Consider the following 70,903-nt stretch of genomic DNA (forward strand, 5'->3'; position numbering starts at 1 on the left):
AAAGTTATTCTTGGCAGCAGTTGGAGGAAAGGGAGAAGTTATTTCAAACACTTTGCAGCATTCACAGTTCTGTTACCATCAATGAGCCTCTTGAAAAGGACACTTATCTTATGCCATATACAAAAATCAACTCAAAATAGATTAAAGACTTAAATGTAATATCTGAAACTGTAAAAATTCTAGAAGAAAACATAGGTTAGAAAAACTCCATGACATCGGTCTTGACAGTGATTTCATGTATATGACACAAAAAGCACAGGCAAATATAAAACAAATATAAACAAGTTGCACTACAGCAAACTAGAAAGCTTCTGCACAGTAAAGGAAATAATCAATGGTGAAAAGGCAACATAAGGGATGGGAGAAAATATTTGCAAACAATATATATGATAAGGGTTAATATCCAAAATGTCTAAAGAACTCATACAACTCAATAACAACAAAACTAATAATCTGATAGAAATGTGGGCTAAGGATGTGAATAGACATTTCTCCAAAGAAGATATACAAATGGTCAACAAATCTGTGAAAAAATGCTGAATATCACTAACCATCAGGAAAATGCAAATAAAACCCACAGTGAGATATTATCTCACACCTGTCAGGACAACGCTTATAAAAAAATAAAAATAACTGTTGACAAAGATGTGGAGAAATTGGAACCCTGCACACCATTGATGAGAATGCAAAATAGTGCAGCTGCTATTAAAAACAGTATGGAGGTTCCTAAAAAAAACTAAAAATAGAACTACCATATTATTTAGCAATCTTTCTTCTGAGTACTTATCCAAAAGAATTGAAATTAGGATCTCAACGAGATATTATCACTCCCATGTTCTTTGTAACATTATCCACAATATCCGAGATGTGGAAACAACTTAAAGGTCCAGATGAACAGATAAAGAAAATGTGGCATATACATACAATGGAATGATATTCTGCCTTTAAAAAGAAAAGAATCCTGCAATGTGTGACAATATGGATGAACCTTGAGGAATTATGCTAAGTGAAATAAACCAGTCGCAGAAGGACAAATACTACATGATTCCATTTATATGAGGGATATAAAAGAGTCAAATTTAAAAAAATCAAAGACTGCTTTTTCTGTCTGACTTATTTCGCTCAGCATTACACTCTCAAGATCCATCCATGTTGTCACAAATGTTCCTGTATCATCTTTTCTTACCGCCGAATATTATTCCATTGTGTATATATACCACAACTTCTTCATCCATTCATCTATCGAAGGACATTTTGGTTGTTTCCATGTCTTGGCCACCGTAAACAAAGCTGCAATGAACATTGGAGCACACGTGTCTTTATCTCTAAATGTTTTCAGATTTTTTGGGTAGATACCCAGGAGAGGGATTGCTGGGTCATATGGCAATTCTATTCATAATTTTTTGAGGAACCTCCACACTGCCTTCCATAATGGCTGTACCAGTCTGCATTCCCACCAACGGTGTATGAGGGTTCCTTTTTCTCCACTGGGTGATGAACACACAATGGGATTTATAGATGATGTAATACAGAATTGTACACCTGAAATCTGTGTAATTTTACTAACAATTGTCACCCCAATAAATTTAATTAAAAAAAAATCAAAGACTGGAATGGTGGTTACCAGGAGCTGGGGGGAGATTGAAATTTTTAATCAACAGGCATAAAGTTTCAGTTAAGTAGGATGCATAAGCTCTAGAGAGATGCTGGATAATATTGTACCCAAGTCAACAATAATGTAGTATACTTAAAATTTAAGAGGATCAATCCCATATTAAGTGTTCTTACCATATTAAAAAAAAATTAATGAAAGGAAACAAAACAAAACTGCCTGACCTCTTAGAAAAATGCCAGAATGGAAAGAAAAAAAAAAATGAGAAGGAAGGAAGGTTTTCTTTGACCTCATGCTTAAGAGCTGGGCCTCCAGATTCAGAGGATCTGGGTTACTGTTCTAAGATTACCCTTAATGAGATGGATGACTTGAAGTAATTTACTTAACGTCTCCAAGCCTCAGTATTTCCACCTGCCAATTGGGAATAACCCTGCCTCACAGGGATATTATGAGGTTTAAATGAGATGGTCCATGAGATAGAGAATTTGATGTAGTCATTGTTCTCATGAGTGTTGTTCCCATAGCACATTCAGGGTTAGGAGGCTCTGGGGGCCTGAGAGAAGCCCACAGACAGAGTCACCTGCTGTCGTGTATGAAGTGTGTACTAGAATGGTGAGCACTGAAGGGACATGGGCGAGGCACTGGCAGTTGGCAGCATCTTCTATAGCTGCATGTCTATGCCCCTCTCAGGTGCTATGGATGATGGGGGCCAGTTTTCAGAGGTGTGTAATCCTGAGAAAAGACCAAACTTCAGCAAAGCTGGCAAGTGATGGTGTGGAACATTGTCACGTGGGGTTTTGGGCCCGCTGTGTCCTAATCATCCTCCCAGAAGGCTGGCTATCCTGCAAGACCAAGACTAAACTTGAGTGAGATTATACTGTGCCTTGACCTCTCTACTTTCTCAGTCAATGTAATGCAGCAAACATTTCCCCACACTGTTAAACACCCTGTACTTGACTTCTGCTTTCTCAGCATCCCAGGTGGTCCTCATTATTTCAAGGAGTGAAATTATGCACTTAAAATTTATTTGGAGAAATTTGTAACTCTGAGGTGTTGAAAAACCTGAATAGGGAATCCCAACAACTTTAACTCAAAGGCAATATAACTTTAGGTTTTAAAAAATACTCTACAATTTTAAAACTTTCCATTTTATTTGGCCTTATTCCCCTGCACAAGCACATCATAGACATATAGAAGCTGCCAGGGAGTACCATGGCATCTTCACATAATACTCTGGGAATTAGGGCACCTGAGTTATGGTTGTGGTGATTATTCACACCCTGGTGCCCTTAGGAAGATGTTAGACCTCTGAACCTAGCTAAAAGGAGGAGCTTGGGGCTAATATGGGAGAGCCCCCCCCACCCACTATAGAAAATTTAAGTCTCTTTTTTCCCAGTTTCTTAACTCCCTAGTCCTTGGTCTTAACTACTTTTTAAATCGGTTTCTTAATCCTAAACTAAAGATTGTTCCTAGCCTAAATCATAGAATGTCTTTCACCCACTGCTTCAAATAACTAGTTAGAAGCATGTGACTTAAGCTTATTGATAGAAATCATTGTAGCCCAGCATTCTCTCCAGGCCATTCCAGACCCAACTCCTGCGTAAACAATGCCATCTGCAATGAAGCTAAATGGACTTTTAGTCATGTTCCTTGAGCCAGCACTTTTAATCTATTAACCAAAATCTATCTCTCCTCATCTAGGGGCCATCGGGATACAAATGATGCCCCAAAAAGGCTTCCAGTACACCCCAACCAAGGAGGCCAACGTGGTCTTCCAGATGGTTCTCGAGACCCCTTCCTCTCATCTAAGATCAGATAGGGAGAGAGTTCTGTGAATCCCCAATAGGCAGGGACAATGACCACATTCAACAGGAAGCAGATACAAAAGAAGAGAAATCCTGTCCCTCAGCTTCCCATAGAGATTTATGGGGATCATGCTTCTCAGAGGAAAATGAGACAGGCAGTTAGAGATAGAAGTGGGGTCCCCAGACATTCCTGCACGTTCCACATACCTACAGAGGGTGACCGCCCAGAGACTTCTCCCAAACCTCCCCTCTATGCCCACATTTTCCCCTTATCTGCCATTACCATTAACCACTATGAAGACACTAGAAGACACTAACTACCTAACTAAATTAGACTGGTCACTCATACCTATACAGTAAAGGCCACAACCACCTTCGTTTTGCCTGGGCCTCATTATGCCATCATTGTAATATCATACATATGCCCAGAAGTTCATTAATATCATGATAAAAGACTGAATTCTGGGAAGGAACATGCACAGTCTAAAAAGATGAGGTAATAGCCTCTTGTCAATCACAGGTGTCAATCAAGGCATCCCACGCCCCGAGAGGAACAGCCCATTCTAGAGAAAAAAAGATAAAACCATCAAGCTCTCACTAGCCAAGGGCCCTTGAGCCATTTTCTTGTGCTTGGGCCCATTCCTATCTCTTTGGAGTATACTTTCACTTCTAATAAACTGCTCATTCACAACTGTATTTCTGTGTCTTGTTCAATTCTTTGCTTGAGACACCAAGAACCTGGACATCGTGCCAAGAAGGGCCCACTCTCTGGCAACAGGTCCACCTGTGATTCAATTACTATTTCTTTCTTAACTTTTGAAAAATTAAGTAAATGTAAAATAATTTTTGTAATAAGAGGAATTACAAATGCATGAGATACTATACTCACCACCCAGCTTAAGACTTAGGATATTAATAATTCCTTTGAAGGCCCTATGGGCCCTCCCTAATCCTATCCCCCTCTGAGGTAAACATTTTCTTGATTTTGTGTTTCCTGCTTTTAGTTGTGAGGACTGGGTCATTTAGGACAGGGAGGGAACAGCAAGGGAGGAACAAAGTGCTGGACAACTAGAGGCAACCACAGTGACAGAAGCAGGGTGGGGAGCAGGACATGAGAGCTGAACCCCCACCCCCCACCCCACTAGGCCTGACCCCTTATAGTCCATGGTAAACTATTTGGATGGGACACAACGGAAGAATTAAATATAACATCAGTCTCATTATTGGTGGGGCTGGATTAGAGAGGAGCAAGAGAGAAAAGGAGAGATGGTCAGTTGTGCTCTCACCAATGCTGCCTCATCTGGGTGGGTGAGTTCCAGTCCTTTTGTGGAAACACTAGGATGGGAAATAGGTTTCCTCACACAACTTAAATTCACTTTTTTTTTGCATTGCACCAGGGTCTAGCGCAGTGCTGAGGGGCTGACTAGGAGAAATGTGGTGTTAGTCCTGGATGACATCTTTACCATTACCTGGTCCTACTTCCACTCTGATAGGGTAATGATTTACCTATGTTCACAGTGGCAAAGCTGGGACTGGAAACCAAGTCTATTTTTGATTAATCGATTGGCAGTGGATGAGGACACACATTTTTGATTTCTTGGGGGAGCAATGCTTTATATTTCTAAATATTTAATAATATCCACATGGAAGGGATTTGAAGAAATCATCTTTTTCCTACCAATATCTGTTCATAGCATTATGAACTTCTTTGGCTGCATACAGGAAAATTTCCATTATGATGGTATTTCCATTGAGAAATTTTTGAGTCCTTGACTCCGTAATGCTCTTGAGGACAAAACTGTGTTACTGTTCTTGATCTCCCTTTGATAAACATTCCTCAGCAATTCTGGTAAGTCTTTTATCAGCACCAGAATCAGGTTTTAACAGGGATATGTAATTCACGGAGAAACTCCAGTTGACCTGGAAATGGTTGAAGAGAAATAACAGTGACTCTATTTTATAGGTGGAGAAATTGAGACAATGGGCAAAGTGTATACTACAGCCCAACAGAGTTGCAGGTGTCACATTATGGCTCATGCATAATTCATTCTCCCTATTTCTTTCTCCCACCATCTTACTTCCTAGGTTACTCCTTATCTAGACTTAAAGGAGTCAGCATCCTCCAGGCTTTAGCTATCAATCTGAGAGAACCAATGATGGTGCTGGTGGGCTCTTCCTTGGGCATTTAGTTTCTTTACATTCTATGGCTACTATTTAGGGATTCTGTTGTTGAAATGAAAGTCTCTCTTGGTTTTCACTCAGGTTCTTCTTCCTCAACTGTAAATACCTTTCCTTCTTTGGAAAGGAACCCAGTGAAGGGACTCACAAGGTTCCTCCCTCAGACCTGCCAATCTTATTCCATCATCACTGCTCATCTCCTTACTCATCACCATCATCCAAATCCCACACATCTTCTAAGGCCTGGATAATTCTTTCTTACTCCATGAATATTCCCCTGACTATTCCAACCCCCATTGACTCACCCTGTCCATACATTTCTATAGACTTTTCATCCAAGTCAAGAATATTTAATTTATAAAAAGTAGACTAATACTCAGATGAGTTCAAGATAAGAAAACCAAAATAAAAGGGGTATGGCTGAATAACTAGCCTTCAGGATGTGTGTGAACTGCTTCTGAGAATGGGGCTGGACTCTACTGCATCTCCAGTTCTCTCTCTCTCTCTCTCTCTCTCTCTCTCTCTCTCTCTCTCTCTCTCCTTCTCTCTCCCTTTCTTCCTTTTCTCTTATTTTTATCCAATCTTTCCTTTCCAATCTTCTTCTGAGCTTTACTATCTCATATCTTTGGTAAGCAAATGGCCCCAATAGCTCCCCTGTCCTCAATTCTATGCCCATTGACATACATAAATAAATAAAAACCTCCCTCACAATCTCTTTGTTCTAATTATTGAGACAAGAAAACTTTGGTTGCCCCAGATCATCCTTTTGAACTAGACACACAAACCATACATCTGGCCAGCCAATGGATCACTCCTCTTGGGTCAGGTGCCCACCCTGGCTCAATTGTAACCCAAAAGATCAAAGTGACATTGTGTGATGTCCATTGACCTGGGGTGCATGAGTGAAGGCCTCATTAAAGAGGTGTGTGAAGGGTGAGGGATAAATTGACATCTTTAACACAACTTATGTTCAGTTCCACAGAGTATAATATGTAATGGTCCTTGTAGTGGTCCTTGTAATCTTATCTTCTTTATGAGATGTGATCCTGTTGCCCCATCTGTCAAACAAGCCACAGTGACTCACATTCTCCACAGTGTTGTTGAGAGGATCAACAGAAGCATAGTCTGCTTTAAATATGAAATATCAGCCTGAATGTCCAATGAAGGGTGATTGATTAAATAAATTATGGCAGAATTGTACAATGGAAAACTATTCTACCATTGAAATGTAGAGTTCCAAAATGGCTTTGAACGGTGGACCCTGGTGTTGGTGCATAGCTTCCCTAGGGCAGTGCTTCGAATGTGACGATAGTGATATTCAGCAATGAGGTATGTAGCATTTTTACCAGGATGAGTTCGCTAACTTAATTGTCAGACCTTGTATTTATGTGGCAAGATGTTTAAGACATTGTTAAATGGAAAAAATGAAATCCAACTGGTATACATATCATGATTCTATTTGTGAGCATGTACACACACACACACACACACACACACACATTCATCTTCATATTTGGAAAGATGCTCACCAAAATATCAACAGTGGTACAACTTGGATGGTAAAATTATTGATAATGTGAATTTTATGCTATTTTCTGAACTATATTTCTAAATTTTCTGCAATAATCATCTATCATTTTTGCAATAAGAAAAAGAAATAGAAGTTACAAAGAGAAGCTAAAATGTAATACAAGGTTGTAATTTCCTTAAGGAGAACCAATTTTTTAAAATCTCATTGCAATAAACAATTTTGGGTTCCCTTTCCCTATGTGGGAAAGTTGTATATAAATAGATACATGTTTTATGCTTGAATGTGTGTGCATGTACAAATGGGATTACCTGTCAAATTACATTGAACGGCTTTCTTAGGTTGAGCTTCCCAGGAGGCAGTAGTTTATGAGACATGATACCAGGAAGCACTGATAGGAGAGTAAAGAAATGAAAGAGAGTGGAATGACGTGTGTGTTATTGAGCACACTGTTGGAGCACATGCGGTGACATCCCACTGAGGATCTCTGAGAGAGGAGAAATATGCCTCCGAGTTATCCTTCCCAAGGAATGAGGAAGGTGGGGTACTTGCCCACCACTCCCATCTGTTATTGATATAAGGTTGCTCACAGAGGGTGTTAACCCCCTGGCATGTCCATCTTCCATATGCCCAGGCAGAACAAGCTCCAGGTACCAGAGAAGGCCTTTGGTTTGGCAAAGATACACAAGTGGTTGCAGTTGGAAGGTACTCAGTTGACACATACAAACAAGATAAGTGTTGAAGGAAGGGTTGGTTACCAACAGCATCCACTGTAATTGCAGCATCAAAGTTATGACCAATAGACACTGCTTTTCTTGACAAGCACCACCCACAGGACTTGCTTGCATTTCTGTCCTGGTGGGCCTGGGACTGTTGCAGGAAGGGAGCAGAGCAGTTGATATGTTGAAAGTCCACAAGGGAAATCCTACACATATGACTGGGTTTGTTGTTCCTCTATCACCCACCAAACGCTTGAGTTTTCATTTAGAAAGCTGACTCTCTCTGGTGATGCTGGTTATATTCAAAACAAAAGTTGTGAAATACAGGTTTCAATATTAACCCACTATGGCCAGCAAAATTGAAGAGTGTACCATGAAAACATGATATTAGAACTTAGAGATGTTTGCTTGTGAGTTTAACAAGGCCCTTTATTTTTTATGATGTGTTTGAACTGTTCTGCGTATAAGGCAAGATTCCATCAACCCAAGTCTATAAAATTCTTCACAATTCATTTTATGATGTGTTTACGATGCTATAGCTGAATTATTTGTTGATGATTTATCCTTTCTTTTTGACACATCATCTGGGAGTTGTCCTCCCAAAAATGGAGTTGCTAATTTCTTAGAGACCTGTGACCACTGTTTCTTAAACTTCAGTGTACCAGGACAAATACATATTTATTTATTGGGGCCAAGTGGGTAGCAACAGAGTTCTAGACCCTAAAAGCTCTTGGAGGAACAGAGACTTTTAGAACTAAACTCACAAATTTTTCACTTTATGGTTTAGGAGACTGAGCCCAAATTCACCCAACTAATGTGAGATGAATTTGGAGTGAAATTTTACCATCTCCTTCTGTGAAGTGGCCCATGCATGAAGGCTGATTGGCAGCCTGTACTGGTTGTCTGGAAAATGATACTAATTCTATAATTCTGTCATTCATCCAAATTGTCCCATCAGGCCCCAGTAATAGACTTTGATGGAATTTCCCTCTCTTTGGCCACTGAGTCCTTTAACAGTAATGTCACCGACTGCCATTTTCCTAAGTTTCTTACTTTCTTCTTTCTTTTCTTCAGGAAAAACTGACTGATTACTTAAGGATTTGCCAATTAGCTATAACAAGTTGTTCTGAGTTCCTTATATACTAGTTTTTAGAGAGTTGGGGGTGGGGGGGGTGGAGAGAGAGAGAGAGATCAGATGGCTGAAAGCATGAACACTTATTTTCTGATTTTCTGGTTTTCTGGCCGGTCTTTTCCCCATCACAGTGGAGTCAATTTTGAGAATAAATTAAATAACTTGTGTGAGGAAACCATTCTATAGTGAGGTTGAGGTCATCAGAGATTAAATGTTCAGAGGGGGAAAAAAGCGTAGTCGGCCTCTTTGAGGATTCAAAGAGAACATCAGCTAAAGTTGAGGTATAATAGGCTAGGGCTTCCTGGTCTACTGGCTGGTCTAGGGAGGCAGTGTCTTAACACCAGGCTAGGACAAGGTGGGTGGATATTCTAGCCTGTGCTTTGGCAGTGCACGTGCAAACAGGGTTGAAAATTTGTATGTTATTATGCTAATAACTTTTCTCAGCTTCCACACATTCATTGGTAAAATTGAAATAATTTGCATTACTTTTTTATTTCTTGGATGGATTAATTAGGGTAAAACAGAAAAACCACATAGAACAGTACTAATAGTGTAGGAGGTATTCAATAGATGTTATCTATTTCTTATCTCTCTATCGTCTGTCTATTATCTATCTATCTATCTATCTATCTATCTATCTATCTATCTATCTATCTATCATCTATCTATCTATCATCTCTCATCTCCATCAACAATAGTGACAAAGTCATGACCAACAGATACAGCTTCCTGTTTCACCTCTTCCCCGAGGCTTTTTCATCTTCACATCTGACTCTATGCTCTTGCTTACCAGGGAATTTTGAATAAAGTTATAGCTCACTTTCCATATCTGCTTCCTTCATTTGCTCTGCACCCATATTGACATGGGGCTCAATCCCTCAATCTGGTTCCCACCACCCAACCACTCATGCAAGGTCTTTTACTTTTTTCAATTAAAGTTTATTGGGGTGACAATTATTAGTAAAGTTACATAGATTTCAGGAGTACGATTCTGTAATACATTATCAATATATATCACACGGTATGTGCACCATCCAGAGTAAGTTCTCTTTCCATCACCATATATTGGAACCCTTTACCCTCATCTACCACCCTCCTCCCCCCTTACCCTCTGGTAACCACTAAACTATTGTCTATGTCTATGAGTTTTTGTTTCTTAATTTGTTTGTCTTGTTCCTATATTGTTTTCAGTTTTATAAACCACATATCAGTGAAATCATGTGGTTCTTGACTTTTACTGTCTGACTTATTTCGCTCAGCATAATAATCTCAAGAGCCATTCATGTTGTCGCAAATGGTACTATTCATCTTTTCTTATGGCTGAATAGTTTTTCACTTTGTATATGTACAACAACTTCTTTATCCATTCATCTATCGAAGGACAGTTTGGTGGTTTCCATGTCTTGGCCACCATAAATAAAGTTACAATGAACATTGGAGCACATGTATCTTTACGGATAAGTGCTTTCAGATTTTTTGGGGTAGATACCCAGGAGACTGATTGCTAGGACATATGGTAACTGTATGCTTAATTTTTTGAGGAATCTCCACACTGCCTTCCATAGTGGCTGCACCAGTCTGCATTCCCACCAACAGTGTAGGAAGGTTCCTTTTTCTCCACAGCCTCTCCAACACTTGTTATTTTTTGTCTTGCTGATGATAGCCATTCTGACTGGGGTGAGGTGATATCTCATTGTGGTTTTTATTTGCATTTCTCTGATGATTAGTGATGTTGAGCATTCTCTCATATGCCTATTGGCCATTTGTATCTCTTCTTTGGAGAAATGTCTCCCAGGTCCTCTGCCCATTTTTTAATAAGATTATTTGTTTTTCATCGCTGTTGAGTTGTCTGAGTTCCTAATATGTTTTGGATATTAGCCCCTTATCAGAGGTATTGTTTGCAAAAATCTTCTCCCATTCAGTTGGTTGCCTCTTTATTTTGTTGATGGTTTCTTTTGCTGTGCAGAAGCTTTTTAGTTTGATATAGGCCCATTGATTTATTTTAGCTTTTATTTCCCTTGACTTTGAAGTCAAATTCATAAAATGCTCTTTGAACCCAAGATCCATAAGTTTAGTACCTATGTTTTCTCTTGTGCATTTTATTGTTTCAGATCTTATGTTTAGCTCTTTGATCCGTTCTGAGTTAATTTTGGTACATGGTGACAGACAGCAGTCTAGTTTCATTCTTTTGCACGTGGCTTTCCAATTCTCCCAGCACCATGTATTGAAGAGGCTGTCTTTTCTCCATTGTATGTTTATGGTTTCCTTGTCAAAAATTATCTATCCATATTTGTGTGGGTTTACTTCTGGTTTCTCAATTCTATTCCATAGGTCTGTGTGTCATTTATTATCTGTCCATATTTATGTGGGTTTATTTCTGGGTTCTCAGTTCTATTCCATTGGTCTATGTGTCTGTTTTTCTGCCAATACCATTCTGTTTTGATTATTGGTGCCCTGTAGTACAAGCTAAAGACAGGGAATGTGATACCTCCAGCACTGTTCCTTTTTCAAAGGATTGTTTTGGCTAAGGGTCTTTTGTGGTTCCATACAAATCCGATGACTTTTTTGTTCTATTTCTTTTAAACATGCCATTGGAATTTTGATGGGGATTGCATTGAATCTGTATATTGCTTTGGGTAGTATGGCCATTTTAACTATGTTAATTCTTCCAATCCATAAACACAAAATGTCTTTTCATTTCTTTGTGTCTTCTTCAATTTCTTTGAAAAATGTCTTATAGTTTTCAGTATCTAGGTCTTTCACATCCTTGGTTAAGTTTATGCCTAGGTATTTTATTCTTTTTGTTGCAAGTGCAAAAGCAATTTTTTTTATTTCTTTTTCTGAGATTTCATTGTTAGTATATAAGAATGCTTTGGGTAATATGGCCATTTTAACTATGTTGATTCTTCCAATCCATGAGCACGGAATGTCTTTCCATTTCTTTGTGTCTTCTTCAATTTCTTTCAAAAATGTCTTATAGTTTTCAGCATATAGGTCTTTCATATCCTAGGTTAAATTTATTCCTAGGTATTTTATTCTTTTTGCTGCAATTGCAAAAGGAATTGTTTTTTGTATTTCTTTTTCTGAGATTTCATTGTTAGCATGTAGGAAGGCAATGGACTTTTGTACATTGATTTTGTAGCCAGCAACTTTACTGTATTCATTGATTGTTTCTAATAGCTTTTTGGTGGAGTCTTTAGGGTTTTCTATATATAGCATCATGTCATCTGCAAAGAGTGATAATTTAACTTCTTCATTCCCAATTTGGATGCCTTTTATTTCTTTCTCTTGCCTGATTGCTCTGGCAAGGACTTCGAACACTATGTTGAAAAGCAGAGGTGATAGGGGACAGCCTGTCGTGTTCCTGAACATAGAGCAAAGGTCTTCAGTTTTTCACTGTTAATTATGATATTAGTTGAGGGTTTGTCATATAAGCCTTTATCATGTTGAGGTATTTTCCTTCTATACCCATTTATTAAGTATTCTAAACATAAATGGATGTTGTATCTTGTCAAACGCTTTTTCTGCATCTATTGATATAATCATATGATTTTTGTGCTTTATGTTGTTTATGTGATGTATCACATTGATTGGTTAGCATATGTTGAACCACCTTGTGCCCCTGGGATGAATCCCACTTGATCATGATGTGTAATATTTTTAATGAGTTGTTGCATGCGATTTGCTAGAATTTTGTTTAGGATGTTTGCATCTGTATTCCTCTGAGATATTGGTCTGTAATTTTCTTTTTCTGTGTTATCCTTACCAGGTTTTGGTATCAGGGCAATATTGGCCTCATAAAGTAAGTTATGGAGTACTGTCTCTTTTCAATTTTTTGGAAGAGTTTGAGTAGGACAGGTATTAAATCCTCTTTGAATGTTTGGTAGCATCCACTAGTGAAGCCATCTGGTCCTGGACTTTTGCTTTTGGGGAGGTTTAGGATAACAGATTCAATTTCCTTACTGTTGATTGATCTATTTAGATTTTCTAATTCTGGGGTGGCTGGTTAGCTCAGTTGGATAGAGAGCTGAGCTCTGAACAACCTGGTTGCCTGTTCGATCCTCTCATGGGCCACGGTGCGCTGTGCCCTGCACAACTGTATTGAAAAAACTACTTGACTTACAGCTGATAGGTCATGGAAAAACACACTTAAAAATCTAAATAAATAAATAAATAGATAGATAGATAAACAAACAAATAAAAGCTTTACAATTCTTCATGATTCAGCCTAGGAAAACTATGTGTTTCTAAGAACATGTCCATTTATTCTAGGTTATTGAATTTTAGTGGCATATAATCCTTCATGATATTCTTGGATGATCCTTTGTTTTTCTGTGGCATTTGTTATTTTGTTTATTAATGTCTTTTCTGTTTTCTTAGTGAGTCTAGCCAAGGTTTTGTCAATTTTATTAATCTTTTGGAAAAACCAGCTCTTTGTCACATTAATTTTTTTCTATTGTCTTTTTGCTCTCTATTTCATTTTGTTCTGCTCTGATTTTTATTGTTTCCTTTCTTCTGCTGACTTTGGGTTTCATTTATTCTTCTTTTTCTAGCTCTTTAAGGTGTAATGTGAGGTTATTTATTTGGGATATTTCTTGTTTCTTGAAATAGGCCTATAATGATATAAAATTCCCTCTTAAAACTGTTTTCACTCCAACCCCAAAATTATCGTAGGATGTATTTTCAATCTCAATTGTTTCTATGTATCTTTTGATCTCTCTTCTAATTTCTTCTTTGACCCGGTCCTTCTTGAAAAGTATGTTGTTTAATCTCCACATATTTATGTTTTTTCCTGCTTTCTTTTTTAGTTGATATCCAATTTTAAAGCCTTGTGATCAGGGAATATGCTTGGAATGATTAAAATCTTAAATTTGCTGAGGCTACTTTAATGTCCCAATATATGGTCTATTTGTGAGAATGTTCCATGTACACTAGAAAAAAATGTATAGTCTGATGTTTTAGGATGAAGTGCTCTATAAATGTCAATTGTGTCCATTTCATGTAATGTGTTATTTAAGGCTGCTAGTTCTTTCTTTATTTTTTGTTTGGCTGATCTATCCATAGTTGTCAATGATATATTAGGTCCCCTACTATAATTGTGTTTGGTCAATTTCATCCTTTAGTTCTGTTAGTAGCTGTTTGGTATGTTTCGGTGCTCCCTGATTGGGGGCATAAATATTGATGACTGTTATGTCTTCTTGTAGTATGGTCCCCTTTACCATTATGAAATGTCCATCTTTGTCTCTTGTTACTTTTTTCACCCTGAAGTCTATTTCATCTGATATCACTATGGCTATACCTGATTTTCTCGGGATACCATTTTCTTGGAGTGTCAATTTCCACCCTTTCACTTTGAGTCTATGCTTCTCCTTGTAGCTGAGATGTGTCTCTTGGAGACAGCATATGGTTGGGTTTAGTTTTTTTAATCCAATCTTCTGCTCTGTGCCTTTTTATTGGTGAGTTCAGTCCATTTACATTTAGGGTGATTAATGATATGTGAGGATTCCCTATCATTCTGTCTTTAGTTTTCTGGTAAGACTGTGTCTCCATTGTTTCTTTGCCTTTTTGTTGTTGTCTATTATTTCTGTGTGGTGGTATTATGTGATTTTTCTCTCTGTTTGTTCTTTTATTACAGTATATATTTCAGTTCTGGATTTTTTTGAGTGGTTACCATTAAGTTTATGTAAAAGAAAATTTGATATTTAGAGTATTCCATTTTCTTCAGCATGCTTACTTTCTCCATTCCTCTATTCCTGTTCATGCCTTTACTCTCCCTCTTTTTGTGTTTTGGTTACCACAAATTTTCCCTGTTGATGGTGGTTGAATAGCCTCCTTTAGTGTTTCTTGTAGTATAGGTTGAGTATTAGAAAATTCCCACAGCTTCTGTATTTCTGGAAAGGTCTTTATTCGTTCTTCACATCTAAAGGATATCTTTTCTGGGTATATTATTCTTGGCTCATAATTTCTCCCTTCAATAGTTTGAATATTTGGTTCTACTCCCTCCTTGCTTGTAGAATTTCTGCTGAAAATGTAATGATATTCTAATTGGCTTTCCTTTAGGTTAACATCTACTTTTCCCTGGCTGCCCTGAGGATTCTTTCTTTGTCATTGATTTTTGACATCTTCAATACAATGTGCCTTGGAGAAGACCTGTTGGGGTTGTTAGGTGTTCTATTTGCTTCCTCGATTGAAGATGACATTTTTTTCCCACAAGTTTGGGAAGTTATCATTGACTACTTGCTTGAATATACTCTCTGTTCCATTCTCTCTTTCTTCTCCTGCTGGTATGCCCATTATTTTGTATTGCTCTTTCTGATGGAGTCACAAGTTCTCGTAGAGTTCTTTCATTTCTTTTAAGTCAAGTCTCTTTCTTCTTCCATCTGTGTCACTTCCAGGTTTCTATCTTCGATGTCACTGATTCTTTCCTCCATCTGGTCAACTCTACTACCTAAGCTGGTTATTTAATTCTTAATTTCTTCTATTGAGTTCTTCATCTCCAGAAATTATATTTGGTTCTTTTTTAAAATTTCAATCTCTTTCATAAAATGCTCATGTTGTTCTTTGATTGTGTTTCTGAGACATTAAACTGCCTTTCTTTGTTTTCTTGCATCTCATTGAGTTCTTTCAGAACTGCAATCTTGAATTCTCTGTCATTTAAGTCACATATTTCCATATCTTTAAGTTCCTTTTCTGAAGAATTTTCACTTTCTTTCTGAGCTGTCTTGTTGCTTTGATTACTCATGGCAGTTAATGATATATTATTTCTCTTCCTAGGCATCTACAGGAGTGGGTTCTGCAACAAGTTGATAGGAAGAGGTCTTTCTTTTGTTTTCCACTACATATTGGTAGAATGTTTTATTTTCTCTCTGACTGCAGCCTTTTTTTCTTTCTCACACCATAGTGTTATGTTTTCTCTGCACTATTCCAGCTTCTCACACAATAGGGAGATTCCCTGGAAGGCGGGCTTCTCCTCTGCGGTAGTTCTGAAATGCAGTGAGGTTGGAGCACTGAGCTAGGTCTGTGTCCTGTGCCCCTGTGGCCCTGATTCAATTCTCCCTTCCTTCCTCCCCTGCTCGCACAATTTGCCCACCTTTAGATGATTTTAGTAGTGTGCCTCTTTTTCTTGCCTGTCCTTTGTGGAGTTATAGTTGTCCATTTTTTTGGAAATTCCAGGGCAGATTTCAAGAGGCTCACCTCACACCTCCATTTTATGACATCATCAAGATATTCTCTTAATGTGATTGCTGCCTTTGGTAAGAATATATCATCCATCTTGCCATTTACTCCACCAGTTGTGAAGAGACTACTGTGATGGAAGAAATCAGCTGGTGATGGATATGGCGGAGCAGGTGGAGAAGAACCAAATGGACAAGAAGAAACATGGTGTGAAAAAGCAGTTAGAAGTTTGGTGAAGAAGCTAAAGAAAACAGGGCAATTAGAAGAGCTTGAGAAAGCCCTCACCACACAAAATCATAATACTAATTGTCCCCATACCAACCACTTGCTCTGAAATTTGGGAACTGAGTACACTAAATATGATAGATTAGTGGATACTACAGACCTTTACAACTTCTCTGAACAAACCAAGTCCTTCAATAGTCATGTCTGGGTATCTCATTGAAAAGGATTGCCTCAAGTTATATACAAGGTCTGAAAATTAAACTCAACAACTTATTGCAATGATTTTAACTTTTTTTGATATGAGAAGGATTACTCATTATGAATTTGTATCAACTGGACAAACAATTAACCAACTTTATGATTTGGAAGTACTGAAAAGGCTTCATGAAACGTTAAATGACCTGAACTTTTCGCCAACAATTCATGGCTCTTGCATCATGACCATGCACCAGCTCACATGGCACTTTCTGTGAGGGAGTTTTTAGCCAGTTAACAAATAACTATATTGAAATACTCTCCCTACTCACCTGATCTGGCCCCCCAATGACTTCTTTCTTTACCCAAAGATAAAGGAAATATTGAGAGGATGACCTTTTGATGACATTCAGGACAGCAAGGATAATATGATGACAGCTCTGATGGCCATCCCAAAAAAAGAGTTCCAAAATTGCTTTGAAGGGTGGAGTAGTTGCTGATGTCTGTGCATAGCTTCCCAAGGGGAGTACTTCAAAGGTGACCATAGTGATATTCAGCAATGAGGTATGTAGCACTTTTTCTAGGGTGAGTTCGTGATCTTAAGTTTCTGATTGTATATCAATGAAGATGGAAAAACAAGTGATCAACAATAGAACGAAAGTATGGATAGAGGATTTCCAGCAGAAGTATGTCCTACTATTTTTTCCCCTGTTAATCATAGTTTAGATTTAGTTTAATCATACTCAGAAGCCGCATTTTGTTGTTCAGTAGCATATTATGAATCAAACCATAGGGATGGAGAGAGACCTTCCATGCATCACAGCCCTCACTCACTGTAGACGGCTTCACTGATACATCAAATTCAGAGAAGTTCTGCTTAAGTTTACTATCAGTACCAAACAAAATGCTACAGTAGAAGTGACAAGAGGACAGATAGGAAGAGGAGTGTGCTTGTATTACATAGGTGGGGAAGTTTTTGCTCAGTGCCTAAGTGATAGTGCAATCTTTGAGCAGAGCCCCAACTGTAATCAGGAATATGGCTGACATGCTGCAATAGTGTGTAAAATTCTACCAGGATGTAATCTGAAGATCTTCAACAACCAGGAATTTGCTGCTCTTCTGGCTCAGTCTGTTAATCAGGGTTTTGTTTAACCTGCTTTCCAGGCCCTGGCTACAGTGTATAATCTCAAAATTATCAGTAGTTCAATTTATAAAATCAATATCAGCAAAGACAGCTGAAAGGACATCTACTCTTCAGTTGTTCAAAGTTTTTACTCCTGGATTAAACCATAACTAAAGGAAATTGAGGACCCATATGGCGTCATTGAAGTCATTTATTAGCTAACTAGAATATGAACCATAAGAATGAGTTTTGTGAAAGGGTAAGGAGCAGAATATTGAAAGCAGATGGTAACGAGCACTCCTTGCTATATTGGACTTCATCTGAATGGACCTCTACAGTGGTTGGACAAAGTATTAACTCAGATGGGATCCCCTTCAGTGCATTGCAAAGCTTCATCACCAATCAAGTCACATCAAAAGATTTATGTAACAACTCTTCTGTCATAATATTTGTGTGTGGTACCCATGGACTGTTTACTATCCAAAAATTCAAGCTAGAAAAATAGCACTTAAGGTCTCACCAATTAAAGCACCTTGTAGAATTGGTTTCCTATATTTGAATATTAGCTGGGAAAATTAGTGTCTAAAAATATACTCCCATAAAGGAGGAAGAGAAGATTTTAAAGATTTACTGATGTCTTGTTGGGTATAAAACTAAGTGTCTGAACAGTAGTAGTTATCTGTACAGGTAATGTATCATAATCAAGTATCACAGTATTTTGCTGTTCATATGTTTTTAGTTTGCCTAAATTAAGTATGGGTGTGCTGGTTCTTGATTTAGGCAAGCCTTTATAAAATTATGGTATCTAATCTGTTATTCCAACTTCTCCATTATTTTTGTGTGTCTTTTTAAATATATAAAATATATCAAGATTTTCAAATTACCATTTAGAAGCAGATGTCCCTTGTGAAAAAAAGTAACTTTTCTGCCTTTTACCAAAAATAAACTCTTGGGGCAAGAAAATAAAATAAGCTTTAATATTTTCCTCAGCATTTTTAATTTTAACATACCTGGAAGTTTTTTTTTTAATCTACATTTGTATAGGAATCCAGAAAAAGGCAGTTTAGAGACAGATAATAGAGGATAAAGAGCAAAAAAAGAGAAAGAATACAAGAGGAGGAGAATAGAAAGGAGGAGTGGAAGAAGAAAGAGAAGAGAAAGAAAAACATGAGGATAAGGAGGAAGACAAAGAGAAAAATATAAAGAAGGATGAAGTAGAGCAGAGAGGAACACAAGTAAGAAATAGAAAGTGATGACGTCTTGAGTGCCCTGTAAAATGTCAAACCCCTGTTCCTGGGACTGCAGTATTCTTGCCATAGAGATTTGGGAACCATCCATGAGTTTTTATAAACATTCTCACATTTATTTGTTTAAGCATCTCAACCTAGTTCCCATTATTTATCACCCAAAGAGCTTTCTATATACTCCATCAGCTTACGTCTGAGACTAAGTGGGCTGCCCTTCACCGCAGGTGTGTGACCTCTCTACTTTGCTATTAAGACAGATACATGGGACTGTATTCAACAGGAAATATAAGAAAGCTGCTGTCCAGGCTCTGGCCATAGTGTATAATCCCAAAATTATTAGTAGTTCAATTTAGAAAAGCAATATTCAGTGAAGACTGCTGAAAAGATGTTTATTCTTCAGTTGTTTGAAATTTTTATTCCTGGATTAAACCATAACTAAAGGACACATATAGCATCATTCTGGTTCCTCCTGATGATGATTTTACTACATATCACTTTAATTCGATGCTACAATCTATATTGGATTTTGTTATAAGAAATAGGGTCTATGTGTTTAATTGGTACCTTGCTTATTGCTATTGGCTCAATTGTGTTTCCCCAAAATTCATATGCTGAGATCCTAACCTTCAGTAACTCAGAATGTGACCTTATTTGGCAATAACATAGTTGCAGATGTAATTAGTTCAATTAATATGAGGTCATTAGGGTAAACTCTGATCCGTTATGACTCATGTTCTTATAAAAAAGAGAAATTTGGACACAGAGATACATACCTGGGGAATGCCATGTGGACATGGAGCAGAGATTTGGTGATACAAACCAAGGAACACCAAAGATTGTGAGCAAACCATCAGAAGCTAGGGAAGAGGCAAAGGACAGAATCTTCTTCACATCCTAAGGAAGTACCCTGTCAATACCTTGATTTTGGACACAATAAATTTCTGTTGGTTTATGGTACTTTGTTATGGCAGCTATACCAAATTAATACTGAGAGTCCACCAACACTGGCTCTTTCCACACTAGCTCGTGGTGGTTCCTAGTACAAACTAGTGCATGAATATTGCTCTACACAGTCACAAGTGGTCATATCCATGACTTTTCATGACCTTTTAACGTGAGCCTAACTTATGTACACCCATGATTGTATTTAATATTGCATTACTGCCACTCACTCACTAGGAAAAAATGACTCAGGTGTGCAAAAAAAAACAACATCAATTACTCACCTGAAAACTTTGTATTATTTTAGAGATGCCAATGGGAGGCTGTAATCTGGAAAAAAAAAATCCCTTCATGCCTGAAGGGAGGCCTGTCCAAGAAAATGGCTGAGAGGTCACCAGATTCCTTGGTGAATTATTCCCCACTCTCTTTGATTTTAATAAAATAGTCAAAGTAGTCCTTTTTCTTCTTCTCACATAAATGCATGGCAAAACAATTTGTACTTCTGGGAGCTTCCTATCATGGCAGAACACAGCTCTCTGCATGCCCCTGGTATGGAAGAAGTATACTGCTTTCACATCTTGTGATAAAGTCTGAGTCAACCATGTTCTTGGGTAGTATAGTTTGTGATCTGAGGTGTGATTAACCACAATACCACTCCCTCAGTCTCTTCGATGTAATGGTTACTTTTCCTAGGGTGGGCCTTAATCCAGTATGACTGGAATCCTTATAAGAAGAGAAAATTAGGACACAGATGGACATAAAGCGAAGACCATGTGAAGACACAAGGAGGAGAAGATGGCCATCTACAGGCCAAGGTAAAAAAATAAATTTCTGTTGTTTAAGTTACCCAGTCTTCAGTGCTTTGTTATGGCAGCTGTAACAAAGTAACACAGTGCAAATCAATCAACAGCTCCATGGCATGATTTTTTTACTGGTCCTTGTCAGTGAGGGCAATAGATTGAGTGTTTGACTCTTATCTTCACCTATACTAATGCCGTCATCATAGCTTCATTGTGGGCACAGTGTACTTTCCTGCCCCTTGATTTTAGTTTTGTCTATGTAGCTTCCTTTGACCAGTAGCATGTGGGCAGAACTAATACTGGGAAAGTTTCAAGCATAGGTTTAAGAAGCTTTCTGTGTTCTTCTCTTGCACCCCTGTCATTTCTATGGCAACGAGTCAGTTAGTCTCAGATCCAAAGAGAATGAGAGACAGACAGAGGAGAGTCTTCCTCATTTGAAATAGAGCCACCTAGTCCTCCTTAGCTTAAATCAACCCACCTCCAGCCAACCTGAAGACATGTGAGTGAGACCAGGAACAAAGCAGATTTTCCTCTAGACAAACTTTGGGCATATCAATAACACTTACTATTAAATGGTACCAAGATAATGTGGTTGTTACACAGCTTTTTGTGGTAATAGCTAACTAATTATGAATATATGACCTGAGATCATTCAGTCAAGATGGAAGCCTAATTTTTTTTCCAGTGTTAAAGAGTTGTTCTTTCTCTCTGGGGAACATATAGCCCTGGAAATGTTTGACAGCTACCTTATGCATAGGTTGTAGATGATGCTAAGGAGGCAGAACACAGAAATGAAAGAAATCTGTGTTCTTATTTGTGCTGTTGAGCCATGGGATCAAACCAAACATAAGGCTTGAATTACCTTTGAAACCCATAGTTATGTACAAAAGTTCATTGCATTCCTATATACTAACAATGAAATCTCAGAAAAAGAAATAAAAAGAAACACACACACATAATACCTTTTGCAATTACAACAAAAAGAATAAAATACCTAGGAATAAACTTAACCAAGGATGTGAAAAACCTATACACTGAAAACTATAAGACATTTTTAAAAGACATTGAAGAAGTCACAAAGAAATGGAAAGGCATTCCATGCTCATGGATTGGAAGAATCAACATAGTTAAAATGACCACATTACCCAAAGCAATATACAGATTTAATGCAATCCCATCAAAATCCCAATGGCATTTTGAAAAAGAAATAGAACAAAAAAATCAGATTTGTATGGAACCACAAAAGACCCTGAATAGCCAAAGCAATCCTAAGAAAAAAGAACAATGCTAGAGGTATCACACTCCCTGACTTCAGCTTGTACTACAGGACAACAATAATCAAAACAGTATGGTATTGGCGAAAAACAGACACACAGACCAATGGAATAGAATTGAGAACCCAGAAATAAACCCACATAAATATGGACAGATAATTTATGACAAAGAAGCCAAAAGCATATAATGGAGAAAAGACAGCCTCTTCAATAAGTGGTGCTGGGAAAATTGGAAAGCCATGTGCAAAAGAATGAAACTAGACTTCTAGCTATCACTGTGTATCAAAATTAACTCAAAATGGATCAAAGACCTAAACCTAAGACCTTAAACAATAAACTGCATAGAAAAAAACATAGGCACTAAACTTATGGACCTTGAGTTCAAAGAGCATTTTATGAATTTGATCTCAAAGGCAAGGGAAGGAAAAGCTAAAACAAATCAATGGGACTATATCAAATTAAAAAGCTTCTGCAAAGCAAAAGAAACCATAGACAAAATAAAGACACAACAAACCGAATGGAAGATTTTTATAAACAATGCCTCTAATAAGGGGGTAATATCCAAAATGTATAAGAAACTCATACAACTCAACAACAATAAAAAACCAAACAATTCAATTAAAAAATGGGCAGAGGACCTGAATAGACATTTCTCCAAAGAAGTGATACAAATGGTCAATAGATATATGATAAAATGTTCAACATCACTAATCATCAGAGAAATGCAAATAAAAACCACAATGAGATATCACCTCACCCCAGTCAGAATGGCTAACATCAACAAGACAAATAGTAACAAGTGTTGGAGAGGCTGTGGAGAAAAAGGAACCCTCATACACTGTTGGTGGGAATGCAGATTGGTGCAGCCACTATGGAAAGCAGTGTGGAGATTCCTCAGAAACATTAAGAATAGAATTGCCACATGACCCAGCAATCCCTCTCCTGGGTATCTACCCCAAAAATCTGAAAACATTTACCCGTAAATATATATGTGCTCCGATGTTCAATGCTGTTTTATTTACAGTGGCCAAGACATGGAAACAACCAAAGTGTCCTTCGATAGATGAATGAATAAAGAAGATGTGGCATACGCACACAATGGAATACTATTCTGCCACAAGAAAAGATAAAATAGTCCCATTTGCAATGGATTATATGCTAAAGGACAGAAAAAGATGAAAATCATATGATTTCACTGATATGTGGTTTATAAAACTGAAAACAATACTGGAACAAGACAAACAAATGAAGGAACAAAAACTCATAGACACAGACAATAGTTTAGTGGTTACCAGAGGGTAAGGGGGAGGAGGGTGGTAGATGAGGGTAAAGGGGATCAAACATATGGTAATGGAAAAAGAACTGACTCTGGGTGGTGAACAATGTGACACATAGATGATGTATTACAGAATTGTGTACCTGAAATCTATGTGACTTTACTAATAATTGTCACCCCAATAAATTTTTATTAAAAAAATAAATAAAATATAAAATAAAAATCCCATCTAAGCCATGCCAAAATAAAAAGAAAGAAAGAAAAGAAAAAGAAATCCCTAGTTATATGAGCAAAGAAATTCCCTTGTGATTTAGATTTTCCATTGCTGCAAAAATACATGCCCAGAATTTTGATTTCAGCTCCAACATGGAAAAAGCTTGGAAGGTATTACTCTTGCTCTTAAAACAAGAAAAATGCTGAACAAACTGAAAATAAACAAAATTTCTTAGGCCCATCAAAAATTTGAGATCAGTTAATGAGCCACTGCCTCTAAATCTGGAGAAACAGTGAATACAGAGAATCTGCTTACTTAGACCAGAAGCTGCTGTGGCTACAAATGGGTAGGAAAATTTAAGTGGTAATTTTGATGGAGGCAGAGTATGGACTAGCATGAGAGTGATAACCTCTTGGAGCCTTCAGTCATAGGGAGGCCCCACACTTACATGTATCTACTTTTAGGAAGCCCACCAGTTTGTTATGGTGAAAAGCTAAGAAAGATTTGCTCATGGCTGCGGTAGCAGAAAGGGGAAAAGTAATATTGTAAGATATGACCATAGAGTTCTCCATAGCAAATAATTAATCTTCCAGGGGGAATGATTTTTACCAAAACCTCATGGGAGGGGAAAAAATCTAAGTAACACTTGTGAAGGTCACAGCCCAGGGAAATCGGTCTCTTAAACACTGAGACTCAATCACGCGATTATGGAGCGCTTCCTCTCCAAGAAACCTTACAACCACATCAATAGAGCTCCAGTATAATAACATTGGATTACAGCTAAGAGTTGCAAGGTGCACACTCTGTTTAAGGAGCCTGAAGGCAAAAAGAGAGACAAAAACAAAGATGTTAAATGAATTTGAAGCCTCTGACACCTACCGCTATAGCAAACATTAAACATAATCCAACTCTTAGGTAGATTATCATAAAACCTTACACTAAGGCTTTTACCTCAGTTACCATTAGCCAATACATCATGTACAGTTTTTAATAAAATATTTTACAGCATGCTAAAAGATAAAAAGAAAAACCAAACACAGCCTGAAGACAAAAAGGAAGTGTTAGAACCAGACTCAGCTATGACAGATTTTGAAACGATTTAGATAGGAAACTACGTTAACTCTGATTGATATGTTAAGGACTGTAACGGAAAAAGTAGACAACACTCAAGAACAGACGGCTAATGTAAGCAGAGAAATGGAAACTATTACAAATAATCAAAAGGAAAAGCAACAAGTCAAAAGCACTGTAACAGAAATGAAGAAAGCTTTTGATGGGCTCATCAATATATTCAACATAGCCAAGGAAAGAATCAGAAAGGTTAAAGATATACCACAGAGAGTTCCCAAACTGAATAAAATAAAATAAATCAGAACAAATGATCATAGAACTGTGGGGAAATTTCAAAAGATATAACATACACATAATTGGAATACCAGAATAAGAAAGACAAAGGAGAAGAATTATTATTTGAAGTAGTAATGACAGAGAATTTTCTAAAATTATTGTCAGATACAGAACCACAGACCCAGGAAACTCAGAGAACACCAAGACAAATACCAAAAAATCTACACCTAGGTACCTTGTATTTAAACTACAGAAAACCAATGACAAAGACTTGAAGGAAGGTGGGAAGGAACCTTATACAGAGAGAAACAAGGATCAGTGTCACGTCCTGCACGACAAGAGCTGTGGGAAGCGAAAAGGGCAACAGGGTTAAGAAAGACAGTAGCCAAGAACAGAGTGCAAGCGGGGCCAAGGGACTCAAGCCTCAAGGACTGAGCCCCGAATCAGGCCAACGCATAGCTTTTATTGGTTAACAAATGAGGAAGTAATCTTAAGATCTGTGAATTATGTGCCTGCTGGCTGTCTTTCTGAAAGTCCCCATTGTGCTCCAACACATACTGTGCCTTCACGCACACGCATAACTCTAGGGGATCCATTAAAGGGGGGGTGCGATATTATTCCATCAGGTCCCAGTTTGCTGAGACACCCCCTTAAGGGAGCTTTATCGATATTATTCCATCGAGCCTCAGTTTGCTGAAGCACTCCCTTGTGAAATCCTGGGAAGAGCACGGGGAACAAACGGTTTGGCAGCTGTAAGGCAACAGATAAGAATTACAGAAAGCTTCTCATCAGAAACAATGCATGCAAGCAGAGAGTGGGTGAAATATTTGAAGTGTTAAAAGGAAAAAATATAGAATTCTATATCCAGAAAAAAATTATCATTCAAAATTGATTGAGAAATAAAGATATTTTTTCAGTAAAACAAAAATTAAGGGAATTCATTCCCAGCACACCTGTCCAGAAAGAAATACCTAAAAATTTCTTCATAAAGAAGGAAAATTATATAGGTCAGAAATTTAGATCTACATAAAAAAAGGAAGAACATCAGAGAAGGAATAAAAAAAAAGTAAAATAAAATATTTTATTATTTTTTAAATTAGTTTCAGGTGTACAAAACAATGTAATAGTTAAACATTTACACTATTCTTCTTCTTCTTAATTTATCTATAAGAGAACTATTTAAACTAATAATAGTAACAATGTATTGGGTGATTATAGCATACGGATATATGAAATGAAGGACAGCAATGTTGTGAGAGATGAGAATAATGGGAAAACTCTGTTATTATAAAGTAGCTGCATCACATGTCAAATGACAGTGTTATTTGAAGGTGACTAACACTTTAGATTAGTTGTAAATAAATGTATACTGCAAACTTTAGGGAAACTACTAAAATTTTTTAAATGAACTATAATTTGTACTCGAAAAGAGGAGAGAAAATGGAATCATATAAAATGCTCAATTAAAACCAGAGAAGGCAGGAAAAGATGGGAAGAAAGAAATGAAAGAAAAAACAAGTGTAATGAATAGAAGACAGTTTCAAACATGGTAGATAAAAATCTAATTACATCAATAATCAGTAAATATGAATGGTCGGAATACACCAATTAAAAATCTATGTAACTTTACTAACAATTGTCACCCCAATAAACTTTAATTTAAAACAAACACAACAAAGACTGTCAGAGTAGATTGAAAAACTAGACCACCCAATTATAAGTTGTCTACCAGAAACCCTCTTTAAATATAAAGATTCAGATAAGCTCAAAATATGGAGAAAGATATACCATGCTAACAGCAAAAAGAAAACTGAAGAAACTATATTAATTTCAGACAAAAGTGCCTTCAGAACAAGAAAAGTTATCAGAGATAAAGAGGGCATTACAGAATGATAACAGGGTAAATTCTCCAAGAAAACGTAACAATCCTAATTGTGTATGAACCTAACAACAGAGCATCAAAAAGAAGAAGAAGAAACTTAATAGAACTTCAAGGAGAAATAGACAAACCATTATTATAGTTGATGACTTCAATATCCCTCTTTCAGTAATTGATAGATGAAGTAATCAGAAAACCAGGATATGGTTAATCTGAAATGCACTATTTATCAACTTGACATTTATAGAATACTCCATCCAATAACAGCAGAATACACATTCTTCTCAAGCTCACATAGTACTTTCACTAATATTGACCACATGCTGTGTCATAAATTACATTGTAATAAATTTAAAAATAGAAATCATACAAAATATGTTCACAGACCACAATGGAATTAAAATAGAAATCAATAATATAAAGATAGCTGGAAAATTCTAAAATGCTTAGAAATTTAACTACAAAAATGTCTAAATAACACATTGTCAAAGAAGAAGTGTCAAGAGGAATTTAAAAATATTTTGAACTAAATGAAAAAAATTATCAAAAATACATACTATTCACTGGCACACGTATCAAGTTAGTCTCCCAGAGAGATGCCAGTGCTCTTCCAGGAATAAGCGTTCTTCTGAAGCTGTTACCTAATCCCAATGTAAGCATCTGTCTCAATCACAGAATTGATGAGCTCCACACTGAGGTGTTTAGGGCATTCAGACAGGCTACATTAGGTCTATGAGGCAGGCACATTGTGCTTGAAAGCTTCAGAGAATGAGCTCTTGGGGAATGAAGGAACTCATCCATAGAAATTGTTCCATACAGAACATTTAAATAGTATTTGTTTTTTTAATGAAAGACACCCTAACAAATCTGTAAAATTTTTCAGATCATGATTTTAAAATATTCTAAAAATAACATTTCATTCCCAAACAAGATTTGAGTTTCTGGTCTGATAGTTCTCACTTAGGAAGTTTTAGTTTACTTGGGTTTAACAGGAAGTGGTGGCATAAAGCATATGAATGCAACAAAGTTTAGCTTTGGCAACAATATTGTACTCTACTCTGCTATTCAGCTCTGCCAATCTCAATCTTTGAAAGTCTAAGTACCCTAATTTGCCTAATTCTCCACTCTATTTTGCAACCCTATCAGTGTTTGATCAATAATCATGTGATTGCATAGGGAACACATATGTAATTGGAAACAACAACAATGCCAGTAACAAAATAAGACATTTTTAGGTTTATTTTTAATATTTGCAAATTTATTTCCAAATATAGGCAAGATTTCAGGTGCAACTAAAAGTCTCCAGATTTTGAAATTCTATTAGTCAGATAAAGTATAAATGTGTATTTATTATTACAAGAGCAAAGTGTTGTACTAATTAATGATGATTGTGAGTCATTAAATTTATGTATAAAAGTAATTAGTATTTTCAATATTTTAACAGGGAAAGAGATTGATAATTATTATGAATATTTGAGAAAGGGTACTAGCTAAATAACTTTAATATGACTATCTCAATCTTTCTGAGCAAACAAATGTTTATAAAAATTTGAAAAATAGAGAGGTCCAAGATGATGGATTAGGTAAATGCTATGCCTACTAGAATCCCAGGACCACACCAAAATTACAAACAAATTATCAAACAATCAACCTCAAGAATCATCTGAACATTAGCTGAACAGAACCTCTATAACTAAGAATATAAAGAAGAGGCCTCATCGAGGGATTCTGATCAAGATGGCCAAGTAGGTAATTGCTGTGCTTACCTTCTTTCATGACCACATCAAAATTACAACTAAACTACAAAACAATCGTCATTGAGAATCGCCTAAAATCTTGCTATACTGAAGTCCTACACCTAAGGACATCCAGAAGTCACCTCAAGACTGTAGGAGGGGCAGAGATGTAGAATGGGGTGGTCCCATACCTGCATGTGACCATTAAAAATCGAGAACCCCAGCCCAGGGTTACGGTGCCAGGGATAGAAGTCCCCATAATTTCTGGTTGTGGAAAACTGTGGAGATTGTGATTGAGGGAGATGGAGGGCAGCTGAAGTCCCAGGTGCTTCTCTTAAAGGGACTGTGCAAGGACTTAGTTACCGACAGCACCACTGGCTCTGAGCTTCATACCTGGGGCAGAAGCTGGAAAGGTGGTGGGAACATATGGTGGGGAACAGAGTTGTCTGGCTTGAGAGGGGGGATGGAGGGGCAGCTTTATCCTGAACTGAGGAGGTGGCTGAGGCCATGGTTTCTTTGTTGAAACCTCCCCCTTCCTGGCATGCAGATACAGGCAGCCACCGTATCTGAGTCTCGATCAAGCTGGCTAATGCTGTTTGTTTGCCACACCCTGGTGATTCCAGATGTCACCACACTCAACTTTCAGGCACATACAAGCCACTTCCAGTGGCTTTTTAATACAAACACCTGCCTTACCTAATGCTGCAGAGTTTCCTAAGGTCTCTCAAAGGTTCACAAAACCCAAACAAGCAGCATCTGGCTTGAGCATGTCCTGTACCTCTGGCTGAGCGGCCCTAAGCTCAGCACAGCAGCAGATGCCCTTGGTTTGCAGTTTGGCTTCCAAAGCACTTCCAAGCATGCGATGGGTAGGGGCCATCTCTGGATTTCTTGTGGCTCCTTCTGGGTGGCCAACGATGGGGTAGGGGCTGCAGTTGAACTTGATCTGCAGCAGGTCCCCTCCAAGGTGATCTTGCAGCTGGTGCACCCAGTTGCCAGCTTCAAAATGAGTTGGAGCATCACCCAGTTGCCTCCAAGAATGACACACACAAGTGGCAGACTGAGTAGGCACCAGAGCCCTGCTGAGACAGATCCTGCTCTGTAGAGCCAGCTCCTGCACCACAACTCCTCCACTGTACTCACAGCCAGTCCTCACAACCAATGAGCCTGAGGGTCAATCCCTCCCACTGATGTGCAAATAGCAACTTAGGCTCAACCTCAAGATGAGGGCACACACAACCCACACAAGGGACACACCTAGAGTGTTAGGTTCAAGTGACCAGGAAGACTGCACCAGTGAGCCCCACAGCACACGTACTACATAAGGTCACTCTAGTAAGACCACAAGGCATAGCAGTTCTACCTAATATACAAAAACAAACACAGGGAGGCAGCCAAAATGGTGAGACAAAGAAACATGTCCCACATAAAAGAACAGAACAAAGTTCCAGAAAAAGAACTAAACAAAATGGAGATGAACAGTCTACCAAACACAGAGTTCCAAGCACTGGTTATAAATATGCTCAATGATGTCAGGGAGAACTTCAACAAAGAGATAGAAAACATCAAAATGGAGATAGAAAACATGAAAAATAACCAGTCAGAAATAAAGAATGCAATAAGGAAAATGAAGAATACATTAAGAAAATCAGCAGTAGATTAGATGAAGTAGAAAATAGAACCAGTGATGTAGAAGATAAGGTAGCAGAAAAGACCCAATCAGAACAGCAAAAAGAAAAAAGAATCCAAAAAATTGAGGAGAGTTTAAGGGACCCCTGGGACAGCATCAAGTGTACCAACTTTGCATTCTAGGGGTACCAGAAGGAGAAGGGAGAGAGCAAGGAATTGAAAACCTATTTAAAGAAGTAATGACAGAAAACTTCCCTAACCTGGTGAAGGAAATAGATATACAAGCTCAGAAAGTGCAGAGAGTCCCAAACAAGATGGACCCAAAGAGGCCAACACTAAGACACATCATAATTAAAATGTGAAAGGTTAAAGACAGAGAGAATGTTAAAAGCAGCAAGAAAAAAGCAGTTAGTTACCTACAAGGGAGTCCCCATAAGACAGTCAGCTGATTTCTCAACAGAAATTTTGCAAACCAGAAGGGATTGGCAAGAATATTCAAAGTGATGAAAAGCAAGGAGCACAACCAAGATTACACTACCCAGTAAATTTATCATTTAGAATCAAAGGACAGATAAAGAGCTTGCCAGACAAGAAAAACTAAAGGAGTTCATCACCACCAAACCAGTATTACAAGGAATCTTAGAGAGACTTCTTTAAGATGAAATAAATAACTAAATAATATAAATAATAAAATGGCAATAACTACATACCTATCAACAATTACTTTAAATGTAATGGATTAAATGCTCCACTCAAAAAATAGGATGGCTGAATGGATAAGACATATGCTGCCTACAAGAGACTCATTCAGAGAGAAGGACACACACAGACTGAAAGTAAAGGGATGGAGAAAGATGTTTCATGAAAATGGAAACAGACAAACAAACACAAAGAACCTGGGGTAGCAATACTTATACCAGACAAAATAGACTTTATTATAAATATATAGTGATGGAAGGAGAACTGACTTTGGGTGGGGAATACACAATGTGATATATAGAAGATGTACTACAGAATTGTGCACCTGAAACCTATGTAATTTTACTAACAATTGTCACCCCAATAAACTTTAATACAACAAACAAACAAAGACTATAACAAGAGACAAAGAACGATCTAGTAATCCCACTTCTGACACAAACACAAAATGCTAGTTTGAGAGGACATGCTCATCCATATGTTCATTGCAACATTATTTACATAAGCCAAGATATGAAGGCAACCTTGGTGTCCCTGAATGAATTAATGGATAAAGAAAAAGTGCTACATATATACAGCGTAATATTTCTCAGCGAAAAAAAGAAGGAAATCTTGCCATTTGTGACAACATGATACACCAAGGGGGTACTGTGCTGAGTGTAATAAGTCAGACAGTGAAAAACAAGTATCATGATTTCACTTATAAGTGGAATCTAAAGAAAAAATAAACAACAGATGAAACTGAAACAATTCATAGATACAGAGAACATTTTTTGGTTTTCAGATAGAATGGGGGTTGAGGAGGGTGAAAAGGGGAAGGGATTAAGAAGTACAAATTTGTTGTTAACACAGTTGTCAAGGGATTGTAGGGTATAGCATAAAGAATATAGTCAATAATATTGTACAATAATAACTTTTATGGTGTCAGTTGGGTACTGGATCTATTGGTGTGATAGATTGAAGGGGTGTTGGGTGCAGGGTGTAAAAGATGAAGGGGTTAAGAAATATAAACCAGTAGTTACAAGATAGTCATGGGGATGTAAAATGAAAATAATCAATAATATGGTAATAACTATACATAGTGTCAGGAAATACTAGTCAGGGGGATCCCTTCCGGAGTTACATAAATGTTTAACCATTATGTTATACACTTGAAATTAATATAAAATAATATTGAATTGCGGTGTGAGGTGAGACTTCAAGAGGCTCACCTCACACCGCCATTACTATGATGTAATCAGCATTCTTATAATCAGTGTTTTAAACTCTGTCTCTGGTCAATGGATTGACTCCATGTTATTCAATTCTATATCTGGACGTTTCTCCTGTTCTTTTCAATTACAGTCAACTCTAACTGAAAAATTTAAAAAGGGGGGAAGATCAATAATATTGTGATAGTGTGGTACGGTGTCAGATCGTTGCTGGACTGATTAAGGTGATCACTTCTTTAACATAGGGAATATAATCAATAATGTGGTAATAACTCCGTATAGTGCTATGTGGGTAGTGTTGAATAACTGTGATGTACAACTTAAACTAATATAGCATTGCATATTAGCTATATTTTAACAAAAATCTTAAAAATAAAAAAAAGAAGGGGCCACGTAGAGACTGGTGATGGGGGTGCGGAGACATGAAACAGGTTGACTCCAAACGTACAGACAGAGGCTGAACTCCAGGACACCTCGGTAGCAGAGGGCCCCCCTAAAGAGGGAGGGGACCCCCAACCCCACACTAAACTCCCAAGCCCAGGGGTCCTGTGCTGGGAAAAGAAGTTCACACAGTATCTGACAGTGAAAATCAGCGAGGACTCTGTCTGCCTCTTCCAATGGGGTGGAAGGCAGTTAGAAAACCAGATGCCTTCCTGTACAGCCAGCATTTGGACTTGCTCACTAGTGAGAACTCATCTGGTCTCTGGTGGAGAAGTGACAGCTCAGGAGGCTCAGGGACATACAAGGAAGGACTGAATTATGTGGCATCAGCATGGGAGCTGGACGGACAGGAGCCATTATTGTCTTTGTGTGGAGCCTGACACATTTGTGGCTTACAGGAGGGCACCATCTTCTCAGACTTAAGCCCTTCTCCAAAGGGCCAAGACTAGGATCGTATTGGTCTAGTGGAATCTACATGCAAGCACTACTTTGGTGACACCCTGGGTCCCCATCCTCCACAGAGCTGGTGTTACATTGCCTGGGAAACCCTTGAGTGCTGGGCTGCCGGCCCCACCCCACAGGCTACTGAAGCCTGCTATAAGTGGGTGGAGGCCTGTGCCCATCTGGGAAACTGTATGCTGGTGAGCTGTAACCCGAGACCTGTGCTGCAGTGTAAACTGGTGATAGCAGATCTGAAATGGGTGGTAGCTGGCTGTAGAGCTCTCGGGACATTTTTGCGTGGTGGTCATGGTCCCAGCACCAGTGCAAGAACCAAGACTGCAGTGACTTTGTAGCAACCACTGACCACACCCCTTAGCTCCCTGGAACCCTGCCCCACACACCTAAAGCTGCATTGCCAAGGGCACTCTGGGCATATGGGTGGCCAGGCACACCCCACAAGATTCAGAGGTCTTTCACAGCACCAGAAAATCCACAACAGCCTGGGGAGATTTTGGTGGTAAACAGTGACTCCAAGAGTGCACAACAGCCACTCAGGTGCAGCTTTGGGGAATTTACGAGCCTCAGGCAGTGGGTGGCTGCAGTGTTCTCAGGGTGCTGCAAGGTGGTCACAGGCTGGGCACTGGCATAAGAATTAAATCTGCATTAACTTTATAAAAACCACTGGTCACACTCGTGACTCCCTTGAGTGCCACCCTATTCAGTGGAAGCCAGATTGAGAAAAAACAACAACAAACATGTCTCAAATAAAAGAACAAGAGAAACCTCCAGATATAGAATTGAATAACATGGAGTCAACCCATTGACCAGAGACAGAGTTTAAAACACTGATTATAAGAATGCTGATTACATCATAGAAATGGAGGTGTGAGGTGAGCCTCTTGAAGTCTCCCCTGGAATTTACAACAAATTGAACAGCTGTAATTCCACAAACAACTCCCTGCACAGCAGACAGGCAAGAATAAGAGACTCATAATTGAAATCATCTAACAGTGGGCAAATTGGGCGAGTGCAGGAAGAGAAAGTGGGATGGGCAGAGATGCAAGCCACACAGGGACTGCAGGGCAAATGCAGACTGGAGCTGGGAGCTCCCTGTGTTCTTGAGCTACCATAGTCATGGGATAGGGAAGAATTCAGACTGCTAGTGCTCCCCTTATGGCCCACAATCCTGCCTGAGGATATCAACATATAACGTGGCTGAACACCACCCTCACAGCAGAGACCTCAGACCAAAGACTAAGGGAAGAAGGATGAAATTATGGAAGACAAAGGCACAGAGCCTAGCCGACCCCTCCCTACCTTTCCAGAGCTGAGCCCACACACACTTTTTCAGTGCTAGAAGCAGAACGGTAGTAATGTCATACCAAAAGAACAGAATATTTGCACTCCTGAGAACTGTGGTTCATAGCGACAGACTCATGGCCAAACAAGTTCCATAAAGGGGAGAGAGCCTTGGGTTCAGGATTGGCTGTGTTGGTGGTCACTGACATTGCTCAGAGCCACCTCTCACAGCCCAGCTGCCTTTGCCCCCACCTATCTGGGTGGAACCCTGCAGGGGTAAAAAGAGCCGCTTAAATACACGGGTCCTGACTCTGGTTTGGGAAGAGTTTTGAAACTTCAGAAGCTATCCACAGATGTGGTGCCCTGAGACCCAGGGGACCTGCTTACAGAGGAGAAGTCCGCCTTCCAGGGAATCCCCCCATTGTGTGAGAAGCTGGAACAGAAAAATATAACACTACAACATGAGAAAGAATAAAAGGCTGGAGAGAAAATAAAGCATTCTACAAACACTTACTGGAAAGCAAAAGAAAGACACTTTCCTATCAACATGTTTCAGAACCCACACCTATAGATGCCTAGGAAGAGTAATAATAAATCAATAATTGCCATGAATAAAGGTAACAAGACAACTCAGAAAGAAAATGAAAAGTTTCCAGAAAATGAACTTAAAGTCATGGAAATATGTGACTTAAACGACAGAGAATTCAAGATTGTAGTTCTTAAAAAACTCAGCAAGATGCAAGAAAAGACAGACAGGCAGTTTAATGAAATAAAAAACACAATCAAAGAACAAATAGAACATTTTATCAAAGAGATTGAAATTTTTAAAAAGAACCAAATAGAATTTCTGGAGATTAAGAACTCAGTAAAAGAAATGAAGAATGAAATAGCCAGCTCAGGTAACAGAGCTGACTAGATGGAGGAAAGAATCAGTGACATAGAAGATAGAAATCTGGAGATGACACAGATGGAAGAAGAGAGAGACTTGAGAGTTAAAAGAAATGAAAGAACTCTACAAGAACTTTCCGACTCCATCAGAAAGAACAATATAAGAATAATGGACATGCTAGGAGAAGAAAGGGAGAAGAGAACAGAGAGTATATTCAAACAAATAGTCAATGGAAATATCCCAAACTTGTGGAAAAAGCTGGACCCTCGAATCCAAGAAGCCCATAGACAACCTAGTTACCTCAATCCCAACACACCTGCTCCAAGGCACATTGTATTGAAGCTGTCAAAAATTCACGACAAAGAAAGAATCCTCAAGGCAGACAGGAAAAAGAAGATGGTAACTTACAAAGGAAAGCCCATTCGATTATCATCAGATTTTTCAGCAGAAACTCTACAAGCCAGAAGGGAGTAGACTCAAATATTCAAACTATTGAAAGAGAGAAATTATGAACTGAGAACAATATACCCAGCAAAGATATTCTTTAGATATGAAGGAGGAATAAAGAACTTTCCAGACATAGAGAACCTGAGGGAATTTTCTAAAACACGACCTGCACTGCAAGAAATACTGAAAGAGGCTATCCAACCTGAAACAAAAAAGCAAAAGAATACAAAACCATGGGTAGTATTATGAACAGACAGAATCAGAAAATGGCAACTCATACACCAAATAAGACACTATACACTTAAACATAACAGACAGAGTAAAGAAGAAGAAGAAAAAAAGGTTTGAAATTGGCTATCAACTGCAAAAAGAAAGCAGGAAAAAGCACACATATGTGGAGATTAAACAGCATACTTTTAAAGAACAACTGGGTCAAAGAAGAAATAAGAAGAGAGATCATAAGAAACATAGAAACAAATAAGAATACAAATAGATTCTACCAAAATTTTTGGGATGCAGCGAAAGCAGTTTTAAGAGGGAAAATTATATCATTATAGGACTATCTCAAGAAACAAGAAAAATACCAAATAAATAACCTCACATTACACCTTAAAGAGCTAGAAAAAGAAGAACAAATGAAACACAAATTCAGCAGAAGAAAGGAAATAATAAAAGTCAGATCAGAATTAAATGAAATAGAGAACAAAAAGACAATAGAAAAATTCATGCGACAAAAAGCTGGTTCTTTGAAAAGATTAACAAAATTGACAAATCCTTGGCTAGACTCACTAAGATAAAAAGAGAAAAGACACTAATGGACAAAATCAGAAATGAAAGAGGGGAGTTACCACAGAAGCCACAGATATACAAAGGATCATCCAAGAATACTATGAAGGATTATATGCCACCAAATTCAATAACCTAGAAGAAATGGACAAGTTCTTAGAAACATATAGCCCTCCGAGGCTGAACCATGAAGAACTGGAAAATCTAAACAGACCGATCACCAGTAACAAAATTGAATCAGTCATCCAAAACGTTCCCAAAAGCAAAAGTCCAGGACCAGTTGGCTTCACTAGTGAATTCTACCAAATCTTCAAAGAGGATCTAATACCAATCCTGCTCAAACTCTTCCAAAAAAATGAAGAAGAGACAGTACTCCCTAACTCATTTTATGAGGCCAACATTACACTGATACCAAAACCTGGTAAGGACAACACAAAAAAAGAAAATTACAAACCTATATCTCTGATGAATTCAGATGCAAAAATGCTAAACAAAATTCTAGCAAATCCAATGCAACAAAACATTAAAAATATTATACATCTCTTTCGCAGTTTTTGCAGCGAGAGGCAACATGAAAGATTCCAGCGATACCCTCTATGAGGTGGTGCGGGAAGTGTTGCATGGAAACCGGCACAAGCGCTGGAAGATTTTGGAGATGTGGAGCTGCAGATCAGTTTGAAGAACTATGACCCTCAGAAGGACAAACACTTCTTGGGCACAATCAGGCTTAAATCTACTCCCCGCCCCAAGTTCTCTGAATGTGTTCTGGGGGACCAGCAGCACTGTGACGATGTCAAGGCTGTGGATCTCCCCCACATGGATATGGAGGCACTGAAGAAACTCAACAAGAGTAAGAAACTGGTCAAAAAGCTGGTCAAGAAGTATGATGCCTTTTTGGCTTCAGAGTCTCTGATCAAGCAGATTTCATGAATTCTGGGTCCAGGCCTGAATAAGCCTGGCAAGTTCCCTTCCTTACTGACCCACAATGAGAACATGGTGGCCAAAGTTGATAAAGTGAAATACATGATCAAGTTCCAGATGAAGAAGGTACCATGTCTGGCAGTGGCCTTAGGCCATGTGATAATGACAGATTATGAGCTTGTGTACAACATCCACTTGGCTGTCAATTTCCTGGTATCATTGCTCGAAAAGAACTGGCAGAACATCCTGGCTTTATATATCAAGAGCACCATGAGAAAGCCCCAGTAACTGTACTAAGGCAGAGCTCAATAAACCATATTGTCACAAACATATATATCATATATATATATATATATATATATATATATATATATATATGTGTGTGTGTATATATATACACATATACACACACACACACATCATGACCAAGTGGGGTTCATCCCAGGGGCACAAGGATGGTTCAACATACACAAATCATCAACGTGATATATCACATAAAGAAAAAAAAGGACAAAAATCATATCATTATATCAATAGATGCAGAAAAAGCATTTGACAAGACACAACATCCATTTATGATTAAAACACTTAATAAAATGGGTATACAAGGAAAATACCTTAACATAATAAAGGCCGTATATGACAAACCTTTAACTAATATTATAATTAACAGTGAAAAATTGAAGCATTTTGCTCTACATTCTGGAACATGACAGGGCTGTGCCATAGCACCTCTACTTTTCAACATAGTATTGGAAGCCCTAGCCAGAACAATCAGGCAAAAGAAAGGAATAAAAAGCATTCAAATAGGGAATGAAGGAGTTAAATTGTCACTTTTTGCAGATGACATGATGTTATATATAGAAAACCCTGAAGACTCAATCAAAAAGCTATTAGAAACAATAAACGAATACAGTAAAGTTGCTGTGTATAAAATCAATCTACAAAAGTCCATTGCATACCTATATAATAACAATAAAATCTCAGAAAAAAATATAAAAAACAATTTCTTTTGCAATTGCAACAAAAAGAATAAAGTGCCTAGGAATAAACTTAACCAAGAATGTGCAAGACCTATATGCTGAAAACTATAAGACATTTTTAAAAGAAATTGAAGAAGACACAAAGAAATGGAAAAACATTCAGTGTTCATGGATTGGAAAAATCAACATAGTTAAAATGGCCATATTACCCAAAGCAAAATACAGATTTAATGCAATCCCCATCAAAATCCCAATGGCATTTTTAAAAGAAATAAAACAAAAAAATCATCAGATTTGTATGGAACCACAAAAGACCTCAAATAGCCAAAGCAATCTTAAGAAAGAAGAACAATGCTGGAGGTATCACTCTCCCTGAGTTCAGCTTGTACTACAGGGCAACAATAATCAAAACAGTATGGTATTGGCAGAAAAACAGACACACAGACCAGTGGAATAGAATTGAGAACTGAGAAATAAACCTACATAAATATGGACAGATAATTTTCAACAAAGAAGCCAAAAACATACAATGGAGGAAAGATAGTCTCATCAATAAATTGTGCTGGGAGAATTGGAAAGCCACATGAAAAAGAATGAAACTATATTGCTACCTGTCACTGTGTACCAAAATTAACTCAAAATGGATCAAAAACCTAAACATAAAACCTGAAACAATAAACTGGATAGAAGGAAACAGAGGTGCTAAAATTATGGACCTTGGGTTCAAAGAGAATTTATGAACTTGACTTCAAAGTCAAGGAACATAAAAGCTAAAATATATAAGTGAATGGACCTGTATGAAATTAAAAAGCTTCTGCACAGCAAAAGAAACCATTGACAACTGGGGATGTAACCAACTGAATGGGAGAAGATTTTTGCAAACAACACCTCCGATGAGGGGCTACTATCCAAAATATATAGGGAACTTATAGACCTCAACAACAAAAAAATACCAAAATATTCAATTACAAAATGGGAGAGGACCTGAATAGACATTTCTCCAAAGAAGATATACAAATGGCCAATTGATATATGAAAAAATTCAACATCACTAATCATCAGAGAAATGCAAATAAAAACCACAATGAGATGTCACCTCACACCAGTCAGAATTGCTATCGTCAAGACAAATAGTAAGAAGTGTTGGAGAGGCTGTGAAGAAAAAAGAACCCTAAGACACTGTTGGTGGGAATGCAGACTGGTGCAGCCACTGTGGAAGGCAGTGTGGAGATTCCTCAAAAAATTAAGAATATAATTACCATATGACCCAGCAATCCCTCTCTTGAGTTCTACCCCAAAAATCTGAAAACATTTATCTGTAAAGATATATGTGTTGCAATGTTCATTGCAGGTTTATTTATGGTGGCCAAGACATGGAAACAACAAAAGTGTCCTTCAGTAGGTGATTGTATAAAGAAGATGTGGTATATATACACAATGGGATACTATTCTGCCATAAGAAAAATTAAATTGTGCCGTTTGCGACAACATGGATGGATCTTGAGATTATTATGCTAAGCAAAATAAGCCAGACAGAAAAAGCAGAGAACCATGTGATTTCACTGATATGTGGTATATAAACCAAAAACAACAAAAGAACAAGATAAACAAATGAGAAACAGAAACTCATAGACACAGACAATAGTTTAGTGGTTACCAGAGGGTAAGGGGGTTGGCGGGTGGGGGGTGGGAGATGAAGGTAAGGGGGATCAAATATATGGTGATGGAAGGAGAACTGACTCTGGGTGATAAACACACAATGGGATTTATAGATGATGTAATACAGAATTGTACACCTGAAATCTATGTAATTTTACTAACAATTGTCACCCCAATAAATTTAATTAAAATAAAATAAGCCAGACAGAAAAAGTCGAGAACCATGCGATTTCACTGATACGCGGGATATAAAACTGAAAACAACAAAGGAACAAGACTACAAATGAAGAAACAAAAACTCATAGACAGACAATAGTTTATTGGTTACCAGAGAGTAGGGGGGAGGGTGGTGGTAGATGAGGGTAAAAGGGATCAAATATATGGTGATGGAAGGAGAACTGACTCTGGGTGGTCAACACACAATGTGATATATAGATGATGTATTACAGAATTGTACACTTGAAACCTATGTAACTTTACTAACAATTGTCACCCCAATAAACTTTAATTTAAAAATAACACTTTAATTTTAAAAAATGCATTTAACATTTAAAAAATAATGCTTAAGGAAGTTAATGAGAATTTCAACAGAGATAGCAAGCATATAGAAGGACATAGAAACCAAGATAAAGAACCAATCAGAAGTGAAAAATACAATAACTGAAATGAAGAATGCACTACAGGGAATTACTAGCAGACTAGATGAAGCAGAGGATCAAATCAGCAGTTTACAAGACAAGGTAGTAGAATACACTCAATCAGAACAACAAAAAGAAAAAAGAATAAAAAATAATGAAGGTAATTTAATGGACATGTGTGGCAACATCAAGGGTAACAACATTTGCATCATAGAAATACCAGAAGGAGAAAGGAGGGAGCAAGGGATGGAGAACCTATTTGAAGAAACTTCCCAAACCTGGTGAAGGAAATAGACAAACAGCCCAGGAAGTGCAAAGAGTCCCAAACAAGATGAATCCAAACAGGCCCACACCAAGACACATCATAGTTAAAATGGCAAAGGTTAAAGACAAAGAGAGAATCCTAAAAGCAGCAAGAGAAAGACAACTAGTTACTCACAAGGGAGATCCCATAAGACTATCAGCTGATTTTTCTATAGAAACTTTGCAGGCCAGACAGGAGTGGCAAGAAATATTTAAAGTGATGAAAGGCAAGGACCTACGACCAAGACTGCTTTACCCAGCAAGGCTATCATTTAAAATTGAAGAAGAAGAGATAAAGAGGTTCCCAGTTAAGAGAAAGCTAAAATAATTCATTACCCCCAAGCCAGTATTACAGGAAATATTACATGGACTTCTTTAAGCAGTGGAAAGAAGAAAACAAACAAACTAAGAAAAATTAAAACTATGAATAATGAAGTGGCAATAACTATGTACCTATCAATAATTACTGTAAATGTAAATAGATTAAATGCTCCAATCAAAAAATATAGGGTAGTTGAGTGGATAAGAAAACAAGACAATAAGAAAATAAGAAACAATGCATGTGCTGTCTACAACCCACCTCAGATCAAAAGACACACACAGACTGAAAGTAAAGGGATGGAAAAGATACTTCATGAAAATGAAAATAAGAAAAAATCTGGGGTAGCAATATTTATATTGGACAAAATAGACTTTAAAACACGAAGTATAACAAAAGACAAAGAAGGATATTACATAATGTAAATGGATCAATCCAACTAGCAGACATAACCCTAGTAAACATCTATGCACCCAACATAGGAGCACCTAAATACACAAAAACAAATATTGACAGACATAGAGACAGAGATCTACAGTAACACAATCATAGTAGGGGACTTTAACACCATATTGACACCAGTGGAGACAACCTGCAGGCAGAAAATCAACACAGAAACTGTGGCCTTAAATGACAACTAGAACAGATGGAATTAATTGATATTTTAAAAACATTTCACCCCAAAACAGCAGAATATACATTCTTTCCAAGTGCACATGGAACATTTTCTAAGATAGATCACAGGTTAGGCTACAAAAACAAGTCTCAATAAATTTAAGAACATTGAAATCATATCAAACATCTTCTCTGACCATAGTGCTATGAAACAAGAAATCAACTACAAGAAAAAAAAAACAAAACTGAAAAATACACAAACACATAGAGACTAAATAACATGGTAAAAATAAATGGGTCAAAAATGAGATCAAGAAAGAAATCCAAAGATACCTTGAGACAAAAGAAAACACAAAAACCCAAAATCTATGGGACACAGCAAAAGAAGTCAAAAGAAGGAAATTCATAGCAATGCAGGCCTACCTAAAGAAACAGCAAAAAAAAAAAAAAAAAAAAAAAATTCAAATCAACAGTCTATCTTTACACCTAATGGAACTGGAGAAAGAACAGCAAACAAAGCTTAAAGTGAGTACAAAGAACGAAATAACAATGATCAGTGCAGAAATAAACAAAATAGAGAACAACAACAACAATAAATTACAAAAGATCAGTGATACCAGGAGCTAGTTTTTGAAAAGATAAACAAAATTCATAAAGCTTTAACCAAACTCGTCTTTAACCAAATTTTAACTAAAGAAAACAAGAGACAGGACCCAAATAATAAAATCAGAAATGAAAAAGGAGACGTGACAACTGAAACCATGGAAATACAAAAAATTTTAAGAAAATATTATAAGTAAATATACACCAACAAATTAGACAAGCTAGAAGAATGAATAAATTCCTAGAAGCACACAATCTTCCAAGGCTGAATGAAGAAGAAACAGAAAATTTGAACGGACCAATGAAATCGAATTGGTAATTAACAATCTCCCAACAAACAAAAATACTGGACTAGATGGCTTCCCAGGTGAATTTTGCCAAACATTCAAAAAAGAATTAACACCTATTCTTTTCAAACTATTCCAAAAAAATCCAGGAAGAGGGAGGGCTCCCAAGTTCATTTTATGAAGTCACCACCACTCTGACCCCAAAACCAGACAAAGACATTACAGAAAAAAAAGAAAACTATTGGCCTATATCCCTAATGAATATAGATGCAAAAATCCTCAACAAAATATTAGCAAATTGAATTCAGCAATACACTAAAAAGAGCATACACCACAATCAAGTAAGATGCATTCACCACAATCAAGTGGGATGCATTCCAGGTATGCAATGTTGGTTCATTGTCTTCAAATCAATTAATATGATACTCCACATAAACAAAATGAAAAATGAAAATCATATGGTCATATCAATAGAGGCAGAAAAAACATTTGACAAAATCCAGCACCCCTTTATGATAAAAACTCTTAGCAATATGGGAATAGAGGAAATATATCCCAACATAATAAAGGCCATATATGACAAACCCACAGCTAACATCATAATCAATGGGGGAAAGCTAAAAGCATTCCCCTTAAGATAAGGAGCAAGACAAGGATGCTCATTTTTATTCATCATAATACTGGAAGTTCTAGCCGCAGCAATCAGACAAGACAAAATAAAAGGCACCTAAATTGGACAGGAGGAAGTAAAATCATTATTATTTGCAGATGACATGATACTATACATAGAGAACCCGAAAGATTCCACCAAAAAAACCCCAAAACTTTAGAACTGATAAACCAATTTAGTAAAGTAGCAGGATACAAAATTAATATTCAGAAATTGGTTGCATTTTTGTACACCAATAACAAGCTATCAGAAAGAGAAATTAAGAAACAATTACAATTTCATCAAAAAATACTTAGAAATAAATTTAACCAAGGAAATAAAAAACCTGTACTCAGAAAATTGTAAGACATTGAAGACAGAAATTAAAGAAGGTACAAATAAATGGAAACACACACCATGCTCATGGATAAGAAGACTTAATATACTTAATAATGTAAATAGTACTCAAAAGCAATATGTAGGTTCAATGCAATCCCTGTCATAATACCAATGGCATTCATCACAGAACTAGAATAAATAATCCAAAAATTTATATGGAACCATTAAAGACCCTGAATAGCCACAGCAATCCTGATAAACAAGAGTAAAGCAGAGGTACCACGCTACCTGATATTAAATTATATCAGAAAACTATAGTAATTGAAACAGCATGGTATTGGCATAAAAACAGACACATAGATCAATGGAAAAGAATAAAGAGCCTAGAAATAAGTCCATGTGTATATGGTCATTTAATCGATGCCAAAGAAAGGAAGAATTTATACTGGGGTGAAGACAGTCTATTTAATAAATGCTGTTGGGAAAAATTGATAGATGCATAGGAAAAAATGAAACTGGACCATTTCTGATGCCATACATAAGAATAAACTCAAAATGGATTAAAGACTTAAATGTAAGACCCGGAACCATAAAACTCCTAGGAGAAAATATAGGAAGTAAACTCACAGACATTACCCTTACATTTTTACTGATATATCCCCTCAGGCAAGGGAAGCATAAGAAAAAAAATAAACAAATGGAACTACATCAAACTAAAAAGCTTTCTTATGGCAAAAGAAACCATCAACAAAACAAAAAGACAGCCTACTGAATGGGAGAAGATATTTGCCAATGATACACTTGATAAGGGGTTAGTGTCCAAAATTTATTTTTTAAAAAAGCCCATACAACTCAACACCAAAAAAAGAAACAATCCAATTAAAAAATGGACAGAGGACATGAAGAAACATTTTTCTAAAGATGGCGAATAGACATGAAAAGATGCTCAATGCCACTAATTATCAGAGAAATGTGAATAAAAGCAACAATGCAATACTATCTCACCCCTGTCAGAATGGCTATCATCAATAAATCAACAAACAGTAAGTGTTGACATGGATATGGAGAAAAGGGAACCCTTGTGCACTGTTGGTAGGATTGCAAATTGGTGCAACCACTATGGAAAACAGTAAGGAGGATCCTCAAAAAATTAAAAATAGAACTACCTTTTGACCCATCAATTCCACTTCTGGTATTTATCCAGAGAAATCTGAAACACTAGTCCAAAAAATATATGCAACCCCATGTTTATTGCAGCGCTATTTACAATAGCCAAGATATGGAAACAATCAACATGCCCATCAATAGATGACTGGATAAAGAAGCAGTGGTACATTTATACAATGGAGTATTACTCTGCCATAAAAAGGAATGAAACCTTACCATTGGCAACAACATTGATGGACCTAGAGGATATTATGCTAAGTGAAATAAGTCACTGAGAAAGCCAAATACCATATGATCTCACTTATATATGGAATCTAAAGAACAGTATAAACGAATGAACAAAATAGAAATAAACTCAGATATGCAGAGAAAAAACTGATGATTGATAGATGGAAGGGGCTTTGAAGATTGGGGAGATTGTGAAGGAATTACAAAGTACAAATTGGTAGTCACAAAATAGTCACAGGGATATGAAATACACTATGGGGAATATAGTCAATAATATTGTAATAACTATGCATGGTGTCAGATGGATATTGGACTATTGGGGGAATTACTTTCTAGATTGCATAAATGCCTAATGACTGCACCATACACCTGAAAAATAATATAAAATAATATTGAATTGACTATATTCCCCATGCTGTCCTTTACATCATATATACATATGTGTGTGTGTGTGTATATATATATATATATATATATATATATATATATATGCATCATAATACATCATATATACATGTATGTATATATGATGTAAAGAACAGCATGGGGAACATAGTCAATTGTATTATAATCGCTATATATGTCAGTTGGGTGGTAGACTTGGGGGGGGGTCATCACTTTGTGAGAGATGTAAATGTCTAATCATTATGTTGTTTTTTACACCTGAAACTAAAAAAAAAAAAAAGAAAGAAAGAAAGAAAGAAAGAAAGAAAGAAAGAAAGAAAGAAAGAAAGAAAGAAAGAAAGAAAGAAAGAAAGAAAGGAAAACTTCCTTAACCTGGCAAAAGAAATAGACAAACAGACATACATGCCCAGGAAAAACAGAGAGTCACAAACAAGATGAAAAGATGACTCTAAAGAGGCCCACACCAAGACACTTCAAAATTAAAATTGCAAAGCTTGAAGACAAAGAGAGAATCTAAAAAGCAACAAAAGAAAAGCAGTTATTTACAAGGGAGCATCTAAGACTGTCAGCTGATTTCTCAACAGAAACTTTGCAGGCCAGAAGGAATTGGCATGAAATATTCAAATGATGAAAGAGAAGGACCTACAACCAAGATTATTCTACTCAGCAAAGCTATCATTTAGAATCAAAGGAGAGATAAAGAGCTTCCTACACAAGTAAAAGCTAAAGAAGTTCATCACCACCAAACCACTATTACAAGAAGTGTTAAAGGGACTTATTTAAGAAAATGAAAAAGGAAAAAATTAAAAATATGAATAAAAAATGGCAATAAAGGGCTGTCCCGGTGCCTCAGGTGGTTGGAGCTCCATGCACCTAACGCGTAATGCCGAAGGCTGCCAGTTTGATTCCCACATGGGCCAGTGGATTCTCAACCACAAGTTTGCCGGTTCAACTCCTCGACTCCCCCAAGGGATGGTGGGCTCCCCCCCTGCAACTAAGATTGAACATGGCACCTTGAGCTGAGCTGCTGCTGAGCTCCCGGATAGCTCAGTTGGTTGGAGCACCATGGGCTCTCAACCACAAGGTTGTGGGTTAGACTCCTGCAAGGAATGGTGGGCTGCGCCCCCTGCAACTAACAACGGCAACTGGACTTGGAGATGAGCTGCACCCTCCACAACTAAGATTGAAAGGACAACAACTTGACTTGGAAAAAACATCCTGGAAGTACACACTATTCCCCTATAAAGTCCTATTCCCCTTCCCCAATGAAATCTAAAAAAAAAGAAAAGGCAATAAGTACATATCTATCAACAATTACTTTACATGTAAATTGATTAAATGCTCCAATCAAAAGACATAGGGTGGCTGAATGGATAAGAAAATAAAACCATTACATATGCTGCCTACAACAGACTCACTTCATTTTGAAAGACACACACAGATTGAAAGTAAAGGGATGGGAAAAAATATTTAATGAAAATGGAAACAAACCAAAAAAGCTGGGATAGCAATACATATACCAGACAAAATAGACTTTAAAACAAAGGCTATAACAAGAGACAAAGAAGGACCCAGTAATTCCATTTCTGGATATCTATTCAAAGAAACCCAAAACATGACTTTGAAGGGACATGTGTATCACTGCCTCATTATTTACAATAGCCAAGATATGGCGGCAACCTGGGTCTCCATCAGTGGATGAATGGCTAAACAAGAGGTGGTACATATTTACAATGGAATATTACTCAGCCATAAAAATAATGAAATCTTGCCATCTGCAACAGCAAGGATGGACCTAGAGGGGTATTGTGCTGAGTGGAGCGAGTCAGAGAAAGCAAAATACCATATGATTTCACTTACTGTGTTTCCCCGAAAATAAGACTGGATCTTATATTAATTTTTGCTCCAAAAGACACATTAGGGCTTATCAGGGGATGCCATCCTGAAAAATCATACTAGGGCTTATTTTCAAGTTAGGTCTTATTTTCGGGGAAACACGGTATATATGGAATCTAGAGAATAGGATAAATGAACAAACAAAACAGAAACAAGTTCATAGATACAGAGAGCATTTTGAATGTTGCTGGATTGGGGTGTATTTGAGGGGATGGATGAGGGAGGAGAGGATTAAGGAGTACAAATTGGTAGTTACAAAATAGCCCTGGGGACATAGAGTATCACATGGGGAATACAGTCAGTAGTATTGCAATAACTATGTATGGTGTCAGATGAGTACTGGATTTATCAGGGTAATTACTTCATAAGTTATATAAATGTTTAATGACTGTGTTATATACCTGAAACTAATATTATAGTATGTTAACTGAAATTGAAAAAAAATCCTTGAGACAATGTATTAAATAAATAGCTTTCCTAAAAAAATAAATGAAATAAAATGTGAATATAACATTAGGATCTTAAAAACATTTTTTTTAAGAAAAAATAATTGCATTAGTCTGCTCAAGCTGGAATAACAGAATACCAAATTCTGGGGTGCTTAAACAACAGAAATGTATTTATTAGCTCATGGTTCTGGAGGCTGGAAGTCCAAGCTTAAGGTGCTAAGTTTCTAGTGAGGGCTCTCTTCCTGGCTTGCAGATGGACACCTTCTTGCTGTGTCCTCATGTGGCCTTTCCCCTACGCATGTGATCCTGATGTCTTTTCCTCGTCTTATAAGGACACCAGTTCTATTAAATTAGGGCCCCACTCTTATGATTTCATTTAACCTTAATTACAGGAATACTTCATTTTATTCTGCTTCACTTTATTTCACTTGTCAGATATTTTGGGTTTTTTTACAAATTGAAGATAAGGCTCTCCACCAGCAAAAAGATTATGACTTGCTGAAGGCTCCCATGATGGTTAGAATTTTTTAGCAATAAAGTATTTTTAAATTAAGCCATGTTCATTTTTTAGACAATGCTATTGTACACTTAATAGATTACAGTATAGTGTAAACATAACTTTTATATGCACCAGGAAACCAAAAATTTCATGGGACTCACTTTATTGCAATATTCGTTTTGTTACTGTGGCCTACTTCCTTTAAAGACCACATCTCCAAATGCAGTCACATTGTGGGTTGGATTTTGGCATATGAATTTGGTGGACATAATTCAGTCCATGATATTACAGCATGTCCTCAATATTGCTTCATTTATTGTCATTTCATTATAACATTGATGAGGGAAAAAAGATCAATTCCCAGCCAGGGCCACTGTCTATGTGGAGTTTGCACCTTCTCTCCATGTCTATGTGGTTTTCTCTGGGAACTCCGGTTTTCTTCCACATCCCAAAGGTGTGCACGTTAGGTGAATTGGCGTGTCTAATTGTCCCAGTCTAGGTGAATCAGTGTGTCTAATTGTCCCAGTCTGAGTGCGTGTGGTTGTGTGCAAGTGGCCCTATAATGGGAGGATGTCCTGTTAAGGGTGGGTTCCCACCTGGCGTCTGAGATGCCTAGAGAAGCTCTGGCCATCTATGACCCTGAACTGGAATCAGCAGGTTGGAAAATCACTATATGACTTGTTTTTATTAATTTTTCTTAATTGTATGTATAACTCATGTTTTTTCAATGTTTAATATTAGAAATGTTTTTGATATTTATTTAGAAGTTTGGTGATGACATTGGGAACATTCAGGGTGGTATTGAAGCTTATGTAATTTTACTAACCAATGGCACCCCAATAAATTTAATAAAAATTAAATAAATAAATGATTTAAGAACCGGAAAAAAATTAGAAGTTTGGTGATGCTTTTGCAACCAGAAATATGCCACAGGAACTTAATTTAGTTCTCATTTATATCAATTAGCCCATGATGAAAATGGTTTCATTAGATATCATTTCACTTAAAGTCAGTTTTCAAGAACCTATTGATGATGTTGAGGACTTACTGTAATACCATAATAGTGTAAGGTAAAACTGTAATAGTAGCATCCATAGCATTAAATAAAATTAACTATATGAACTGTATTAATTTTCAGTTATGTATGCCATATAAGCTATAAGAAAAACTATTGTGTGGGACTTCATATCTTATGACAAATTAAAAGCAGAACTTCAACTTTGCCACCTTAGATTCCACAAAAAAGAAAAAGAGCCAAAAACTCTGTGATAAAACCCTTTCAATCCAAATGTGATAAAAAAAAAAAAAGAATGAAGAAGTACTTTGAAGACGTCTTCATTGAAGACTGTGTAAGACCAAATATTTTGTTCCTACTTATAAAAATAAAACAAACAAACAGAATTCCAAGTGCTTTAAGAAGAAAATTCTTCGTAATTTTGAAAGAACAGGAGCTTAATATTTAAACAAAAATATGTCAAAATAATTGCTTTAGATTGCAATCATTCTAGTAGTCGTAGATGAAGCTATAGATCCTACATGCAAAGTTCCTTCTAAAAATGTGTTATAAAAATCTTTTACCAAATTGTAAAATTCTGTACTCAAAAAAGGTAATAATATGTAACATACTGTTTTTGTATTTTGCATCAGGCATTTCGACATACACATACAATCATGAGGTCCTTTTTACATTTGATAGCAATGGTGGATGGCTTACTAACTGATTTTTCAGTTTGTGCAGTTACCATATGAATCTGCTGAAGAACTATTCACAGAATGGAAATTCAGTACAGGAAGGACCCATGCAACTGATGATGGAACATACACGGCAAAGGCCAGGAGTGAATGAAGAACTTACGAGTATGCCAAGTTTTGTGCACATCCTCTGGTTGTTTGTTAGAAAAGTAATAAAGTATTAGGTATTGTAAGAGAATTACAGGTCAGAAGTAGACAAATTGTGGGCAGCCACATCCATCATCTTTTTCAACACAAGCAGACTCCAAGACATAAAGAAATCATGGAACTACCTTGTCATATGCTCACACAAGACATTCATACCAGATACACAGTATCTGTGACATGTTTAAAAGGCTGCTTGAACAAAAGAAAGCTTTATTACTGCATTTTGCTGTATGCAAAACCAATATAGAAGGAGTAAGTAGTAACAACAGTCATGTATATAGCATTTACCTTATTAAAGTGCACCGTTTGGTGATTTCTAGTGTATTTACAAAGATATGCAAGCGTCATTACTATCTAATTCTAAAATATGTCATCACCCCAAAATGAACCCCGCACTTATTAGTACTCACTCCCCATTCTCCACTCTATCTAGCCCCTCTCAACTACTAATCTACTTTCTTTCTGTATGGATTTGCTTTTTCTGGACATTTTATATAAATTAAATCATAAAATATGTAGCCTTTTGTGTCTGACTTCTTTCACTTAGCAAAAGTTTTCAAGTTTTAACCATGTTGCAGCATGTATCAATACTTCATTACTTTTTATTGCTGATTAATATTTCATATAGGGACAAGTCATATTTTGTTTATCCATTCATCAGTTCATGTATAATTGGGTTATTTCCACTTGGGGCTATTATGAATGGTACTTCAGTGAACATTTGTGTACATATTTTTGTATATACCTGGGAATAGAATTTCTGAGTCATGTGATAATTCTGTTTAATGTTTTGAGTAACTGCCAAACTGTTTTCCAAGGCAACTGCACCACTTAACATTCATACAAGCAATGTAATAGGATTCTGATTTCTCCACATCCTCATCAATATTTATTATTGTCTATATTTTTTTTATTAAAGCCACTCTAGTGGGTGTGGGGTAATACCTCATTGTGGTTTTGCATATCCCAAATGATGAATGATGTTAAGCATCATTTCGTGTTCTTAATGGTCATTAGTATATCTTCTTTGGAGGAGTGCCTATTTAAAAATGTGCCCACTTTAAAATTGGGTTCTTTATTTTTTAGTGTTGAGTTATAAAAGTTCTGTGCATATTATAGATACTAATCTCTTATAAACTAATATTTACAAACAGTTTTCTCCTATTCTGTAGGTTGTCTTTTTGTTTTCTTCTTTTGACATTCTATATTATTTTATGTTAGTTTTAAGTGTACAGCATAATGGTTAGACATTTACATTACTGACAAAGGGATCCGCTTGACTAGTCTAGTACCCACCTAGCACTATACTTAGTTATTACCATAATATTGATTATATTCCCTATGCTTTACTTTACATCCCCATGACTATTTTTTAACTACCAATTCGTACTTCCTAATCTCTTCACCTTTATCACCTTGGCCCCCAACTCCCTCCCATCTGGCAACCATCAGCTTGTTCCCTTCATCAGTGAGTCTGTTTCTGTTTTATTTGTTCATTTATTCTGTTCTTTAGATTCCACATATAAGTAAGATCTTATGGTATTTGTCCTTCTCTGTCTGACTTATTTCATTTAGCCTAATACCTTCCAGGGTCATCCATACTGTTGTAAATGGTAAGATCTCATTATTTTTTATGGCTGAGTAATACTCCATTGTATATATGAGGTCTCACCATTAAGTTCGTGAACTTGCTACTGTGCACTTACATTGGCAGCACTGTACAAACAGCTCGGTAAAGTTCATAACCTTGGTGTATCAGTGTCTCACAGCTGTGTTCTTGTAGATGTGTGGCCATGTCTTGCTGAGTGGCATTCATTATTACATGTTTTGTTTGCCATCACAAGAATGTCTGAGCTTGAATTAGAGCAATGAACAAACGTTAAATTTCTTGTTAAACTTGGCAAGAATGGAAGTGAAATCAGGGACACGTTAGTCTAAGTTTATGGGGATAATGCCATGAAGAAAATGGCCATGTACAAATGGATTAAACACTTTTCTGAGGGGAGAGAACACGTCACTGATGAAGAGAGTTCAGGGCAGCCAGTAATGAGCAGAACCGACACAAACATTGCAAAACTTCATCGAATTGTGCGTCAAAATCATCGAATGACTGTGAGAAGCATAGCAGACCAAGTAAAGATTGATAGAGAAACAGTTAGGAAAATCTTAACTGAAAATCTTGGCATGAGAAAGGTGTGTGCAAAAATGGTCCTGAAGGAGCTCTTGCATCATGACAATGCACCAGCTCACACGGCGCTGTCTGTGAGGGAGTTATTAGACAGTAAACAAATAACTGTACTGAAACACCCTCCCTACTTACTTGATCTGGTCTCCAGTGACTTCTTTCTTTACCTGAAGATAAAGGAAACATTAAAAAGAAGACATTTTGATGGCATTCAGGACATCAAGGGTAATGCGACAACCACTCTGATGGCCATTCAGAAAAAGGGCTCCAAAAGTGCTTTGAAGGGTGGACCAGGTTCTGGCATTGGTGCATAGCTTCCCAAGAGAAGTAATTCAAAGGTGACTGTAGTGATATTCAGCAATGAGGTATGTAGCACTTTTTCTAGGGTGAGTTTGCAAACTTAACTGTCAGACTTCTTATGTACTACTATTTTTTTACCCAATTGTCTATTAATTGGCACTTGTGTTGTTTCTGTAAATTGGCTATTGTAAATAGTGCTGCAATGAATATACAGGTGCATATATGTTTTAGAATTAGTGTTTTGGACTTCTTTGGAAATACCCAGGAGTGGAATTGCTGGGTCATAAGGTAGTTCTGTTTTTAATTTTTTGAGGAACCCCCATGCTATTTTCCATAGTGGCTGCACCAATTTGCAATCCCACCAACAGTGCATGACGGTTCCATTTTCTCCATATCCTCTCTGATACTTGCTGTTTATTGATTTATTGATGATGGCCATTATGACATGTGTGAGGTGATATCGCATTGTGGTTTCAATTTGCATTTCTCTAATGATTAGTGATGTTGAGCATCTTTCCATATGTCTATTGGCCATGTGTATATCCTATTTGGAGAAATGCCTACTCAGGTCCTCTGCCCATTTTTTTAATTGGATTGATAACATAGTTATCACAACTCAACATAGTTTTTCTCATGTTGAGTTGTCTGATCTTTATAAATTTTGGATATTAATCCCTTATTGGTTATATTATTGGTGAACATTCTAAATTGTGTTTCCAGTTTGCTGACGGTTTCCTTTCCTGTGCAAAAACTTTTTAGTTTGATGTAATCCCTATTGTTTATTTTTCTTCTGTTTCTCTTGCCCAAGAAAGACATATACAAATATGTGTATATATATATACATATATGTTGCTAAGAGCTATGCCAAAGAGTTTACTGTGTATCTTTTCTTGTAGAAATTTTATGATTTCAGGTCTTACACTTAAGTCCTTAAACTATTTTGAATTTATTCTTGTATATGGTGTAAGAAGGTAGTCTAGTTTCAGTTTTTTGCATGGATATGCCCTGTTTTGCCAACACGATTTATTAAACAGACTGTCTTTACCTTATTGTGTATTTTTGTCTCCTTTGTCATAGACTAATTGTCCATGTATGCATGGATTTTTTTCTGGGCTCTCTATTCTCTTCAAATGATCTATGTGTATTTATATACCAGTACCATGCTATATTGAATATTATAGCCTTGTAGTAGAGTTTGATATATGGCAGCGTGATACCTCCAACTTTGTTAGTCTTTTACTTTTTTAAATTAAGTTTATTGAGGTGACAATTGTTAATAAAGTTACATAGATTTCAGGTGTACAATTCTGTATTAAATCATCTACAAACACCATTGCGTGTTCACCATCAAGAGTCAGTTTTCCTTCCATCACCATATATTTTATCCCCTTTACCTTCATCTACCAACCCCTACCCCCCTTAATACTGGTAACCACCAAACTATTGTCTGTGTCTATGAGTTTTTGTTTCTCATTTGTTTGTCATGTTCTTTTGTTGTTTTACGTTTATATACCACATATCAGTGAAATCATATAGTTCTCTGCTTTTTCTGTCTGACATATTTCACTTAGCATCATAATCTCAAGATCCATCCATGTTGTCACAAATGGTCCTATTTCATCTTGTCTTACTGCCGAATAGTATTCCATTGTGTATATATACCACAACTTCTTTATCCATTCATCTATCGAAGGACATTTTGGTTGTTTCCATGTCTTGGCCACCGTAAACAAAGCTGCAATGATTGGAGCACATGTGTCTTTATGTATAAATGTTTTCAGATTTTTTGTGTAGATACCCAGGAGAGGGATTGCTGGGTCATATGGTAATTCTATTTGTAATTTCTTGAGGAACCTCCACACTGACTTCCATAACGGCTGCACCAGTCTGCATTCCCACCAACAATGTATGAGGGTTCCTTTTTCTCCACAGCCTCTCCAACATTTGTTATTATTTGTCTTGTTGATGATCGACATTCTGACTGGGGTGAGGTGATATCTCATTGTGGTTTTGATTTGCATTTCTCTGATGATTAGTGATGTTGAGCATTTTTTCATATGTCTATTTGCCATTTGTATGTCCTCTTTGGAGAAATGTCTCTTCAAGTCCTCTGCCCATTTTTCAATTGGGTTGTTTGTTTTTTTGTTGTTGAGTTGCATGAGTTCCTTGTATATTCTGGATACTAGCCCCTTATCGGAGGCACTGTTTGCAAAAATCTTCTCCCATTCAGTTGGTGGCCTCTTTATTTTGTCAATGGTTTCTTTTGCTGTGCAGAAGCTTTTAAGTTTCATATAGTCCCATTCGTTTATTTTAGCTTTTACTTCCATTGCCTTTGGAGTCAAGTTCATAAAATGCTCTTTGAACCCAAGGTCCATAAGTTTAGTACCTATGTTTTCTTCTATGCAGTTTATTGTGTCAGGTCTTATGCTTAAGTCTTTGATCCATTTTGAATTAACTTTGGTACATGGTGACAAATAGCAGTCCAGTTTCATTCTTTTGCACGTGGCTATCCAATTCTCCCAGCACCATTTATTGAAGAGGCTGTCTTTGCTCCATTGTATGTTTTTAGCTTCTTTGTCAAAAATTATCTGTCCATATTTATGTGGTTTTATTTCTGGGTTCTCAATTCTATTCCATTGGTCTATGTGTCTGTTTTTCTGCCAATACCATCCTGTTTTGATTATTGTAGCCCTGTAGTACAAGCCAAAGTCAGGAAGTGTGATACCTCCATTATTGTTCTTTTGTCTTAAGATTGCTTTGGCTATTCGGGTGTTTTGTGGTTCCAAACAAATCTGATGATTTTTGGTTCTATTTCTTTAAAATATGCCATTGGGATTTTGATGGGGATTGCATTGAATCTGTATATTGCTTTGGGTAATATGGCCATTTTAACTATGTTGATTCTTCCAATCCATGAGCACGGAATGTCTTTCCATTTCTTTGTGTCTTCTTCAATTTCTTTCAAAAATGTCTTATAGTTTTCAGCATATAGGTCTTTCACATCCTTCGTTAAGTTTATTCCTAGGTATTTTATTCTTTTTGCTGCAATTGCAAAAGGAATTGTTTTTTGTATTTCTTTTTCTGAGATTTCATTGTTAGTATATAGGAAGGCAATGGACTTTTGTGCATTGATTTTGTAGCCGCAACTTTACTGTATTCGATGATTGTTTCTAATAGCTTTTTGGTGGAGTCTTTAGGGTTTTCTATATATAGCATCATGTCATCTGCAAAGAGTGATAATTTAACTTCTTCATTCCCAATTTGGATGCCTTTTATTTCTTTCTCTTGCCTGATTGCTCTGGCAAGGACTTCCAACACTATGTTGAAAAGCAGAGGTGATAGGGGACATCCCTGTCGTGTTCCTGAACATAGAGCAAAGGGCTTCAGTTTTCTCCATTAATTATGAGATTAGCAGAGGGCTTGTCATATATGGCCTTTATTATGTTAAGGTATTTTCCTTCTATACCCATTTTATTAAGTGTTTTAATCATAAATGGATGTTGTATCTTGTCAAATGCTTTTTCTGCATCAATTGATATAATCATATGATTTTTGTCCTTTATTTTGTTTATGTGATGTATCACATTGATGGATTTGTATGTTGAACCATCCTTGTGCCCCGGGATGAACCCCACTTGGTCGTGATGAATAATCTTTTTAATGCATTGTTGTATTCGATTTGCTAGAATTTTATTTAGGATTTTTGCATCGGTATTCATTAGAGATATTGGTCTGTAGTTTTCTTTTTTGTGCTGTCCTTACCAGGTTTTGGTATCAGGGTAATGTTGGCCTCATAAAATGAGTTAGGGAGTACTGTCTCTTCTTCAATTTTTTGGAAGAGTTTGTGCAGAATTGGTATTAGATCCTCTTTGAAGGTTTGGTAGAATTCACTAGTGAAGCCATCTGGTCCCGGACTTTTGCTTTTGGGAAGGTTTTGGATGACTGATTCAATTTTGTTACTGGTGATCGGTCTGTTTAGATTTTCCAGTTCTTCATGGTTCAGCCTTGGAAGGCTATATGTTTCTAAGAACTTGTCCATTTCTTCTAGGTTGTTGAATTTGGTGGCATATAGTCCTTCATAGTATTCTTGGATGATCCTTTGTATTTCTGTGGTGTCCGTGATAACTTCCCCTTTTACGTTTCTGATTTTGTTAATCAGTGTCTTCTCTCTTTTATCTTAGTAAGTCTAGCCAAGGGTTTGTCAATTTTGTTAATCTTTTCAAAGAACCAGCTCTTTGTCACATTAATTTTTTCTATTGTCTTTTTGTTCTCTATTTCATTTAGTTCTGCTCTAATTTTTGTTATTTCCTTTCTTCTGCTGACCTTGGGTTTTACTTGTTCTTCTTTTTCTAGTTCTTTAAGGTGTAACATGAGGTTATTTATTTGGGAGTTTTCTTGTTTCTTGAGATAGGCCTGTAATGAGATAAATTTCCCTCTTAAAACTGCTTTCGCTGCATCCCAAAAATTTTGGTAGGATGTATTTTCATTGTCATTTGTTTCTATGTATCTTTTGATCTCTCCTCTAATTTCTTCTTTGACCCAGTCCTTCTTTAAAAGTATGTTGTTTAATCTCCATGTATTTGTGTTTTTCCGCTTTCTTTTTACAGTTGATATCCAATTTCAAAGCCTTGTGATCAGAGAATATGCATGGTATGATTTCAATCTTCTTAAATTTGTTGAGACTGATTTTATGTCCCAATATATGGTCTATCCTTGAGAATGTTCCATGTACACTAGAAAAGAATGTATAGTCTGATGTTTTAGGATGAAGTGCTCTATAAATGTCAATTATGTCCATTTCATCTAATGTGTCATTTAGGGCTACTATTTCGTTATTTATTTTCTGTTTGGATGATCTATCCATAGCTGTCAATGATGTATTTAAGTCCCCTAGTATAATTGTGTTTTGGTCAATTTCTCCCTTTAGTTCTGTTAGTAGTTGCTTGGTGTATTTGGTGCTCCCTGATTGGGGGCATAAATATTGATGACTGTTATGTCTTCTTGTTGTACAGTCCCTTCACCATTATGAAATGTCCATCTTTGTCTCTTGTTATCTTTTTCACCTTGAAGTCTGTTTCATCTGATATCATTATGGCTACACCTGATTTTCTCTGGGTACCATTTGCTTGGAGTGTCAATTTCCACCCTTTCACTTTGAGTCTATGCTTGTCCTTGTAGCTGAGATGTGTCTCCTGGAGACAGCATATGGTTGGGTTTAGTTTTTTGATCCAATCTGCTACTCTGTGCCTTTTTATTGGTGAGTTCAGTCCATTTACATTTAGGGTGATTATTGATATGTGAGGATTTCCTGTCATTCTATCTTTAGTTTTCTGGTAAGGCTGTGTCTCCATTGTTTCTTTGCCTTTTGTTGTTGTCTATTATTTCTGTGTGGTGGTATTCTATGATGTTTCCCTCTGTTTCTTCTTTTATTTCAGTATATATTTCAATTCTGGATTTATTTTGAGTGGTTACCCTTAAGTTTATGTAAAAGAAAGTTTGATATTTAGAGTATTCCATTTTCTTCAGCACGCTTACTTTCTCCATTCCCATATTCGGTTCAGGCCTTTACTCTCCCCTTTTTGAGTTGTGGTTGCCACAAATTGTCCCTGTTGATGGTGGTCGAATAGCCTCCTTTAGTATTTCTTGTAGTGCAGGTCGTGTATTAGAAAATTCCCTCAGCTTCTGTATGTCTGGAAAGGTCTTTATTCCTCCTTCATATCTAAAGGATATCTTTGCTGGATATATTATTCTTGGCTCATGGTTTCTCTCTTTCAATAGTTTGAATATTTGGTTCCACTCCTCCTGGCTTGTAGAGTTTCTGCTGAAAAATCTGATGATAATCTAATGGGCTTTCCTTTGTAAGTTACCGTCTTCTTTTCCCTGGCTGCCTTGAGGATTCTTTCTTTGTCGTTGATTTTAGACAGCTTCAATACAATGTGCCTTGGAGAAGGCCTGTTGGGATTGAGGTAACTAGGTGTTCTATTTGCTTCTTGGATTCGAGGGTCCAGTTCTGTCCACAAATTTGGGAAGTTCTCATCGACAATTTGTTTGAATATATTCTCTGTTCCTTCTCTCTTTCTTCTCCTTCTGGTATGCCCATTATTCTTATATTGCTCTTTCTGATGGAGTCAGAAAGTTCTTGTAAGTTCTTTCATTTCTTTTAAGTCTCAAGTCTCTTTCTTCTTCTATTTGTGTCATTTCCAGGTTTCTATCTTCGATGTCACTGATTCTTTCCTCCATCTGGTCAACTCTACTACCTAAGCTGGTTATTTCATTCTTAATTTCTTCTATTGAGTTCTTAATCTCCAGAAATTCTATTTGGTTCTTTTTAAGATTTCAATCTCTTTTGTAAAATGCTCATGCTGTTCTTTGATTGAGTTTCTGAGTTCCTTTAACTGCCTATCTGTGTTTTCTTGTATCTCGTTGAGTTTTTCAGAACTGCAATCTTGAATTCTCTGTCATTTAAGTCACATATTTCTGTATCTTTAAGTGCCTTCTCTGGAGATTTTTCACTTTCTTTCTGAGCTATCTTGTTGCCTTGGTTATTCATGGCGATTACTGGTTTACTATTTCTCTTCCTAGACATCTACAGGAGTGACTTCTGCAACAGGTTGATAGAAAGCGGTCTTTCTTTTGTTTGCCAGTACTTGTTGGTAGAATGTTTTATTATTTCTCCAACTGCAACTTATTTTCTTCTCCCACACAGTAGTGCTATGTTTTCTCTGCACTATTCCAACTTCTCACACAATGGGGGATTCCCTGGGAGACGGGCTTCTCCTCTGTTAATAGTTCGTCTAGGTCACAGGGCGCAGTGTCCCGGTGGGTATGCGGAGAGCTTTTGATGTTCCAAAGCTCTTCCAGCTCCTGATTCAGAGCCCGTATATTTCAGCAGTTCTGTTTACTCCTGCAGGGATCCGCCCAGATAGGTGGGGTCAGGGGCGGGGTGAGTTGTGAGAGGTGGCCCAGAGCAATGGCGGCGACCACCACCACAGCCGGTCCTGCTTCCACAGCTCTCTCCCCTTTGCTGGAACTAGTTGGGCTGTGAATTTGGGTTTGCGGTCCACAGTTCTCAAAACAGCAAATTTTCTGTTGTTTTGATCTGACACTGCTACTGTTTCACTTCTAGCACTGGGCAGGTGGGGGCGGGGCGAGCTCTGGGAGGGAGGGAGGGGGTGGCTAGTTTCAGTGCCTAAGGCTCCGTTCTCTGCTCGGCAGTGCGGGCTTAAATCACCGTTTTCAGCCTTTTTCCCTCAGTCTTTTCTCCGAGGTCTCTGCTGTGAGCGTTGGGTTCAGCCGTGTTATATGCTGTCCCCTCAGCCCTGTGGAGCCCTGGCGGAGCCCTAGCAGTCCGATCTCCCGCAGCTGCGGTAGTTCCGGGAAGCAGCGAGCTCGGAGCACTGAGCTGGGTCTGCGTCCTGCGCCCCCGCGCTTCTCCCTTTCCTCCTCCCTCCACTCTCGCGAATCTCCCACCTGTGGGTGATTTCATTCGGTAGTGGGCCTCTTCGTGTTGCCTGTCTGCTGTGCAGGGAGTCCTTTGTGGAGTTTTTGTTGTTCGATTCTTTGTAAATTCCAGGGGAGCTTTACAGAGGCTCACTTCACTCCGCCATTTTTCCGGAAGTCCAGGACCCAATATTCTATAGTCAATAATATTATGATAGCATGGTACAGTGTGAGACAGTTGCTGGAGCTATCATTGTGATGACTTCTTTAGGTATGTAAATGTTGAATAAGTATAGTGTGTACCTGAAGCTAATATAATATTGTATGTTTCTTATATTTTAATAAAAATGTTTTTAAATATGCAATCTGATTATAAGCAACTACCTCAGCTCGAATTATATACTTTACTAATACTAGATTTGGGTTCATATAGACAGTTATTTGATTTTTCCACTCTGAGTGGCACTCTTGTTTTTTAAAGACACACTCTATGTTCTATAACCTTGACTGGTAGATTCATATCTATGGATAGGTTGTGAAATCTTATCTATGAGGTCTAGAAGTTGGGTGGTGCACTGACATAAACAGTTCCTTGCGATACCAAGATAGGATGGAAATACAACTAATAATAAGACATATTCATGTCGTAAACTCCTTTTGTTTCCAACAAAGCATAACCTCATACAAATAATGAGAAAACATTAGGCAAAACTAAATTGAGGACCATGCTACAAAATGAACCATCAGTAATTTTTGAAAGACTGAAGAATTTTTCGAAGATCCGAGAGGACTAAGGAGAAATAATAATAACTGAATGCGATGTGGGATCCTGGATAATATACTGAAACAGAGAAAGGACATTAGAAGAAAAAGTGATAAAATTTAAGTAAGGTCTATAGTTTAGTTATTAGTATTGTACTTATGTTAATTTCATGGATTTGATAATTGTACAGTAGATATCCAAGGTGATAACATCAGGGAAATTTTATGAGGGGTCTATAGGAATGCTTTGAACTATTTTTGCAACTTTCTGTAAGTTTAAAATTAATTCAAAATGAAAAGCTTTTTTTAAAAAAATTGCACCCAATTTTTAAAATTTTAAAGAACTATTTTTTCATTCCTTTAATAATTTTTTTATCCTACACAAAAACTTGATATTTTTGGACAAAGTACTCTAATGAGAATATGACTAATGCAGACTATAAGTGGAAACACTTTGAAAGAAAATAAAAAGTATTATACCAAGGCAGGGTTGTACTCTCAAATTTTCATGCTGTTTTTTCTCAAAGTTTAATTTATACCCTGTTTTGTGTTTAAAATGCTTTAAACAATGATGGTGGTGTTGAACTAACATAATTTACAATAGGTATGGGATTTAACTTAGAAATTGTTTTTTTAATATTATCTGGAATGGAGGGACTTGCTATTCACAACTAAACATTTAATGATGTAGCTGGAATTCGTATTCCTTGGGGACTTCAGAATCTATTGCTTGTGGATTAAATGCTTAAACACAGGAAATTTTATTTTGTTGATTTGCCATATTTAAGAGGTGTTTAAAAGAAAATGAGACATGGAAACTATTTTTTTTTAAATGGTACACATAATCTTGAGTGTCATAATTTTTAGTTGGCCATAAATATGGGTAGTTGTGAAGTCCTAGTCACCTTATCTAAGAAAAAGTACCAACCAAATCCATGATTCTCAACGTTTAATGTGCATAGGAATCTTCTGCGGATTTTATTAAGATGCAGATTCTGAATCAGTGGGTGTGCACTGGGCGCTGAGACCCTGCATTCTTAAGCAGCTCCCAGGAGATGTCATGCTGTGGCCCATTTTGAGTAACAAGGACTTAAGTGACCGGAAAATAAATTCTATGAATGGGTCCTATCTACCTCAGGTGTCAATTTTCAGAGAAAGGAATTTAATTTTAAGCAAGAGAAATATTAAGGCAGTACAGCTGATAATTAAAATTTGAGGAACTGTCTCCAACAAAACAAACACTGGAGGCAAGAAGTGGTGTGTGTGACACACCAGTCATTTCAATGTCAGATGTTGCCTAAGCAAAAATGTGGAAAGGAAAGAGACTGACCCCAATACATTTTTTAAAAAAAGAAAAAGAAAAGAAACAGAAGAAGAGGAGGAGGAGGAGGAAGAAGAGAAGGGGAATTGCAGCATATTTTCAGATAAGCTAGGCCTTAACAATCTTAAGAAAAAAGAGACAGAGACTGAGGATTCCATCTGAAATTAAGCTGCACCAGTCACAGGGAGGTAGAATGGAAGGAAAACTTGTCCCAGGAGACAGACATCCCCCAGGAGGATGTCTACCACTGCCACCAGAGGGCGCGCCACTACAGCTTTTCAAGGTTGGCGGTATGGGCTGTCAACTTTCTCTTTGGGGCACTGGTAACAGCATGGAACAACAATGTGGGGCCATCCCACTGTTTTAGAACCTGACCTGGGCTCTCTGGTGATGGGACTTGGTGATGGGTCATGTGTTTACAACTCTTATGAAGTTTCACTTGGCAGCTGAGCTGGGCTTGAATTAAAGCGAATTCTAATCTGAAGTTAGATTATAGGTGCTGAGGAAGAAGGGTATGCTGTCCTTATCCTCACATGCATAACACAGGGTTGTTACAGTGCAGAGCGACTGACTATGGCAACTCTTTCTTTTGAATGTTTTGTATTTTCAAAATGTTTTATTGCTGCAAACATCCTTCTTAGGAAAGGTTGTTGCCATCTTTCTAGTTAACAATGAGGAAACTGAGACACAGGGAAGAAATGGTCTGCACCTTAGATCTGGGGCCAGATTAAAATTGGAAGTCCAGTTTCCTTCTCTAGCCAGCAAAGGCATCCACCTATGTGGCCTGCCCCTTCTCTGCCATCATACTGAGGCTCCTCAGATATAAGCCTCAGGGCGCAGGGCAGCCAGCAGTGAAATACTTGGCAAAATGGCTCCCATAGGAAGCTCCCTGGACCTACCCTTTTGCTCAATCCCATCAAATTTAACCACATCAAATCCTTTAATTTAAGTTGACTTAACTACTTACACACGGACAGATTTTTAAAATTTTTCATAAATTAAAAAAAATAGGATATGCTGGTGTCAGAAAAGAAATTCTAAAAATACAAGAGTATAAAAGAAATGAAAGTCCCTTTTAATTCACAGATCCCAAACCCAAATCCTATAATCCCAACTCCAAAAGTAACTATCGTTGACCATCTAAAAAACAATATATGTAATAGTGTTTATATATAAGTATATATGTATATATTTACACACATATATATATCGAGAAATGATTTTGCTTAACTTTATAAAAATGACATTATGCAATTCATAATGCAGCTTGTTTTTGCCACTTAAGATGAATACCATAGTCTATTAGGACAAGGTTTTGAAATTTAAAGATGATAAAACATTTCACAGGTCTATTTTATTGATTAAAAAGATGGTATATCCAAGTCTAATATTTATATGTTAACAAATATAAGCCTCCAGGGTCCTTCATGGGTTTTCCACCATGCTCGGCATCCTGTCTGCCTAAGTTCGCGCTGACAAAATTAGTGGGGCTTATATTTTCTTTCTGAATGATTCTGATAGAATGAACAAATTGTTCAAATTGTAAATACTTAATTTTTGTCCTCTGAGGAATTAAAATTTTAATCTCTCTATTATTTCCATGGCTCTGGATTACTTTTCTATAGGAGTATTTTTTTAAAAAATAGAACTTATGTGTTTTTCATGTATATACCAGTACCTCTATATACCTGGAGTTAGATATAGCCACAGATATAGAGGGTGTTTGCATACTCTCTGTCTTTATTTCTTCCAAACACCCAAAAATATCCAGTAAAAAAATTGACAAAACTCATAGACACAGACAATAGTTTAGTGGTTACCAGAGGGTAAGGGGGGAGAGGGTGGTAGATGAGGGTAAAGGGGATCAAATATATGGTGATGGAAAGAGAACAGACTCTGGGTGGTGAACACACAATGGGATTTATAGATGATGTAATACAGAATTGTACACGTGAAATCTATGTAACTTTGCTAACAATTGTCACCCCAATAAACTTTAATTAAATAAATACATAAAGGAAAAAAAAAGATTGACAGAAAAGGATTAGGTAATATATTTTTCCTTTTAAAATTTTCCCTCCAGGAACCACCAAAAATACATGCAAATCTGTCCCTTTGTGTAACACAGCAGGTCTCAAACCTTAACACAGAAAAATCCATGGGAGCTTGAAAAGAATACAGACTTCCTGGCCTCCTGAATCCTGTTTCTTTAGGATGTGCTTGGTAACAGACATTCCTAACAAGCTCCCTTGTACTTTTCTATGTCCACCAGTGTTTGATTGAAGTGAGAATCCATGGCTCTGCCATAGATGGGGTGGTAATCTTTCCTTATGGTACCTATTCTATTTTCTTTTCATTTAGAATAAAATGAAAAGAATGCACAGGAAATGGGTTGTGCTGACTTTTTCCATTAGAAGCTGCCTCAAAATTTTATGCACACCTTAGAAATTCTTCTGTTTGTCTTTAAAAGCTAGACCCCCTAACTCTGCCAGTTGACCTCTTGTCCTGCAGTTATCTTTGGGCCTCTCCTTATGCAGTGTAACCGGTTTGAGAAGCAGCCGATGACTGTTGCAATTGCAGTTGAAGTTCCTTATAAAACTAGTTAATCTAAGAGGTCATTTGTCTCTGATTCAGAGGCAGTGATTTGGTTATTCTTGGCTTATACTAAACCTGGAAGGGAACTGAAGCATCAGGTGAAAAATAATATACACTTATGCAGCATGAAAAAGAACAAATCCCAGATCTCCACACCACTATGGACAGATCCTACAGAAGCAAGGTTGAGTAAAAGTAGCCTCTGTTTACCTGAAGCTCAAGGACAGGCAACAATGACCTATGGTTAAAGAGGTGGGAATGGGGGCTATCTTTGGAGGGTTATTGCCTGATTGGGGGTTGGTAGGAAATGTTCTAAGTTGTGATCTGGAACCCATGTATGGCGTACACACATACAGGAAGTCATTGTGCTAAATGTTTAAGCTGTATGCACTTTCCTGCATAGATATCATACCTCTATACATTTTTAAAAAGATGATGATGATGGACAACTGTGCATATGACAATGATTCACTAGAAAAATGTCTACAGTTATATCCATATAGTGAGTCAAAATCACCAAACAAACGGAGACAGTTGGGCAAAAAGAAAATTAACAGTTGGAAACCACTATAAAATAAGCAGTTTCTTTTAACTGCCGTTGTAAACTAAACACTTTAACATGAGCTCCACCTTGCAGATGTGGTGCTCTCAATGCCTCATGACATAGAGTGTGGGATCAATACATTCATGAGTGATTATTTTGTATTCTTCGAAATGCTGACTGCTCAGGAAGAGGCTCAAGGAACTGTTTTCCTGGCTTTTTGATAAAGGCAGCAAACAAGAATGTGGGGGGGGGGAGAAATACGCTTGTCAGGCCTTCCTGGGTGAAGTTGGGGTTTTGTCCAGATCTGGGTGCATGCACAGAGTGACACTGGGGGTGAAGAGCAGCCGGGGGATTTCTTGTTTCCCAAGGCTAGGCAGTGACCAGTGAAGGGAGGCCTGGATGTTTAAGTCTTCAGGCAGGCACAGAGGGGGCTGCTACATCTGAGGACTGTTCCAGGAACAGTTTATGGAGGAGTTCCTCCCTTTTATTGCCCTATCCACCAACATTTGGCCTTGTTGTGTTTAAAGCCCTTTTTTTTTTTTTTTTAAATGAATATCTAGTGGTCTTTCCTCTCTTTGATTGGGCCACATTTCCCTGTGCTATGGAGCAGCCGTGGAGAGGAGGCTGAGCTGTGACCTCACCAAGCAAGTAGCTTCTCTGATTCTTCCTCTCCTCCCTTCCCAGTGGTCTATCTGACACAACTGACATTGCTTGGTGTTATGGAGACACAATCTTGCTTTGTTGTGGAAACTGCTCTATCAGGACTGGGTGTTGTGGGTGAGGGGAGGCTGGAGACCTGGAAATTATGCAGGAGGACCCAGAAGATGCTCGTGTCTAGGCACAGATAAAGCCCCCTCACCGGCTCATTAAGAGCTGCCTGGGCTGAGTGTCAGTGAATGTGGTGATGGGAGGTTTCTTATTTTTTGTTATAAAGGCGGAGCTATGAGAAAGAAGAACCACGTCTATGCCTGTACATCAGGCCCTAAGTCTTTGCACAGAACTGAAACTGGAAACTTTATGGGAGATAAAAACAGGGGGCATGGGTGGTGACCCCAGCACCCAGTCCAGGGTGAGGAGGTGCTGTGTAAACACACCTGTCTTATTTCTGAAAGGGTGAAGGCCCAAGCACATCTTGAGATGATATTGCTCTTTCCAAGTAAGCAAATTCTCAGACTAATGTATCGGGGCCTGGAATTTTCTCCCTAAGGCTCTCTGTACAAAATGTGAAATCAAAGAGATAAAAAAATGAAAGGCAAAAGTTACCTTAGGATTGATGAAGATCCTGATGGTGAAAGATAAATACACATTAGTTATTCCAGATCCTGCTTCTAACAAAACTCAGTTTCCTAAGAGAGCTTCTGAAGCAGAAGCAGAACACAACTGTTTTCCTTGGAAAAGGAGCCCACTGGGTTATGTCTCCATTGTGCAATGCTGACATAGGACTTGAAAGCCTGCTCTGCTCCCCCTCAACATGCCAGTCGGAGGGAGGAGAGGAGATGGACTTCCTGACCAGAGAAGACAACTTCCCTCTCCTTCCTGCAAAGGAGCCATCACAGTGTGGGGTGCGGAACCCACCAGGCCATGGGATTGTCAGGTTGGGGACCAGAAGCCTCCAGTTTTCTTCCTTGGGTGGTGGCTGGCCTCCCCAGCAGTCTTTGTCTTTGCTGTACTTTGACATAGTCCTTCTGTCAAAGGAATAGTCAAAAGGAATCTTGTCAAAATGAATAGTAAGTAAAAAATCATTTCTATGTGGCACAGGACCAATCTCTCTCTCTCTTTGTCTCTCCCTTGCTTTCTTTTCCTTTCACTCACTGCAGGTGCTGAGAGAATTTTCAGGGAAATGCCAGTTCTTGCTTTCTCCCCCTCCCCCTTCTTGCTCCCTTCCTGACACTTCTCCCATACCCGATTACACAATTCCTGTGCCTGTGGCAATTTTCCCTGAGCTAGTAGTGTTCATTCTCTAACCCAATTAGTTCCAGATTCCCTCTCTCACTTTTATTTTTCCTATTTACACTAGAAAAAGCTATTTGAGTGTCTTTCCTGGTTAGTTGAAAGAGTATTCTGGGCTCCTAAACTTTCGTTTCTTGATCTCTGAATGTTTGATGGAGATAATGCAACTGGAGAATCACCCCCCCCCCCCACTCCAGCCTGGAGGAACTTTAATAATTTTAAATCCTCCTCAGTAATCAAAGCAAAGGGACAACCACATTACAGAGCATTGGAGGGAAGGGCATTATAGCAAAGGTGCTCTCTGTGTCTGGCAAGATGCCAAGCTGAGAACAGAAGTAAATAAATGATATGCCTAGGAAGCAAAGTCTTCCAGTCTTGTTGGATGAAATGGCCCCTCTGTGGAAAGGAAGACACACCTATGAAGGCCTGCTTTGTCCTTTACTCTGACCTTCCTGTCTCCAGATGCTGTGTGTGTGTGTGTGTGTGTGTGTGTGTGTGTGTGTGTGTGAGATCTGGGAGGCTGTGGGCTAGGAGGTCACCCACAGGTGGGAATACACTTAGACACTGTGGATCCTCCTAGACTTAGAAGTGAAGAAACCTGTACAGAGGCTCACTCCTTCCTCCTCACCTCCCTAGACATCTGCAGCTAGATTCCCTGATATAATTGGACTCCATGGAGACAGTCACTCAGACAGACACCTGTTTTCCAGGTGATCATTTTTTTAAGAAGCCGTTTTGTTTTCAGCCTCACCTCAAAGACATCTTCTCAGGGCTGCATCTGTCAGCCATCCAAGCCAATAGCGGGAGGAAGCCAGGAAGCCTGAGGAGGGAGGGTGGGTGTGCCTCAGATCACTAGGTATCATCTCTAAATGTGCACCTTCTGCAAGGCTGTGGGCCCAGTCAGGCTCTAGGACAATCAACACCTTCAGTAGGTGAAGGTGGGAGCAGAACTAGAAGCAGGGGAATGAGGGCAGTAGGGCTCTGACCTCAGAGTTAGGGGAAGGCTAATGCTCCCTGTTGAAGACCTGGAGCCCAGGAGCCTCTTCCCAAGATTGGCCAGGGACCTTCAGGCCGCCTCACCCAGGGACAGTGCCAGTTGCTCCCCTTCCCTTAGCCAGAGCATCCAGCTTGGTCCAGAATGATCAGGAAGAAAAGTGCAAGCCTGGGCCAGAGCGGGGAGCCAATACACCCCTAGTGAGCCAAAAACCTCTGGGGAGTTCGGTTCCAGGTCCCTAGCCTGGCGCGTAGGGGGATCCCCACAAGGGGGCGGAGGAAAACCCAGGAGGCCTTTAGGAGGAGGCGAGACCGGTGGTTGGGCACTCGCAATTAAGGGCGCTCGCGGCGCCCGCTCTCTGGGTAGAGGGTGGGGAGGAAGTTGACGAGGCCCTGCGTTTCTCCGAAAGTTTCGGGTGAATCCATCTTCCTGGAGATCCGCCTTTTGGCGGCGTGTGTTTCCCGAGAGGGGGCCTCGTGCGCCGTCCCCCTCCCCCCTGGCACCAAACGATTGAAGACTTGCGCATGGGGCTTCCTCCCCAGCTCAGTCTCCTCCCCACGCGCCCCCTCTGCGCGGTGCTGGCCAGCGTTGGGCTACGTCCCCGCACTGCCCCCCACCCGCGCAGGAGCGGCTGCTCGCTGCAGGCTGCGGGGAGCTGCGCCCTCCGTGCTCCCGCCTCGCGCCGTGCTCCCAGCGCGCTCGGGCCCCGCTCGGGCCCGGTTCCCCGAGCGCGGACCATGAAGTAGGCTGGCGACCCGGCGACGCGCTCCTGCAGCCAGCGAGGCCGGAGCCAGCCCGGGTGGCCTCGCCAGCCGGCGGAGTTGGCCAGCGGCGGGCCCTCCGCCCGCCGGTCCGTCCCTGCTCCTCCTCCTCCTCGGCCGCCGCCGCCCCCGCCTCCCGGCCGCCCCCGCCGCTCCCGCCGCGCCGCCGCCCGAGGCCGAGCGCGGACGCCGAGCGTGGGAGCCATGGCGCGCGAGGAAGAGAGGGACCCTGAGCGCCGGGAGGTGGCGGCGCGGGCCCGAGGCGAGGAGGAGGAGGAGGAGGAGGAGGAGGGAGAGGAGGGACTGAGCGATAGCGACGACGAGGATCAAAACGAGAAGAAGACCGGCAGCGGGGAGGAAGAGGAAAAGGAGGCGGCGGCGGCGGCGGCCGAGCGGGAGCGCAGCGAGGACGCGTGGCTGCAGAGCGCAGGGCTGCCTCCCGCCGCGTTACCCGCCGCGGCGGCTCGCAACCGGAGCGGCCAAAGCTCGCCTGGGCCCCCGCTGGGGCCGCTGCCCTGCCTCCCGAGGATGCCGTCGCCCGAGGAGGAGGACCGCGAGCGTCGCCGGAGTCGCCGGAGGGATCTTCTGCTGAGCCAGCTCTGCTTCCTGGCCTTGGTGGCGCTGCTAGTCTGGTCGCTGTCGAACATGCAAGAGCATAATGGTGAGTGCTCGCTGCCTGCCCCGAGTGGGCGCTGCGGCTCGGGTAGCTCGGTGCTCCCTGGGCTGGGCACGGGGAGAGCGGGCTGGGCCGGCAGGTGGAAGTGCCGGGCACGAGTACTCCCACTGCCCCTCGGAGGGGCTCGGGCAGAGGGGGCCCTGAAGGCGAGGACCGCGCAGCGAGAAGTGGCTAGCATGCTGGGGTGCCTGGCTAGCCCTGGGAACCCTTACTTGTGCTTCTTGGCTCTGCCCTTTTTCCTCACAAGCTGGAGGGACTGGTAGTTGTGGTGGTGGGGACTGTTACCCTAAGCAAGTCCCTCAAGGACAGTAATAAAGTTGTCTTGGTAAATTTGGTACCTGTGCAGGTAACCACCTGTACACTCTTTGGCTTGAGGGCAAGAAGACGCCCGGTTGACCGGTGAACACATAGTTCTCCATGTAGAACAGGCAGCATGAACCAGGTAGAAAGCTCCATACCCGCTTTTCCAGAACAGGTGCTAGGAATTTCGGATAGGAAAAAAGTGTTGGCCACCTGGTTAGAGTTTAGGAATGGACTTGTTCTCTTAAACTGACCAGTCACTGGCAAGACTGATCCGTTTCGTGGACTTGAAGTGCTGGAAAAAATGCCTTGGACTGGACTGCCCATCACTCTACACTCTGCTCCGATGGTGCCCTGCAGTGGGTCCACCTGCACAACCCACAACTTTTGTTTTATCTTTGTCCTTGGCCTTTCTTGAACTTTCTTGTGGAGAAATGTGCTCAGAACAGTTGTCCACTGAAAGCAATTTGGACTCTGGGGTGCAGCTGTCTAAAAAACAGAGGAAAAAGACTTGGGAGAATAACTGTTGTAAAATGGTTTTATGTCCTGGCCGTTCAAGTGGTATGGTTCCTGGGAAAATAGCCATATAAATGATTGTGAGAAAAAGCAGTTACAAATATATGCTTTGGTGTTAAGAAAGACGTAGCTCTAATACAAGGTGTTATGAAGTGCAGAATAAAGGCATTTTAATACTGATGGTAAAATATTTTTAAAGGTGCCATCAATTAAAGGGATTGCCCCCAAATTGGTCTTGCGCTTCATGGGGAAAGCAGATGGTCCATCTTGGTTCAGGTCTTAGCAGACCTCTTGACAGACTTCATCATATATGGTAATATGAGATTCTGGTCTGGTCTTCAGTGGAGCTGTTAAGACTCCACGGCTATCACCATTGCTCCTGAATCTGAATCCCAGATCATCTGGCGATGGGGACAGACATCAGGAAGGGGGCTGTGCCCTGGGTGAGGGAAG

The 70,903-nt window shown here is 38.5% G+C and overlaps 1 protein-coding gene and 2 pseudogenes across 2 annotated transcripts in view; all 3 read left to right on the forward strand.

Moving 5' to 3' along the window:
- The first annotated feature begins 16,311 nt into the window (after positions 1-16,311).
- On the forward strand, positions 16,312-18,139 carry LOC109434037 (mothers against decapentaplegic homolog 2; annotated as a pseudogene).
- Positions 18,140-36,818: 18,679 nt separating this feature from the next.
- Positions 36,819-37,465, forward strand: LOC109434038 (large ribosomal subunit protein uL1; annotated as a pseudogene).
- A 31,034-nt stretch (positions 37,466-68,499) lies between these two features.
- SLC24A3 (solute carrier family 24 member 3) overlaps positions 68,500-70,903 on the forward strand; it is a 503,295-nt gene continuing 500,891 nt past the window's right edge. Inside the window, exon 1 of one of the 2 annotated variants that reach the window (XM_019710723.2) lies at positions 68,500-69,619. In XM_019710723.2, coding sequence (XP_019566282.2) covers positions 69,163-69,619 — 457 coding nt within the window. In that variant the 5' untranslated portion in view covers positions 68,500-69,162. The remainder of the gene's footprint in view (positions 69,620-70,903) is intronic. The other variant, XM_074317336.1, reaches the window with a different exon arrangement.

Source organism: Rhinolophus sinicus, linkage group LG13 (genome assembly GCF_036562045.2).
Source record: "Rhinolophus sinicus isolate RSC01 linkage group LG13, ASM3656204v1, whole genome shotgun sequence".
NCBI lineage: Eukaryota > Metazoa > Chordata > Mammalia > Chiroptera > Rhinolophidae > Rhinolophus > Rhinolophus sinicus.